Here is a 60,948-nt window from a genome sequence, read left to right as displayed (position 1 = left end):
GCCAATCCGGGACAATGAGCCAGACCCTCGCCATGTTACATCACATGCTCTGAGCTTTCCCAGTGCATGACAGAACGGCTAAATTCTGACTTAAAGCCGATATCTTTTACCTTCTAGCAGGAGACAGCCTTACTGTTTCCCATCACTGGGCATAAGCAAGGCTTTTATGCGCTGCCACCTTATGGGATGGATTAGAATAGGAGGCCTCGGGGAACAGTGTTTCGACAGGAGGATCAAATATACCCAAGTGTATAATCTACCTTATCCTATATGGTGCATAAACGTTTAAAGACGTTCACGCAGCCTTGATAACCCCCACTCAGTTCAGACCTCATCCCTCTCCACGCGGAAGCCACGCCGGCTTATGAGCTTCTTCCGCGTGAAATGCTGGTGTTTGTGTTGGGACGACGTTGGCCTCATAGGGTGGCCAAGAGTTTCTCTTCCGCTGGTGAGTTTGTCTGTGGTTGCTCTAATTCCTCTCCACAATGACTGATACATGCGCCAGTAAAGTTAATTAGGTCTGAAAACTTTTTTGCGCCAAGTTTTTAAATCAGACTTAATTTCTCTAACAGATTATTCAGAATCTTTGTCTCTTCCTGATTTTAAGAAATGATATTTAAGAGACATTTTTGTTTCATCGATATTGTCAGATTTATTGGGAAGGTGTTTTTCTTCATTTCATGTCTTTAATAGTGACTATAAAAGTCTATAGTGATATTTCATTTTTCATGGATTTTTTTTCTGTCTTTCTCAGCCCTTCAGAGAACCAACTTTGTCTTTGGAGTTTCTGGTTTTAATATTTTTTTGCCTTTTATTATTTATGGTTTATATTTTGAGTTCCTCCTCCCCTATTAAGATCTTAAAGGTAAAATTTACTAGATTACTGATTTTCTACCTTTCTATGTTTTTTTTAATTAATGAGTTAAAGTTTCCCCTAAACACTACAGTACTCGTATGTACTTGATTTCTAGCGTTTCAGGTACACGTGAAAAGATGGATTCTGTAGTGATCCAGCTTTCACAGCCTTAGTTTTCCCGTCCAATTGGCCCATTATCATTTTAAAGTACTTAATGTGTGTATGCGTGTGTGTGTGTGTGTGTGTGTGTGTGTAGGGGGTAAGTGTGTGATACGTGTCGTAGTCAGGGAAGCCAACCATGACCTTCACCTGCTGCTGTTTCTGAGATAAGCAAGGAAGATTTGGGAGAGACTGGGAAGGGGCGAGAAGCACTGGCCACAACGGGAACTAACGCCTTCCACTTAACAGCACTCAGTCGGTGGTGGTGGCACTACCCTCTTCTGAGGACGTTAGGAAAGATGACCCTGTGTTTAACTTCGACAGTGACTACTGAGGATAGTGTTAGCATTGACAATCACCCGCCAGGCTCCAGACCAGGCGGTATATTTGTTACCACTAAAAAGTCCCTAACAGCTCTCTCTCACTGACGCAGGAGGTTTACCCTTTATAAACAGAAAGACTGCAGAAATGAGATGTGGTGGTGGATTCTGGTCACAGAGCCAAGGAGTGCTGATTATACCCATGCAACTGCAGTGCCTTGTGGGAAAGGGCCGACAGTGCCCTTTGCATGGGGACTGGGTAGACAGGCTTGAGATAGCTCCAGAGGGGGTGAGCTTCCTGCTAGTGGAATTTCTTTCTTCAGTGAAGGTAATTTTATTGCTATTGCTCTTAATGATGGTGACTGTTGTCTCTTGAGCAGGTCCGGACGCCCCCAGGAGACAAGCCTCTAGGCACACCTGGGAAGAGTGCTGGATTACACCAGCACCTGGGCCGAGGATGAGGGATTATCTTTGTTAGGTTAGTGTGGTGTGAAGGCTTGGGCACAGGATGGTGTCGAATTCAGGAATCTGGTTTAGCGTTCATTTTCTGCTTTCTGAGTGCGGAAATGATGCTACCACCTTCCTCAAGCTCGAGCTCCTGCCGTCTGGGCTCGTACACACACCCCAGTCCCTACATCTAGCCTCCCCCCAACCTTAGCCCCTCACCTCTAAACTCCCACCACCCTCAGTGGCAGGACTTCACTGTCATCCTATGTACCAAAATAAACCTTTTCTCCTGTAAACTCCTGCTGCCGGGGTATCTCATCTCAACAGACAGAGTAACTCTCTAACTAGGATTAAAGAATAGGAGATTACAGGGACTATCATCCCGCACCCAGAGTGGGAAGTGGACAGTGATATATGCAGTTTTCGTAGAAACATCTCTAACACCCGCTGCATATTGAGACCATGGGTGAATCTGTGAACTTTCAAATGAGAAGGACTTGAACCCACGGCCTTCTAAGTGTTTCAATGCAGAAATATGTGTGCTTTCTGTCACGCATGCTGGGCAGGTAAATCAATAGCTCGCTACCCGGAACCTGGGTTTTAAAGGTAATGACGGCAATTAGAAACACCGGCTTTGAAGATGGACCCCTGTGGGGGAAGTGAGCCGCTTGGGCACTTTAATCCACAGAGAATGGGTACGGAAAGGTGGTTCCCACCACGATGCTTTCGGGCCTAGAGCAACGTATTCACCATCTTGTGCGTGATGTGGCTCTGGGGACTCTGGATGTCATCGTACGACTTGAGCGGACTCTCCTTCTCTTGGAAGTGGATGGGCATCTTCTTGCCCTCTACCCTCAGGAGCTTCAAAGCCACGGGGCCCAAGTTCACATACTCCTGGGGGAGAGACACAAGCCGAGAGGTTACTGGCAGGGAAGCCCGATGAATGAGACTTTGCTTTCCCTGGGTGGCCCTGCTGATTGTGTGAATATGAAAGCCCCTGCGAAAGTTTAAAAGTCTAACTTGTAAGTTTATACTCCCCGTGAGTCACAGTAGACAGACCTCCCGGGGAGTGGATTGGGAGGGAAGGCCGAGCTCTCAAAGGGAGCTGGGTTGGGTCTGGTACTGGCTAGAGAAAATGTTTCCCCTCCGGGCTGCTTTGGTGGTGAAGGAGTACTAGCAGATTTCTGTATGATTCAAAAATGGAGCAGGGTGGAGATTCTGCAAGTGTTGCTTAGACTAGATAATGTAGCACCCAGGAACTTGCCCGGGAATTTGGATCTTTCCACAGGTGCTTTGGCTAGTGTCCAGGTCAACCGTAGCCCCTTGTGCCAAAATTCTTGAGATGTCAGTCACCAAGAAGAACTGGAAAGTTCCTCTCTATGAAATCCTCTAGCCAGATCCAGACAGCTCAGGCCCTACGTGGGAAGACTCCTAAGCCGTCATTCATGTGTTGTGTTCCTTCACCACACACATCAGCAGATCTTTCTAGAATGCTCCCTGTGCCCATGGAGTGCTGGGGTGCCGTGATAAACCCGTGACCGGTGAGGGACAGGATAGTGTAGCTCCTCCTACAAGGTAATTGTTGATTTTTTTCTATAATCCTATAAACACTTGCACCTTTGAGCCTTTATGTCCCAGTTCTCTGGAAATTCCCAAGCATAAGGGACCTGGGGTGTTGCAGGGTGTTTAGTATTTGTGTGAGTTTGGGGGCGGGGGAGGCAGTGTTTTCAAAACGCCAGTCGTTGAATGTAGTTTTCAAACCACAACAAAACAGAGGGACATTCACCCTGGGCACCGCAGCTCCTCCATCCCAGCTCACAGGAATCCATTTCATCAAACTGGGGGCACGCGGCCTGCAGCCTGTTGTTCACACTGCCAGGCATCTGCCTGATGCAGCAGGAGTCAGGGTTACAGGCTGTGAGTGGTGGTGTTTGGGACTCAGACCAAGAGCCTCTGCACACTTAGCAAGCAGGCTACCTCTGAGCCATATTGTCACCCCCCACCCCCCGAGATTTATTTTTCAAACTGTCCCTTGAGGGGATAAAGCTCAGTGGTGGGGTGCTTGTGTAGCTTGTGAGAGACTTTGGGTTCAGTCCTCAATACTACAAAAAAAGAGATGGGGTAAAATTGGAGTTGTTTTTCCTCATATTTGACTCTCAAACCTACCAGAATCAGAAATACAGTAAAACTTCAAGAAATTCTGGAAATTCCCATCACTCAGGAAGCAAAGGCAGACGGATAGCTATGAGTTCGAGACCAGCCTGGCAGGAATCTCTCAAATATGAGACTAGCCTGGGCTACGTAGGGAAATTCTATCTTAAGTAAACAAATATTCGTTGGATGGCAGTATTTGCACCCTAGGTCTCCTTCTGCCAGCATGGCGGTCATTGCCATTCTCGTCAGAACTGTGCGACTCTCGCGATGTTCACCTTGAAGTCCCGCTCGTCCTCGTGCAGTAAGTAGTGGATGACGGAGTCTTCCATCTCGGTGGAGGAGCCGCCCTCTCTCTCCGTCTTCGTGACCTGGACGACCGGACTGCTAGCCTCGCGGCTCCCCAGCAAGAGGCTCAGCGCTTCTCCACTCTCTGTTTTAGCGGGCGATGTCAAATTCTCCTCTGAGATTAAAGCAAGGGAATAAGTAGGGAACATTTGAGCAGATTACAAATACGATGCCGTCGTTGCTCACATTTTTTTTTTAAAAACTTAGAAATATAAAACTTAGGGAGAGAGGAATGACTTAGCTTCATCAAAACCACGAGAGCCAAGCATTCATGAGGCCCCAAGTTCAATCCCTGGGGCTGCTACCACCAAACCCAAAATGGTTTTAGAGAAATCAGTATGAAATTTATGGAATAAATAAATAAATAATACTAAAATGAAAATAATATAAATTATATAAAAATAAGAGGGGGCCCCATTTTAGGAAATGATTCGATAGCCTGATAGCTAAGACATTAACCACATAGCCTTTTGGGAACTAATGGTTATACTGACACCCCAGCCCTCCACGTGAGGTGCAGAGGTTCTCCGTGTGGGGTGCAGAGGTACTCCGTATGGGGTGCAGAGCTCCCGCGTGTGGGGTGCAGAGCTCCTGCCTGTGGGGTGCCTGCCTATAAAAGATGCTCAGGCTGCTGTGTTGCGGCGAGGAAAAGCTCATCACAAGGAAATTGTACCGTCGTCTGTCTCTAGCAACATCAAAGACGCGTCTTCAGGTGGCACTTGCTGTCCAGCGGCTTGAGTGAGATACAGTTTCCTAAAAGAACCAATAGCAGACTGTCGGCCAATGGCTGCCGTGATACCATCACCAGCATCTATTTCTCTCTAGAGTGCGCAGACGAAGCGGAAGCGGGACCTGCTCCTAAGGCTTGCCAGACCGATAAACCACTACAGTATCCTAAGGTGGTGATTTCTAGTGAGAAGCGAAATGAGTGGTGTGAGAATTCGGGGGCTCAGAAGAGGCACCCCTTGAGTTTGCCTTGGAGACAAGGGAGGTTTCCTGAGGAGAAATCTGCATGGAGTCTTGTAGAACCAGAAGTCCACCGTGGGAATGATACCAGTTGGGTACCAATGGATTTTCAGTAAGAAGGCCAGTGAGAAATGCTGAAGGCTATAAGAAATGCTGGGCGTGTCTAAGGGCCTGGGTTCAGTACGAGGAGGTTCAGTACAAGGAAGGGGGTGTTAAACAGAGCAGTTTGGGCTGGTCTAGAATTATGTAGCCTATCCTGGCCTTGGATTTATGGTAATCCTCTTGTGTTAACCTCCTGGGTGCTGGGATTACAGGTAACACTGGCTAAACTATCTTAAAAACCCCACCAACTTTTTACAGGTATAAAGCCTATAAAATCCTTTCTAGAAATGTTCATGGCTTTGCCCTGGGTGTTCTGAGAGCACCAAATGCCAGCTGCTGTGGCCCCAGGACGAGCATCTCACCTGGGTATTTTGAGATCCACAAGTCTACAGTTAAACAGCTGGTTGATAAGCACCAGATTTTCCTCTTCTAGTTGATGAATACAGTGTTCCAGGTTTTTGACTTCCTTCCTGTGAATTGAAATCTGTTTGCGGAAGAGGGGATGGGGTGTTGGTACTTACTGGCTTCATTCAGCGACACAGATTTGACTCTGGAAAGGACATGGGCCTGAGGGAAGAGCTCGCATTCATGATTTATAACTGGGTTCTCCTGGTCCTTCTGTGGTTAAGGGGAAGAGTGGGGCGGTTCTCTAGGCCATAAACAGGCCTGGTGGGTAGTTACTACAGAGCAGAACCTGCCCCTTTGCGCCCCCCCAGAAGCATGGCTGAACTTGAATATGAGCTAGAGGCAGAGCTAGGAAGACAAGATTCATTTAGCAATATGATGCATCGGTTAGTGAGTGGGACTTTAACAGCGATTATAAATAAGACAATGAAAATACACTGGAATAAGTGATATATATGGTGGTATTTTTTTTAAATGCCTAAAAGTCCTTTCTACCGACCTCTCTATTAGGATTATGTTCTCTTTGGTGCCAGTTCTGAGAAATGCATATATATGAAATATTTGCCAGTTCATCTGTTGTACTAAAACCCTTACGTGTGCCAGCAAACATATTACAAATGATCAAGATACAAAATTAAATCCGCAATGGGATCTCTTAGCCTTGTGGGCAAGGTGCTGACTGAAGATGGGGTGCTAGAAACCTGGATGGAAGCAGGGAAGCCAGCTCCTCTGGGATGGGGAAGGCGCAGATGTCGGGATAACGAGAAACTGACAGGAAGGATAACATCTGACCCCCTTCGTGAGGATGGAGCGGGGCTTAATGTAGATGCATTAAGTAGGAAACAAGTCTACCAGGGCACAATTAAGGGAGGAGTGGGGGACCGAATGAGCAAGTAAGAAAGAGACAAACACTGCCCAAGAATCTGGTTTTCAAATATGAACAGAATTTGCCAGTTTGGTTGATGGAGTTCCCGTCAGTCTTTGGGACCTTCTGCCTAGGAAGGCTGGCAGCCATGCGCATGCTCCGGCTTTAGAAGTAGCGTTCCTTTGTTTCCTAAGCTGTGATGTAAAGATCTGGCTCGACCTCAGAGGAACCGATGAAATCACCAGTGACACTCCATTCATTCGGTAGATCCAGAGGCTGGTGAAAGATGGGCTGGTCTCCTGTAAGCCTCTTCTGGGCTTGGTGGCCAAAAGGTGTCTGCCTTATGGATGGGCTGGCATGTAGGTTTAGGTATGTGGAAGGGCCCTGCCAGAGCTTGAATGTCATCGAAGAAGGGGCGGAGGCTGAGGATCCTGCCTGGACCGCTTAGGAGACACTGTGACTCTGAGAAGAAGAACGGCCAGCTTATGTATCACAGCCTGTATCTGAAGGCGGAGAGGAGTATGTTCAAAACCAAGAACGCTCCCATGAAACACATCTGCAGGCCGAAGGCAGGTCAGGCCCACCAGAAGCTCATGCAGGCCCAAGAGCAGGTCTGAGATCGAGGAAATGCTCTGGGCCAAGAAGAGCGGCATCACTAAGACCAAGGAGTAAAAGACGGAGACATGAAGCCCTGTCTCTGGTCCACATAGTGCCCCGGCTTTGCCTTGCTAACTCATCGCACAGATCAGTCATTAGCATAAGCAACCTTTTATCAATACAAAGAAAAATATCAGAAAAAAAGGCCCATCTGAGGGAAGAACTCCTACAAGTTACTTGGCTGGGCCCTGAAGTCACTTCTCTGCCACCCCAGCAGTGTGAGTTATGTTATACAGGCGCCAACATCTGCAGATATTCATGGAAGCAATCAGGGCATGCGAGTTAGAACTAAATATAAAATCAAGAGTGGTTGACTGGTGGGAATCACAGAGAAACCGAGTGGAAACAAACAAGAAGCACAGAAGCTGAAACTCGCTCCTTCGGGCCAGGAGAAGCTGGTTTCTGCTTTGTCACAGAGCGTCAGCGAGAGCTGGGAATCTTGAAGCATCCATATTTATGAAATATGTGGGCTCTGATCTGGACAAGCTTCTGAGATGTCCTTGCGAGTTTTATGTCAACTTGATGCACGCAAGAGTCATCAAAAAGGAGAGAGCTTAAACTGAGAAAATGCCTTCCTAAGATCAGACTGCAAGCCCGTAGAGCATTTTCTTAATTAGTGATTAATGTGGGTAGAGCCACCCCTGGGCTGGGGGTCCTGGCTTCTATAAGAAAACAAGAAGAGCGAGCTATGTATGAGGAGCAAGCCAGTAAGCAGCACTCCTCCATGGCCTCTGCATCAGCTCCTGCCTCCAGACATTCCTGTCCTGACGTCCTTTGATAATGAACAGCAATGTGGAAGTAAGCCAAACCAACCCGTCCCTCACAGACTTGCTTTGGTCGTGGGGTTTCATCACAGCCACCATAACACTAAGTAGGACAGAAATTGGTACTGGGATCTTAGGGTACCGCTGTGACAGCCCTGACTATGTTGTTTGGGTAAGGACTGCGGAAGGACTTGGGGACTCTGAGCTGGAAAGTCGTTGAGTGTTCAGAGCTTGGTGAGCTCTTCTATGGGAGCCTGGAAGATAAGAACGCTGAGCGCAGTGCAGGTGATGGACGCCTGGCTTGTGAAGTTCCGGAGGGAAATGTACGAGCCATTTAAAGACTCTCCTGCATCTGTTGCGTATGCTGAGACTCTGGGCTCTGGTCAGTTGGAGTTGAAGAATCAGCTGTGATTAGCAAGAGACCAGAATCATAACGTTAAAAGCCTTTGTTTTACTGGGACGGTTGATGCTGGTCAGCTGGAGTTATGAATTTAGTGGTGACTAAGAAGAGACCAGGATCATTGAGATGAAATCTGGGCAGCCAGCACAATATGGGACACAAAGGTGACCAAGATTCAACCCTTCCCTCAAAGACAGCTTCTAACCCAGTCGACACGCCGCTGCTCTTTATCATGGCTCAGACTGCTGGCGGCTTAGAGTTGGGAAGGAAGAGAAACGGTACTTAGTGTCTCAAACATTTAGGTTCATAGAAAGCCGGTGGTTGGTGTTTAGGGTCTTGGATGTTCAGAGCTGATTAACTTGATTACAAGTTCAAATGCCTTAAGTAAAGGTTTGTTTTTAAAGGATGAGAAGGACATTGTAGAGGCTGTACACGGAGGAAAACATAGAACGTTGGGAAGATGCCTGGCATGGGCTGGACATGAATGGGAGGCAGCACACAGTTCTCCAGCGCTTTTCAAAGTTGGTACCAAGATAGCTCTGCAGGGGTTTAGGAGAGTTTATGACACCACTTCCCTCTTCAGAGTATGCAGTGATGTTCACATCTATTGCTAACCCTCTGGGCTCTTGAAATGCTAGAGAAACGAATAATCACATCAATTCTCAGATTTCTGGGGTAAGAAACAGGAAAGGGCAGATGAGGCGGAAAACTGCGTTTCCCTAAGTACCTAGGAAGTGTAGAGATCAGGACAGACAGTTCGGGTATTTAAACCAGGGATCTAGGGGCCTGATTCAAATGTGTACACTTGACCTCTTCTTCTGCAAGGTCTGTGTGAACCCTCTGCCGCTTTGAGAGCGCGAGCCTCTGACGCCCTTTGTCTTGTTTCTCTGTGTCTGGGTGGTTAAGTCATTTGGGAATTTCAATTGTCTTCATTTTCCTAATAAATACACGGAATGAAAACGCAGAACAGAAACGCTGCACCAAGATGCCCTCTGCACCCTTCTGATGCGTCTGTGCTCTGGGTTTTTTTTTTTTTACAGAGAAAGAATGAAGTGAAGAATTCTCAGCGGTCCCATCCCTAGCAATGCTTTTCAAGTCCTTATTAGCCTTTCTCCAAAGAAATAAATCAACTTAATTGTTCTGTTTCTGGCAATTCTTGAATGCAGTGATGAACTTATAATAAGAAATAGTTTTCATTAATTTTTGAGTAAACTTAATCATGTCAAAATTAATATTGATCATAATGGAGAAATTAAACCTATTGAATTTCCTTGAAATGCTTTGCCCTTTATTTATAAGCTCTGTGATTCAATTAAACTTGGCGTTTTCCCTTTTATTTCTGGTGAATTATAAGAAGAAACATGGAATGAACCCAAACATAGTGTGAGGGTTCAGCAGAAAGAGTCAGGTCATCAATACAGCCTTTTTTTAATCAGCCAGATAAGGAATTTTTTAAAAAGTCATTTCCCTTAAATCTAAGATCTGTGACACCTTATAAAATCAAGAGTTGAATAGTTATTATAATATCATGCTGTTGTATTTTACAAGAGTATAATAAACATTCCCAAACACTCTATAATTATTAACCCACTTGAGTTGTAAATTATTAATACCTTGCTTTATTTTTTTACTTACTTTTTTATTTTTGAGATAAGGTCTCATATAGAGATCTGGCCTTGAACTTGCTATATAAGCAAGAATGATCTTTACCTTCCATCTCAAAGTCTTGTTTAAAGTGGGAAATTCATTGTAATTATTTTGGAGTAATAGTATAACCTCATATTGACATGATTTTACAGAGGCAACTTGGCTGTTGTTGTCAGGGTGGCCCTGATATGCACAAGCCTCTGCTCCTAGCTCCTCCAGAGGCTGAGGGAGGGAGATGCAAATTGAAGCGATGTGTGGACTACAGAACAAGTTCAGGGGTCTCCTGGGCAATGTTGAGAAACCTTGTCTCAAACACAAAAAGGGTTGGGGCGCAGTTCAGTGGGAGCGCTTGCCTAGCATGCACAGCTGTGGGTTCAATCTCCAACACTGCATTAAACAAAAAAAAAAAAAAAAAACTAAAAGGAAAAGGGGTTCGGGTGGAGCTAAGTGGTCAGATCCTTGCCCAGTGTACACAGGTCCTCAGTTCAGTCCCTAGTGCCCTCTCACACACAACACATCTAGTCGACAATGTCACAGAAACCGTGTGCGATTTGTCTCCTGGTGCTCTAGAACCGTTAACTACTCAGACGGGAAACCGGGAAGAGAGAAGAGGCAAAACCGTAGAAGTCATGTTTCTGTTAGTGTTTCTGGACAGCGAGGAACAAGGAGAAACTGGAATGGGGAATTTAACCTTCCACAGTAGGAATGTCAACTCGGGTGCCTTTCCCAGCTCCATGACCGTCTTTACAGGCAACTAAAGATGGAGGCTCAGAGCTCGGGACCCACACGGGGCTCACACGAGGTAAGGAGAAAAATGTGTGTCAGAGAATCACAGTGGCGAACGTGCCAGCACTGTTTAGTTCCCAGCACCCACATGAAGGCTGCTAACGACTTGTAACTTCAACCCCATGGGATCTGCTGCCCTCTTCTGGCCTATCTATAAGCATCAGGCACACATGTCGCCCACATTAAAAAAATTAAAATAGATTTATTTTTTAAATAGTGAGTTTTGTTTCATATGTAACATGTAAGCACAGGCTGGACAGCTGACTTTGTCTAAATATAAAGAGTTTTTTGGAGCAGGAGAGTGCTTGAACTAGAGACACCTACAGCATTGGTCAGAATTCAGAAACACTCGGGCCTGTTAATAAGGTGTCCAGTGACTCTATGACCGCGAAGAAGAGTCCCGGATGGTTAATAGTTACTTTTGCTGTTGCTCTGAGACCTGACGAAAGCAACTTTAAGAAGAAAAAGGGCTGATTTGGGTCATTGTTTGAAGAGACGAGTCGCGTGTAAAGGTCACCTGCCCAGGAAAGCATGGTCGCAGGTGCTGGAAGCAGCTGGTGGCCTTCAGCTCGCTTCCAGTAGAGGCCCCAGCCATGAAACGGGGCTGCCCACATTCAAGTGATCTTCCCGCCTCACTTCGCCCAGTCTCGAAACTCTCTTCTGGATGCCCAGGCTTGTGCTGGTAGATGATTCTAGATCCTGTCACGGTGACTGTATTAGCCATCATGGTTCCAAACCTGTCAACATGGTACACTGACATGTGTGCCAAGCCTACGACTCCGGAAGTTCATCTACCGCGTTCCTTTGAACGTCCGAACTCACTGCCAAAGGACAGAGTCTGGGTTACATTTCAGAAGAAAGACTCTGAGTTTGTGTGGAGGAGAAGGGGGAAGAGTCTGGCTTAAGGGAAGCAAAACCAGGTAAGGCATCCCTGACAGATGAGGTGTGGTTGCTGAGGGCCAGGAGGAGGGCGTTGCAGAGAAGCGATTGGTCAGGATTTGTGGGATGCGGAGGCCTTCTGGAAGTGGATACTGAAAAACACATTCGGGACTTCCAAAATCCTGATGTGGGTGATGGCATAACCGTGGGGTCCTTCACGGGGACAGACGCAGCGTGGGACCAGAAGCAGTTTTCAGGGAAACGGGCAGCTGTTGTCAATTCTAGAGTCGGAGATGCCTGTGGTGAGCGTAGCCGGAGTCGCAGCTGGCTGATGAGTGCGTGGGTTTGGAGCCTGGAAATGACGTCATTTCTAATCTGCCTGCCTTTTAAGCTTGAAACACAATTATCCTCGGGCGACTCTTCCCAAGAGTTTAGGGAAGCCAGCGTTTCCTGTTTCTCTCTGTCTCGGTATGCTAGCTTGTGCTGTGAAGTGTACAGTTCAGTAAATTCCTGAGGATAACTGAGACGTAAATATCACAGCCCTTGAAATTCTGGGAATAGGGTTTTGGTTTGTTTCCTTTAATCTAGTTGAGTGGAGGCTAGAATTCCAAGTTCAAAAACGTTCTCCACCTGAACTTCATTATCGCCCCTCGTGCTGGTTCGCTGCTCCCCGATTCGGCCGCCTTTGGTTTGCATTTCAGCAACCAGGGATTTCTTCTACTGCTTCGCTGGTGACTCGGTCTGCTTTATCTTTCTAGAATTCATGTTTCTGGGATACTGTGCCCCTTACATTGGTGATGTGTCTCTCCCTGACCTGAGAGAATGAACTCCGCATCCTGTTTTATATTTGATTGTTTTGGTCTTGAAAGACCCCGTTTTATAAATAAGATGGCCCTCAGATTTTTCGATCATATATATAAAAGCCCCTTTTCAATTCTGAAATTCCCTCAGACATCTTTTAGGGACGGCTTTTATTACTAGTTCTTGCTTCTGCTCTCCTTGGTTTTGCCTGGTTTTTCTCTCCAACTGCCCAGTTGTTCTTAGTGATCCTTCAGTCATATTAAGAAGGTCTAAGGCAGGGGTTCTTGACCTGTGGATTGCGACCCCTACGGGGTTTGCCTGAGACCATCTGAAAACACATTCCCCATGGCCATAGGAACGGAGACTCTGTTTCTTTATCCATCTCAGGTGGGTCTGGATCTATATTTAAGGGTTGTAGCCTCAGGAAGGTTGAGAACCACTGGTCTAAGGGAGGTGGCGTTTTCTTCACCACTACATGAACAGGATTGTTTTCATCCCAAGTTTCTCCCCACAGAGAGTTGATTCAAGGCTGAAAATAAAGACAAGTCAGGGCAGGAGGACTATTGTGGACTGAGAAATCAGGAGTAGCATATTTAGATTGTGTCCTCATGAATATCACAATTGGAAACATAGAATCTTTGCATATGAACGCCTCATATCTATGCTAAGAACTGTGCACTGTTATGTATTTTAGCTCTGTTGTTCACATCTGTTTTTCATTGCTTTACTCATCAATAAGATAAAATGTATTGAAAGAGTAAAAAGAAAAGAAACTGTATCAGGTGACTTCAGTGTTCATGGGGGAGAGCCTGCAGGACAGCTGCTTTGTCCTGTGCGAAGGAAATGGCACCGAGTCCCAGGGATGCTGGCGGTTCTTGTCCTCTGCTCCTTGCCCTTTCTCTGCCACCTACAGCTCATTACGGTGTCTGAGCGGAGGCTCCCCTACTACACAAGCAGACTAAGTTTTGCACACTTACAACATCTACACCAAATGTTATCTGCCACTTAACAGCTGACTTTCACACCCTTGTGTGTGTGTGTGTGTGTGTGTGTGTGTGTAAATCTCACCTGCTAGTTCACTACACCTGGTGTCTTTGCAGATGGATTCTTTATTGTATCTCTGCAATTTTATTTATTGCAGAAGTGCCTTAAGAGAAGCAAGAGACATCTTGAGTCACAATATAATTCACAGTTTTGTATAACTGCTTCTAAACTAAAAGTGTAGATGAGTCTGTTTATGACTCATCCCCTCAATGAGTAAGCAAATCTATATTCATAGACTTTCCTTAGCATTCATTCATTTAATAGATATTTTTGATAAGCAAAGATTATTTTTTCAAGTACTGTAGACATAGAGTTAAAAAGGTATAGCCTGCTCTGTGTATTAGGGACACAGGTCATGAACAGAGTTTCAGTGTGTTTTAGCACGAATTCAGCAATGCAAGAACACCCTGGGGAAACTGGAGCTCTCAGGATGTCCTGGGAACGACATGAAATGACTCACAAGGAAGTTGGTCATCAAAGTCTGCATCTAAAGGAAGAGCTAGGTGTTCAGGCAGTGAGGGGACAGATGTCCTAGAGATAGGGACAGAGAGACTTGCATGCACGACGTGAGGAGAACGGGGCAGTTCCAAATAACAAGGACTCCTCACATCAAAGCAGTGACAGTGGAGAGCCTGCTACAGAAGTCCTTACTGACTGTCCACACCCAGCAAACTGCCACACAGCCTGGCCCAGGGAGCAGGTCCCCGCTCAGCAGACAGGTTGGAGAGGGACAGGTCCTTCAAGGACAACTTGATCACAGGTAAATGGCTATACTGTGACTTTGCGTTGGACCACAACACAATATCCTACAGATCAGAGCCCCTAGTATAGGGAAAAGACCAGAGCACCTCCTCCAGGGCTGAAGGGCAGAGGGAGCTGGGATGTAAAGGGAACCACTGGGGTCTAAGTGCGAGCCGGCCACCGGCTTGCCAAAGGTAATTAATGTAAGCCATTCTGCCCTGTCTATCAGCAGGGCAGGGGGAGGAAAGGAAATCTCAAAGGCTGGACACACTTCCAAAGGATGATGTGTTACCCAGGGATGACTTAAACTAGGAGCCGGAATAATCCTTTAGCTTGGCCCACAACCCAGCAGGAGGCAGGCTCACGAGAAACACTAGCCTGGATTCAGGACACAGTGAAGCTGTGGGTGTACAGTGTGGATTAAGTCTCCAAATTATTGCTGGTTATTATTGAGATTATTTGTGGCATTTGTTGAGTAACAATATAATAGGATTAGGGTTTACTTGGACATTCCTTTATGCCAGTAAAAAGTTCTTGCTTGTCTTAATGACTTCAACCTTATAATTAAAGGTCATTGCCAGGTCCAGAAAAAAAAAATATGGAGAATTATTTAGACGTGTTCTACTTACTTCTTTTTTTAGCCAGTCATTCTCCCAGATCTCTCTATAGTTGCTCTTGTCAATGAACCTCACAGCATTCTACGAGGAAAGTTTGCATGAAGGAAGAGTCATCATAGGTGACACACAACGTCAGCGCTGGTGGGACAGGGTTTGTCTCCACCTTCGTTCTAATTTCGTCTTGAACCACATCCCCAGCCTGATATTCACAGTCCTACCCACAGGACTGTTATAGCAGAAGACAGTGTTTCTTGGTGTGATGGTTTCATCTAAATATCATGTTTCAAATCCAACACTCAGCTACTAAAGGAAAAACGCTCTTTTTAAAAATATATTAACCATATAAACCATATGTAACCAATAGCTTACATTTATACTAGCATAAAATATCATTAATTTTTTAGACTACTTATTTTATTTTATGTGTACAGATGTTTTGTCTACATGGGTATGTGTTCCATGTGTGTGCCTGGTGCCCAAGGGGGTCAGAAGAGGGCACAGGATCCCTTGGAATTGGGGTTGTGGATGGTTGTGCGCTACCATGTGGGTGCTGGGAATCAAACCCAGGTCCCCTGTAAGAGCAATGAGTGTTTTTAACAGCCGATCCATCTCTCTAGACCCTTCTGGGTTTTCCCCCCTCTAAAATATCATCTGAACAGAATCTGAAGGAGGTCCTGACTGAGATTAGCTGGCTTGTTGCTTAATTCACTAACAGTGGGGCAGTGTTTTCTAACTTTAGCAATCTATCAGAACCTAATTAAAACTGGGAAAGCCACAAGCCAGGGCAATGTTTCAGAGCAATTGTGTTAGCAGTTCTGTGGGTAGGACCGAGGCCCCATGGGGGTGAGCACATGAATTGCTTGTCTAGTTAAGACTGCACAACACGGAACACAGGAAGGTGCAAAAGCCAGTGACTAGGCTGAAAAGTCACAGAAGCCCTCGGGTGACTAAGCCATGCTCTGAAAGAGCTCTGAACTGAGTCTGGATCCTTCCACGTGTTCTGTGCGAGTCCCTGTTCTCTATGGCACCATCCCGATAGCAAGTCTCTACAGCTTTAAAGATTGCTGGGGGATTTAAATGTCAGAAAGCTTGGGGCCATCCTCGAGATGAGCATTTGACATGACAAGTATGCTCTGTTTTATTTTGTCATGTGATGTCCACATAAGCATTTTAAAGTCATTTAAACTGTGGTCAGATCACTTCAAGATGGGTTTCACCATTTCATCAGAACAGACCAACCACTGATTGGTTCCCCATAGCCTCTGTCTCTGTAAATCTGCGGCTGTTAGGCAGACAGGAGAATGACACGGAAAAGGAAGGAGACATTCTGAGGAAAACACAGTCATGAGAAAACAGATACTTGGAAATTTCATCTTGAAATGTGATTGATTTGTAGCCCAACTTCTTTCTTTTGTGAGACACAGCCTCCCCCGCCCCCCTCTCTCTCTCACCCCAGTTGTCGTAGAATTTGGTTTGTAGAACCAGGCTGGCTTCGAACTCACAAAGATTCATCTGTTCCTTCCTCCTTTACTGGGACTAAAGACGTGACACCGTGCCTGACTTTGTAGTCAAATTTTTGGGGGGGGGGGTTTGAGATAGGGTTTCTCTGTGGTTTTGGAGCCTGTCCTGGAACTAGCTCTTGTAGACCAGGCTAGTCTCGAACTCACAGAGATCCACCTGCCTCTGCCTCCCGAGTGCTGGGATTAAAGGCGTGCACCACCACCGCCGGCTGTAGTCAAAATTTTTAAAAGACCAATGTAGAGTGTACTTTCCCAGGTGTAGATGTGTAAAAAATCGCTTTTAGACAAGTTATATTTCACTCAAAACACATATTCTTAGTATTTCACTATAACCATATGCTACTTTTAACATAACTGACCAGTGAGTCACTTGCTCCTGCCTAAATAAGCTTGCCTAACCCTTACACGCTGTATTTAGGGTAGATGTCATGGTGTCTGCTCTATGCATTAGAAGACGAGGTCTGGGGAAATGGAGTAATGGATCCTGTCCTGCCGTTCCTAAGTGCTGGGACAGCACAGCTAACTGCCAACTGTGCAAACCAAGGCTTTTCTTTGTTTGGTGGAGGTGATGGTGTTTTCCTGTTTGTACTGTTGTGAGTCAAACCCCGGGCTGTGCACACGCAAGGCAAGTGCTCCATCGCCAAGCTACATCCGAATCCCCATACTTTCCTTCTGAGTCAGGGTCTGGCTATTTAGATCATGGTCCTCCTGCCTCGGCCTTCAGCGTGCTGGGCTTACAAGCATGTTCCACCATGACCTCAAGCAGGCGTGTACTGCCCATGACCCTCAAACAGGCGTGTATGCCATGGCTTTCGGTGATAAACCACAAGGATGAGAAGGTTTGCTGTGTTCTAAGAGAACTGGCACGCACCTGTGTGGCCCATTCCTTCCTCTGGTCCATCTGTAGCAGAGTTTCTGCGATTATTCGCTTTTTGGCATCTTCTAGAGTGATTTTATACTGTTCTTTAAAAAGAGATCGCAAGCTTCAGTGGGGCCAAAACTGTGGTGTCCAGAAGCTTTACTTTCAATGGCCCTCCTCCCTCTCCACACACATCTCACCCCAAACCCAAATTCCCACGAATGTATTTTTTTTCTGAAACATTTACTTCCTCTGATCAGAAGAAATGCTCCAACAATTTGCTAACACCTTAGTCTGAATTGTCTAAGGTCGCCAAGGTTTGTATTTTCAAAGGATTCCCTCTGCAGAGGGGGAGTTTGAAACAGCAATTTGTACAGCCTCTGTCCCTTGGGTCACCCGGGATTGGACAACGCTAACTTCACAGCAGGCACACAGAGACTTAATCATCTGGCTGAGTCTCATGGTGTACATCTGACTCTAACTAGATTACCACTGTTCTGGGCATGTGGTTCCCTGTGAGAGGAGGACACAGTGAGGAGCAGGAGGGGGCTGAGGGCTGAAGACCTGGTCCTGTGCTGAGCATCCAACAGGGTGGGGGAGGGGGCATGGGCAGGGGCAGGACTCCTGTCCTCTCCCTCCCTCCCTCTCTCCCTCCCTTCCTTTCCTTTCCTTTTTTTTTTTTCTTTAATAAAAGATTTGTTTGTGGCCAGGTCTACATGTTACAGCACACATGTGGAAATCAGAGGATCGCTCTGGGAGTCAGGGGACCAGATCTACACGTGTCAGCATGCCTGTGGAGATCAGTACCCTTCCACCTTGTTTTTGAAGCCGGGTCTCTTGTTTCTCCCACTATGCATTGGAGGCAATTCTCCTGTCTCAGCCTCTCTCCCAGGAAGAATGCTAGGATTAGAACTTCAGCTGTAATCTATTTTTCATGCTTAGCATCGGAAAGACATCATAAAACCTGGAATTGGATAACATAGTCGTTCTTTGCTAGGAATTATCCAAAGTGGATAACCAAATATATTCTGAAGATCAAGGTCCATTGCCGTATTAATGCTGAAAAAGCAACACTAACCTGTTATCTTGTTTAAACTCCAAACAGCATCCTATGGATTGCTTTTCCTTAAAAACAGAGTGGAGCGTTCAGCCCAAGGGCTTCGGTGAAAATCTCGTGGCTGCCTTTTGTGTATCAGTTGGTACTTTCTGGAGCGACTACCCTTACTAACCACTCCCTATTGAAGGCAGGGGTGTGCAGGAGTGTCCTTGGAGGAGTTTGAGACACCACAGGTAGGTTCTTGAGAGACTGCATTTGTGCTTCAAGACTTTAGCTGTCCGATATATTGTGGTCACTTCCGAGAAGCTAACCCCAAGCCAGGCTGATGCTGGTTGGCCAACACTGCACCTTCCTCTTGTCTCTGACTCTGCTTTGTTTCCTTGTCCACCGCCTATGGGAGTCTGGGGTGTGGTCATTTACTCGTTTGACTGATCCTTTCTCAAGCTCACGTCCAGCCCTGGTCCTCATCAGCAGTCAAGGCCGATTCTCCTGTCCTGAGAGTGTTTGTCTCGGGTCTCTGGAAGACTGCCTTCCCTGTTTCCTGCGATACTGCATCTCTCGTCCTTTGATGCAGGGGACACAGAGTCCATTGAAACTGCTAACTTTTCCTGTGGCCCTTGGTCCTCACTCAGTACCCACCCACCCCCGCAGCACCCAACTCAAGCACCATCTCCGGTGTCTGCGGGCACACAGCTGGTTTTTCTGTTTTGATAATGAACTTATCACATGCACTTGGGGAGTGCCCTGACTTTCCGTCTGCTAAACACTGGCCTTCTATTGGATTTGAACAAACTCGGTCGCGACTGACCTGACATTTTCTGGGCGTTTTCTTTGACGGTGTTGATGTCGTTCTGTAAGGAGGCGATGAGCTGAGCGTGCTGTGCGCTTCCTACGTTCTTGTACTCCTCCCAGTACTCCTTCTCACCGAGCTTCTCGAGAAACAGTTTCTCCGCATCATTTATTTGTTTGCGCATCTCTGTTGCAAAGTAAAGCAAGGCACATGCCATTTCCGTCATCCCTGGAATCGCTACACAGCACAGTCTGCGTCCACAAAGTTAGGGGCTGGTGCGAAAATGCAATCAGAAATACTATTTGTGCAATTTCGGGATAGCTAAATGATCAAAATGATTAGATATCCCTCATGACAAATCTAAGTAAAATTAAACTTTCAGCTCTAAAGGGGATGCATGGTTTAGGACTATGTAAATGGACAATTATATATGCCTAGGAACCACAAACTTAAATCCACGCCTGTTTCATAAGGATCCCTGTTCGTTCACGTCCTCACATCTTATGATGGCTTTGTGAAATGAGTTTAATTTTCTATTTTGTGGCGTATGGGTATTTGCCTGCATGTATGCCTGGTACCCGAGGAGGCCAGATGGCATCAGACCCTGTAGTTATGGATAGCTGTGGGCCGCCATGTGGGTGCTGGGAACTGAATCTGGGTCCTCTTAGAAACACGGGCAGTGCTCTTAACTGCTGAGTCAACTCTCCACCCCGCCCCCTACAATTTCATGTGTAGAGTGGCGCTTTCCAGTCATCGATGCCTCTGGGCAAAAATGATTTCAGGTCCTTTGCAGAGTATGACCCTGAACTTCTAATCTCCTGCCCCGAGTAGATTACAGGAATCCACCATGCTCAACTTTGACAGTCACTTTTATCAGTCAACTGTCTGATTCAGTCATCAAAATTTCAGCTTTTGGCTTTTCTTTTGGCATCCGACAGTCAGAGACACGTCTTCTCCCATTCTCTCACACCGTAAGACTGCGGAGCGAAAGATAAGGCCTCTGATTAAACACGCACAAACACTGAACGAGTCAAACATAACCGTCTGGGCCTGTCTCGGTGCACCTGCTAACGTGATGTTTTATTCAGTTCGGAGGCCCGAGTATAATACTGTGAGGGTCTGTATGTAGGATGCAGTGCCCAGAGCCACACAGAGTGAACCTCACAACGACTTAGCTAGCCCGTCACACTACCTGATTTGAAAGTCTCTTGAAGGCAACACTGTCCTAATCACCCCTGCAAATCCGGCCTTCTTACACCTGGCAATCCGCTGGTTGGCTCAGTAAATGTTTAGTTATAAGATGCCCTGAATCCAGAAGTCTAAGGGACCCTGGGCATGGTTTGCCTATATATATATATATATTCATAAATCGCCGAAATGGTGTCTGTTAATATCACTGAACAGCTATGAAAACCAGATGGGCAATTGTCCTCCCATTTGACAGACTGCTTCTGTCTAAATCCCTGCTACATTTGACTCTTAAGGGGAGGGTTGGTAGATGTCATTGAAGCTTTGCAGAGAGATGAATGTACCAGCTGGCTCACTTTGACTCCCGTTTCTTTCTAGTAACACACACACAAGCATATACACAGAGATTTTTTTTTTCAAAGGGAAACCTGAGACCTAGTAGGCAAGAGGTCCTGGATACAGCCAGGCAGCCTTTGCCCTTTCTGTGGCTTGCTGCTATGAGGAATGCCCAGCTCAAGCTGGGTTTTCATCCTCTTGAACGTGTTCTAGTTAAGAGCTGGGGGGAAAGGCTCCTGCAGTGCTCCCCAGATCTTCCTGTGCACCTGCCATCCCCAGGAACTCGTAAACAATTCAGGTTCTGCCATCCAAGTACTAACCAGGTCCAACTCTGCTTAGCTTCCGAGATCAGACTCAACTGGGTGCATCCAGGGTGGGACGGCTGTAGTTGTCCACTGCTGATGGCTTCTGGCGGGGGCGGGCAAGGGCTCGATTTTCTTTAAGGGCTAGCCCCTGGGAGTTTGACCATGCTCTAGTGAGTATAGGGGCAACACAGGTTGAACTTGTTTTTCTTTCCTTTGTCTTCTGTCTTAGGAGGGGAAGTCACAAGGGTGTGTGGAGGGACAAATCTGGGAGGACTGGGAAATGAGTGTGACCAGGGTACATGATGTGAAATTCCCAAAGAATCAATAAAAATATTATGTTGGAAAAAAATGCAGGCGATGATTCAGCAGGCCTGGGCAGGGCCTGAGAGTCTTCGATTCTAAGAAGTTCCCTCATGAGCTACTGAGCCTGTTCCACCTCAAAACAAGGTCCTGGCATGCAGGTGGCTGTCACAGACGATCTTTCCTGAGACAGCTGCTGTGTCCCCTTCCCTCTCTTCCTTCGTCTCTGTGGCATTCCCTCTTTGGAAGCCCCACACGTCTGGCCTCCTCCCTGCACTAGTATGTCATCCAACTTGGCCCTCTTTTAGTATGTATCCTGATTGTCTTTTATATCAACTCGACACAAACCAGAATCATTTTGGAAGTGGGAACCTGAGCTGAGAAAACTCCCTCACCAGACTGATCTACGGGAAAAGTCTGTGGTTAAGTTTTCTTGGCCGATGATTGAGGTGCCTAGCCCACTGTGGGTGGTGTCATCACTGGGGTAGTGGTCCTGAGCCAGCCTTGAGGGACAGGTCAGTGAGCAGCACCCTGGCATGGCCTCTGCTTCAGTTCCTGCCTTGAGCTGTTGTCCTGATGTCCACTAATGGGCCTGAGAGCCGTCAGCGGTAGTGAATGCTTTCCTCCCCAAGCCGCTCTTTGTCGCCGTGTTTTGTGACAGCCATAGAAACCCGAAGACAGCATGACACCCCTGTCCCTCGTCCCTCTGTACTAACAGGCACACCTCAACTGGGGCCATTGCCAGAAAGTAATTTATCCACCTGGGCAGTCGTCGTGAGGTCATCGCCAACTCAAGGGACCATTGTCAAAGTGGTTTTGGAAATGTCAGCCAGAAGTGTAGGATGAGAGAACAGGAATAAGAAATGTGCACATCAAAACTACACATGTGATTTACCAGACGGGTCACGTGTTTCCAGTAGTAAGAGCATGTCTTGTGTCGTCTACCGCCTTCCCTAGAATCGCTTGCCGAATTCCCCTTTCCCAATTCCAAGCTCTCGTTCTCCAATCCAACATGGGAACCTCATTCCATTAGATTGGGGGAGGGGCATCCATAATTATATTCTCTTTATGATGCCCAAATCTAAAGCAAAGGTAAGGTCAATGGAGCCCTTCAGCAACAGAACTGCATAGAAAGGGAACAAGAACAACCCCCTGGGAGAGCACAGGACTCAGGACACCGTCGGGGTTGAGGAGCAGATGGATTTCACTCCTGGCCTTGCTCGTTGCCCTAGTCCCCTCCTCTCATGGCCCCTGCAGGCGTCAGTCCTTCCTTCTCCTGTTTCTACCCCTGGAGGGACTGGGACCGTGGTCCAGATGATGCAATTGCAAATGCTGTCACACTCTTTCCACACGTGGAAGACAAAGGCGTCAAGTCCCAAGCACGAATACAGCATTCACTGGCCTTTTCCAAGTTGCTAGCTCACCTTTCAGGTTTTGCTCCTGGTCTCTTTCAAACTTCCACTTTTCCTTCATGGCCTCTTCCACGTCCTCCCTCGTCACGGGCGGCACTCCCTCCGACTTCTCCTCGCTCAGTTCTTTCAGGAGGTTCTTGATGTGCCACCTCTGCTCCTCTTTCAGGCGTCTGTTCTGCCGGAGAAAGCACCAGTGGCTAAAGACACCTGCCTGTTCTCCCAGCACACAAGCGTGCCCTGAGACTTGCAGAGCGGGAAGAAGCATTTAATTAACCAAAGTATATAGCACTGCCTCTAGGAGCTTACAGGACATGTAAGATTCCGAATCAAGCAGATTCTATCAGTGCAATAGCCAGCAATAGGTTGCTGTAATTTTAAGAATATGCTGCCAATTTACCAAATTACTTGCACGCAGGCTCCATGAACGTTTAAACCAACTCTTGGAGCTAATGCTTCTGAACTTCCCGTCAACCCTGCTCTCTCTAGTCTCTCTACCATGGGAGAGGCTGTGGCTGGGCACTCGCGTGATCACTAACGAAACAGAAAGAAGTCCTGCTTTTGTGGGAGCTCCATCCTTCCTTGCTTTCATCACAGATGACCCTATTTCATCCTCTTCTTGTAGGATGATGGTGGATTCAGCACATGGAACTTTACATTTGAAATAAAAACCATGGTCTTCTTGTGGGTGTCTGGTCCACGCTGAGATGGATATCTAACTGACTTAAAGTTTATTCTTGCCATGGTTGTCTTACTGTGTGCGTTAAGGAATCAAATGAGCGAAGGAATCCCATTCCAACCTGCCCTAATTATCTATTATTATCAATAATGATCAATGTGAGTTGGTCACGATGAAGTCAGTGTCACCAGAAAACGGCTTGACTTCACAAGAGAACACAGGAACAGCAATATAAACAACTGCACAGGTAAATCTGAAACTTATGTAATAATACTTTTTGAAATTATTTTATTTGAAAAACTGTGTAGAGCAGTAAATATAGACCTACATTTCATTACCTACCAATCAATCCCAATTTATACCGTGTGTTTTCTGTGATGATATGTCTGAGGGGGGAGGACATAGAGCAACCTCTTTGTATGTTATTGAGATTTACTTGATATTAATTTAAATTAGGGTATTAAGTAGAATCCTCAAGAAAGTCACTAAGAAAATAACTAAAATGTAACAACACAATAATAATTACACTATTACACTAGAACACATGGAACACAAAAGACAGCAATGGAAGAAGAAAAGTAAAAAGCACATGACACAGAAAACAAGGAGCCAAAGGTGGGTGTGGGGGTACACGCCTGTAATCCCGGTGCTTGGAAGGAAAGGGAGGAAAGAGATGTTTCAATCCTGACCAGCTAAGCTTCCCTACCCACGTCTGATGTAGGAGCGCAGGTACCAGCTAGCAGAGAATGCGCGCTAGCCACGGAGAATGCAGAGACTGCGCACTAGCTAGCGGAGATTGCGCACTAGCCACAGAGAAAGCAAGCCAGCGGAGAAAGCAGAGATTGCACACTAGCCACAGAGAATGCGCATTAGCCGCTTTGTAGGCAACTCACTCCTGGTTCAGGCCTTGGGTCACACCGTGTGGGCTCAAACATATCAACAAGGCTCTTGTCACTCTCACGGTCTGCCCGTGCCTGTTCTAATTCTTGTCACAAGTACTGACTATTGTAACAACACCAGAGTCACTGTCATATCTGCAGAAGTTTGCCAAGTTCCACAGAGCAGTGTGGAGTGGATAAGAGCTCTCATTTTACATGCAGGAAACTGAGGCTGATGCCAGCACTAGAGAGTTGTACAGTCAGGATGCAAACTCGGGACTCCGACTCCAGATTTCCTTAAAATGTAAAGATACAGCCTTTACAAACAGGACTTAAGCCAGCTGTGGTGCACACATATAATGTCGGTACTCAGGAGGCTGGGGCAGGGGAATCTTGAATGGGAGAAAGGCTAGACTGGGTGGTATAGTGAGATTTTGTATGGGGAGGGCGGGTAAACAAAAAAGTCAAATAAAACGTTAACTGTGGAAGTTTCCAGACCATTCGAAGTCAATCGGTGAAGGAAGGACTGTCTTGGTTCTCCTTGGGGCTGTGATGTCTGAGGGCAGAACTTCAGTTTGTTCTGTTTTCCGCTTACAGATATTATTTCCGTTGTGATGGGCATAGCCGGCATCCCTGTGCTATTCATATTAATTTTATTTATAAACATTTGAATTACCATGTATGTATGTATGTATGTATGATTGTGTATGGCAAATGCCACAGAGCACATGTAGAATCAGAGGATCGTTTGTAAGAGTTGATCTCTCCGTCCACCATGTGGCTTCTGTGGATCAAACTTGGGTTGCCAAGCTTGGTAGCAGGTACCTTGACCTTCTGGCTGAGCTGGTGACCCTTAACCCAACTTTTACAGAACAATCTTTAAGTATGTCATTAGTAATTTTAACAATTGAGATTATATTGTTCTAAATGCATTGGCATATGTACACTCTGGGAAAAGCTGAAATTAAGATTCGGAGACGGAAAAGCAAGAAGCAGTGTTTTGCAGTTTGGATAAATAAGAAGTCCAATGGTAATCGTGATTTCTAGGCTGTTTGTCCTCATAATCTAAGCAATGTCCAGTGCCATGGGAACGGCCATGCCTGCTTGCCTCGCGTGCATGAAGAAACCTAATAGGTGGTAAGTCAGTCAGCTCCAGCACTGATCATGCCACTGCCCGGCCCACATGCTCAGTGCCTGCCGGTGGCTCCAAGTCATACTCACCCTGTCTTGGTACCTTTGGTTCTTGTCCCTCAGCTTCCGGATCTGAAACATGAATCGCTCCACTGCATTCTCCTTTATTTCACGTCTGAGAAGAAGCAGAGAGGTGTGGCTTAGTAGCTCAGGGAAGGGTGACGAGGCTACACTTTCATTTTTTTTCTATTTGGTGTTTTATTTATCTATTTTTTATGTCGATTTTCTATTTATTTATTTATTTATTTAAGATTTCTGCCTCCTCCACGCCACCGCCTCCCTTTTCCCTCCCCCTCCCCCAATCAAGTCCCCCTCCCTCGTCAGCCCAAAGAGCAATCAGGGTTCCCTGCCCTGTGGGAAGTCCACCCACCTCCTTCCAGGTCTAGTAAGGCGAGCATCCAAACTGCCTAGGCTCCCACAATGCCAGTATGTGCAGTAGGATCAAAACCCAGTGCCATTGTTCTTGAGTTCTCAGTAGTCCTCATTGTCCACTATGTTCCCCGAGTCCGGTTTTATCCCAGGATTTTTCAGACCCAGGCCAGCTGGCCTTGGTGAGTTCCCAATAGATCATCCCCATTGTCTCAGTGTGTGAGTGAACCCCTCGCGGTCCTGAGTTCCTTGCTCGTGCTTGCTCTCCTTCTGCTCCTGATTTGGACCTCGGGATTTCAGTCTGGTGCTCCAATGTGGGTCTCTATCTCTGTCTCCTTTCATCGCCTGATGAAGGTTAATATTCAGGAGGATGCCTATATGTTTTTCTTTGGGTTTTTAATTTTAAACTAAATTATCAAATACCAAATTAGAAATTAGAATCTCCACTATGAAATATATTTTGTCAGGTTGGTTTTTCTTTTCCTTTTTCTTCTTTTGTTTTTCGAGACAAGGTTTCTCTGTGTACCTGGAGCATAGCTTGCCACTCACTCTGTAGACCAGGTTGGCCTTGAACTCACATAGATGCGCCTGTCTCTGCCTCCCAAGTGCCTGGTGGTTTGTTTGGTTTTGAGATTGGGTCTCACTGTGTAGCCCTGGCTGACCTGGAACTTGCTGTGCAGACCACTTTGGCCTTGAACTCAGAGAGATCCTGCTTCTTGGTTCCTGAGTACTGGGATCTAAGGAGAGCTAGTGTTTCCTACCTGTTTAATTCATTAATATATATTTCAGTTGAATGTTAAGCCTTTAAAAGAAACATTCTTGTTTTTATTTCATAGATATAATTTATATTTTAATTCTCTCTAATCCAGCTTAAAGAAAATTTAGGAAAGAGGACACGGAACTCATGTTTTCTAGATGTTTACATCCAGAGATGTATGTAGAATTCTAAAAGCATTCAGACAAAACAGAAACAAAAACAAAGTTCAAACAAGATTGCCCGAGGCAAGCGTGTCTTGGACCGCTGAGGTAACCCAGGCATGCCCACCAACTCAGTGCTTGTTAGTGCCTCGTCATGACTTAAGGGTCCCTCACATCAGGAGTGTGACAGCTTGTCCCAGGGGCTGCTTCTTTGTTAGAATTCTGACCCTGTACTCTCTGCCTTCTGCACAGAATGAGAACCCAAGAGTGTTTCTGTAGAAGAGGGCTTTTCCTGATTGCTGGTAAGACAGTTCTCTTCATCCACTCGGGTCACCAGCATCACAGCCCCCACCTTCAACCCTGGACCCCTCCGCGAATGGTGCCCTTTCCTGATCTCATTGCTGCTGGCCCTTACACCACCAGAGCCTGCCCTCTGTCCTTCCTTCTGGCGTCTGCCATTTCCTGAAAGCCACATGCCTTTTCGCGCCTGGCCGTCTTTGCATCAGCCGTATGCTTCCACTCTCTCCATAGCTGTCTTCTTCCAGAGGGAGACTCACATGACTTTTACAAGCCCCGTGACTAGGTCCAGTCCTTCTCTCCCTCTCTTCACAGCAGGGAGCGTGTGTGCCTGCTCACTACTGTGCTCTGGGCCGAGCATTTGTCGTACTTGTTTGTTGAGTGGAACACGAATGATTTCATTCTTATTTGGAAATTTACTGACAGTTCTCCATGAGTTCCCTAAAAATTACACATCGGAACACCTACCCAGTGCCAGAACTTGGCATTCGCAAGCTCTCAAGAGGCTGTTTGTGGAAATAAAACATTTCCAGCTCCTGGGAGCAAGACATGATGAAAGGTTCTCATTCTTGAAAATAATTCTTAAGCCAGGAGTTGTGGCACACGTCTGTAATTCCAGAATTTAAGAGACAGACCGAGGCAGGAAGAGTGTCACAAGTTCAAGGACAGAGACTTTGCCTCAAAAAACCAACCCCCCCCCCCCAAAAAAAAACCTGGCCTGGTAGCCAGTGACTGAGGAATGACAGTCAAGGTTGTCATCTTGCTAACACACACACACACAAAACCACACGAAGGAGAGAGCCGTTTCTTAGATACTGCTGGTCTGTGCGCACAACCCAGCAGTCTTAACGTCTCTAATCCATCCCCATTTCCTAGGCGGTGCTTAGCTGTGCCGCCCCCACGTGCAGTTACTTGAGCCTTACCAGCAACCGTATCTGCATGGGGCCCTTTTCAGATTCAGGCTCAGAAAACAGACTCACTGATAGTCCATAAGGGCTTCGCTCATCGGCAGCTTCGCATCTTTTGGGGGTCCATCTTGCGCCTCCTTTTTGTTTCCTTTCGCCGAGCTGTCCATGGCTCCGGTTGACCACTACGAATATACCTGAATAGCAAACAGACATAAGAAAAGTGAACCAGCTCCATCTTGGCCCCTCTACCTGCGCTGACTCTCGGAAACCACCACCGGGGCTATCTTGCCCTGGCCGCTGCTTCTCCCCAGATCTAGCATCATCCACAAGGCTGGGGCACCATCAAGCGGCATTGCCCATCATTCTTCTTAATGACCAAAGGCCTGAGTTTCCTGTGGTCTTCATTTCTCCACAGTGTTCGGCCATGTGCGCTGTGTGTAGCAGCAACTCAATAAATGTCTAAAAAAAAAATCCCACGGAAGAGTTGAAAGATTGTACGAGTCAGGGGTCAGGGGACTGAACAAGGTGTCATCTCTTTTTGACATGACAGGCTCACTGCGGCCACCACAGATGGGGTTGTCTGCAAAGGTCAAGCTAGTCAACACTCTAGCGTGGGCGGTGGAGAGGCTCGTGACTGCTCACCCCGGCTAAGGAGAGAGCACATTAAAGTTGGGGGCAGGTAGTGAGAGGTCAGGGGTGGGTCAGGGAGAAGACGTGAGTAAAATATGGTCAAAGCACATTGCATGTAGTATATGCAAAGAACAGAAAAGAAAAAATAATTTTAAAGTGTTTTTTTTTTTTTTTTTTTTTTAGAATCAAGGTGTAAGGACTTGAAAGAGTTGTATTTGGTCAAGGTTGTCGCTAAACAAATCATAAATAAAAGCACACTTTGAAATACTTTTTAAACACCTAAGAGATTTACAAATGCAAACAGCTATAATGATGCTGCTTCGTTAACTTTTCATAAGCTATAAACTGCCTTTCTATGAAATATTTAAATTGTTAGTAATATATTTTTCTTTATTCTTCTTTCATATATTACGCCCTAATCACAGTTTCCTCTCCTCTCCTCTCCTCTCCTCTCCTCTCCTCTCCTCTCCTCTCCTCTCCTCTCCTCTCCTCTCCTCTCCTCTTCGTCTCTCTCCCCACCTCCCTTCTCCCCCAGATCTATTCCTCCTTCATTTCCCCTCAGAAAAGAGCAGGCCTCCCAGGGCTATCAACTAAACACAGCATAGCAAGTTACAATAGGACCAGGCATATCCCCTCATACTGAGGCTGGCAAGGCAACCCAGTAGGAAAAAAAGGGTCTCAAAAGCAGGCAAAAGAATCAGAATCAGAGACAGTCCCCACTCGCTCTTTATATGAAATCATTAAATATTTTTTTAAAAAGGAAAACCAAGACCCATTACTGGCTGATACTGGAATGAAGCAGGATACTTCACGGGTTTGACTTAGGTCTCGAAGCCCTCTTTTCAGAATGTAGCTTTCCTAGATGATTTTCATCTGGTTTCCACTGTTCTCCTAAGATCAAGGGCCCATCGTTGTTCCCAAGGCTTCTGTAGTTTGCCCTGGTGGGAAACTACATCTGGACTTACGTAGTGTCTCACACGCAGGAGCCTTAACAAGCCACACGTCTCTCTTGCGGCACAGATATGCATTATACATCACTTTATCTTCCTTTTAAATGGCAGGGCAGGCAACTAGGCAGCAGCACAGGTCTGTGGGGCAGATTTAGGCCGCCGGGCTCACTATGGCCTGGCTTCTCCACTGATCTGGACCATTGGATGGGCAGTCCGTGTAGATCTTCGGGTCTCAAGCTCCACAGTGGGAAACTCTCTGGAATGGAAACATGCCTTTCTCTATAGCCTTGCTGCTGGTGCAGCCAGACCTCTCACGATGCTTTCTTTGTATCTCAGAGTTTTCTAGACAAGTACACATCCAGGTTAAAAAAATATTAACACTGCTAGTGCCTTTTTTTCCCCTTTTGAGACTCTGTATACTTAGCTAGTCTGGAACCTGTGGGAATCCTCCTGCCTCAGCCCCTTTGGTGCTGAGATGACAAGTGTGAGCAACCTATCACACCTGCCTTCTTTAATATGACAACCATTTGCAACAATTCAGTAAGCTTCCACATCAAAAATTATACCATCATGGTTCACAGGAAACCCACCAGCTAAGAAAAATTTGTTCTCTTTGTTTCCAATGCCACCCTGAATTTTTATATCATTTTCTACTTTAGAATACAAATTTTTGTCTTTATACAAAAAAGCATGCTAGCGTTTCATTTTAAAGCAGTGATTTACTATTCAATTCTTTTCTCACTCTGTCTTATTTAAAAATGGAAACAAGCGTCAAGACTGATCTCTTTCTTCACAAGTCATACGGAGAAGACCAAGTGTTCGTGTCCCCTCCAGGATTTCCCATCTGGTGCCGGAGAAAACACGACCTCATCTTGTTCAATTACCTCAGTTACATGGCTGTTATGTTTTTAACTCTCTGAATGCAGAATTAGTTATTTAGCCGCAGCTCACCACAGAGGAGTTTAATAAAATATGAGGGAAAATGTCAAGCTACTAAAGCATGAATGATTCATGCCTAAACAGTACTGTATGTTGTCATTGTTGTGAGGGCTCTCAAGAAAATTAGAGAGACAATCAGGCTGCTAATGACGGTGCCTCACAAGGGACTTCTGCATCTGATGATGTCCCGCAAGCCGTGGAGGTTTTCATAAACACGGTCGCTGACCTTTTGCCGATTGCTGCCACAGCAAAGGGAGACAGACTAGTCACACGGTCGATGTTATCTCCAGGAAGGCTTCACCCAGTGTAGTTCCTCACAAATGGACGTCTGATCTGTTGTGGTAACTGCAGATGTGTATTTGATGCCTGCTTTGTGGATAGAGCGTTACCTGGTCGTTAAGTGTACAACACAGAAGAAGCAAGTCGGAAACTCAGAGCTATGGGGGGAGCACACACCGCAGCAGACCTTACACAAAACAAGGAGCTGTCTGAGAGAGACTCCTGGGTTATTCAGGGGCTGCTCTTGCTGACGGTCATCCAGGAAGTGATGCCTCTCACGCATTCATGTGTGTGTGCTCTTGCTTGCCTGGTGGGGTTTGGGCCGTCTGGATCACAAAGACTCGGGTCTCTACACTCTCCCGAGCCTGGGATTTCCTCTGTGACTATTGCTTTTCTTGTCAGGAAGCATTGCAAAACAGCATTCTCCCAGGTGTTTCTCAGTGAAAGATGAAGCTTATGTAGTAAAAGCAGATTAGCTCCTAAAAGACTGCTATCCCAAAGTGCTTTGGCTTTGTAGAATCACCCCTAGACACAGAGCGTATTCCTGTCGGCACAGTGTCAGGGGTGGGGCCGAACCCCTGGGGACACCTTTCTGGACATGTGAAACGGCTCCTGATCTTGCTCTGCTAGTTTTCCATTAACATGGACTGAAATGAAAGATACAGACCTAACATTGTTAGCAATGACCAAGCCCTGAGTGGCAGTCCATTGGGAGAGAAAACGCGATCGAAAGATATTGGTTAAATATGACAATTGTCATATGTTTAATTTGCAAGGAAAGTGACGGGTGAGCAGAAATGACAGGGTTTCCTTTGTCGTTGCTGTAACTTTCTTACACGGTTTCTTTTCCCTTCCATTTCCACAGCTAAATCTTACTGGTCTCCCTCCTTCGGCTCTTTCCCTTCCAACGGTGAACTTGCTAACAAGAATGAAAATGTACATCTCACCATGACACACCCCTTTCAAATCTCTAAGCTTCTGTCAACTCAAAAGTAGCAGCACTAACAGTAGCAAGAAACGCAGTTCTTCCTTCCAGGAGCCTGGTTACAGAAAGAGCAATCGAGAAGGTGCAGAACTCATTGTAACATTGGCTGTGAGGCAATGCACACATTTAAAAATATTAATAGTACTCCTGTAACTAAAGTCCTTGGGAATTCAAAAATGCCTGGAGGTCCAGAAGCCAGCTGAGTCCTGGAAGTTCAGTAAACGCTGGTGGGAATGAGTGGCCTACAGTCATCCATCACTTTCTTCCGTTACCAATGGCCTTCCTTCATTGATAGCAGTGTGTGCGCTCTAAGTTTGTAAAGTAAAATTGCTTACGTCTCTTTTTAAAAAATTAGTATTTTGCATGGGTATGCGTATGTGGTGTGCATGTGTCTGCGTGTGTGGGAGCTTGTGCATGTGTACTTGTGTGGAGGCCGGAGTTTGACGGTGGATGTCTTGTTCAGTTCCTCTCTGCCTTATCTATTGAGGCCAGGTGTCCCTCTTGAACACAGAGCTCTCTAATCCAGCTAGTCAGCTAGCCGGTGTGTTCTGGGATCTGCCTGGGCCTCCCAGACACTAGGAGCACAGGCAAGTCACCATGCCTGCCTGCCCAGCGTTTATCTGGGTGCTGGGGACCCGAACCCTGGTCTTCATGCTCACACCTGCAGACGTCACCCGCTGAGCCATCTCTCCATCCCAGCAAAAGTCCTTGGAGTGCAAATGTTCACTTATGCCAGAGATACGTTTTGACATAAAAAGCTTCATTCTCTCTTGCCAGAATGCATTGTGAACAGGCTAGATGCGCTCCAGCATTTTAAAAAAGGAACTACTTAAATCCTGTTAGAAGTGGTAATACCACCTAAAAGTTGCTTTATAAAACTTGATGCGTCTTTTCAAGTAGACTATCTGGGCGTAGTTACAAATATCGTGAAAATGCCAAGTCTACCCGCTATAGAAAAGCACCATTAAAACCGTTCGTTCAGATCCAAGTAAGACTGACTCGATCACGGACCTTTTGGTGGCTGACGCCGTGTGTAGTCTTTCCCTTCTTACCTTGCAGGCAATAAAAGTCAGGACCTCACCTGAGCTAAGCAAGGTCCCAGTCCCCACCCCCGCCAGCATCTGTTTTCCTTAGGGCTAATATTTAGTCGCTGGCACACTTTTGAACTGAAGTTCCCAGATTCTTCTAGATCTTAAACTTCAGCATGATCTGATCCAGGACTCCTGAAAACAGATTGAGAGAAGCAGGCCACCTGACCCCTCTACACGGCAGCGCTCCGTTTTCCTCCCAAGGCTTTCTGTCCCCAGGAAAAAGAATATCAAATGAGCAAATACCATTTTATAAACATGAAAACATAACCAGGAAGAGAATTCTATGAGGACAATGGAAACACACACACTACTTTTAAGGTAGCCAAAATGAGGAACTTAAGCTGGGGTCAGGGCTTAGAGTGGCATTCACGGAGACCCGTGGGCAAGTGTCATGTATTCTGGTGAATGTCCAGATGGAGCAGATTCTTCTTTTTCCTTCACAGAAATCTTTCCCCTCCCTCCTCTCCCCCTTTTCTTTTCCTCCTCCTCCTCCTCCCCTTCCTCTTCCTCTTCCTCTTCTTCCTCCCTCCCTCTTCCTCTTCCTTCCCTATCCCCTCACTACTTCAACTCAAATCAGAACGGGATTGTGGGGTAAAGAAGACATTGAAGAAACAAACAAAATACTTGTCTTAGTTGAAGCTGTCAACTTGATACAATCCTGAGCTACCCAAGAGGGGAGTCTCCTTGAGGGATTATACAGGTCATATTGGTCTGTGGAGGGTTATCTTGCTAATTGATGCTCACTATGGGTGGCATCATTCTCTTTGCAGGTAGTTCTGGACTGTACAAAACAAAACAAAACAAAAAACTAGCTAACATAACCCCGTGAGCCAGTAAGCAGCCTTTCTCCATGGTTCCCGCTGTGACCTCCTCTATGATGGACCTGTAAACTGAAACACATCTTTTGCTCCCCTAATGAAACCAGAACAGTGACATTAAAATCCAGAACGTTCATTAAATGAAGAAATCACATGTTCTCTTTTGAAGGCTGTGGTAGCCTCAGAGAAAAGAACTAAAATCTCTGGATTACCTGCGAGGGTTACTATGCAAGCACACGGACCACAGGGCGTGGTCCTAATGCGCTGGATCAGGCACTGTCCTTGGGGATCACAAGGAGAAGGAAGGTGAAGTGGAACCCCCATCTCTCCACTAAGTTTTTCAACTTCAGCCCAGTCTGACCACCAGCGTCTTTCTCCATTTTCCTTTTTTTTTTTTTTTTTTTAAAGCTTTACTTAACCTTATTTCATGTACATTGGTATAATGATGTCAGATTCTCTGGAACTGGAGTTACAGACAGCTGCGAGCTGCCATGTGGGTGCTGGGAATTGAACCCCGGTCCTCTGGAAGAGCAATCTGTGCTCTTAACCACTGAGCCATGCCGCCAGCCCCTTTCTCCATTTTTTTCAATCTCTTTTCAGAATTAAGAGGTCTCAAATGTTTCGAGAGAATTGTGATAAACTGCCACACAAAAGGGAGGCATGGCCGCAGTCGTTTTATTCCGTGAGGTTAAGGTTCTAAGACATCGAGGGGATGCCTAATTCTCGGGATAGTGCCGGTTCCTACGAAGCTGTTTAACCCCCACTCGTCCCCGCCCCCCACCCCATACCCACATACCAGAAACAAAACTTAGTATAAATTAGTCAAAGAAGGGACGAACAACAGTACTGGAATAGAACAATTGCCACATGTGACAAACATTATTTAAAATGTACACATTACTTATTTCTGGCATTTGTCATTTAATATTTTCCCACCCGAAACTGCCGCTACTGGGATATAGGGGGCCACCGTATCAGAGGGCTAAGCATCTACTGAGTTAGCGACTGTGTGAAGACCTGGAGGTTACAAACCTTGAAGTTTAGGATGGCCCAAACCAGGCTGGTCTCCCTGTCTTCAGGGTGGTGAAAGAGGGGGAGCCGAGGAGAATCCCTCTCAACAGTTCCTAACCGCCCAGGAACAACGTCCTGAGGGAAAAACCAGAGGGCGCGACCCCCAAGCCCATCTCGTGTCACCGCAAACCAACAGGAGGGGGTGTCGGGTGTGGTGGGGGAGGATTCCTGGGGAGTCTTTGCGGACAGAGGAAGAAGCCCGAGGTCACGCAAGAATGTCAGCTTTCTCCTGACATCCTCTCCACCGCTTTTGGGTGTGAGTCCCCGTGGTGGTTTAAACGGCTGGCGGTTCTCATTCAAGTTCAAACAGCTCAAAGCACTCTCCAGTCCACCTCCCTGACCTCTCCCCGGCAGCTGGTGCGTTCTCAGTTTCCATAGCAACTGGCATCCTCACCCGCTCGCCCACGCCAGGTTCCGCACCAGCGGTGGCTCGCGCGCGTCACCTGGCGGCCATATGAGGAAGAGCACGGGCGAGGGGCTGCAGAGATGTCGCTTCTGTGATTTCCAAACCACTCCGGAGTGTGTGGGAAGGGGCAGAGCTCCGGCAATGCTTTTCTGTCTGCTTTTGTCAGGTTAGGTTTAACTCCAGGTAGAATGGCTGACACCTGGAGCAAGTACCCACTGGACAACGTGAGGTACCGAAGTCTTTGATTCTGTCTTCCTTCTTAGTTTCCTGATAGCTTTCATAATGCCGTATAGATCTATCTGTAAAGCAGTTTTCAAGGTAGGAACAGACCCTAACGAACGTTGTACCCGCAGTACAACATTTTAAGTTCCTCTTGCGCAAACTCGTCTCTCTCATCCTGAAGGCAGTCTCTGCGGGCGCCCTAATTTTCTCCCATTACATTCCAGTAATTAATTGTCTTTCCGGCCTGGGAAGTCGGAAGCCAGGCTCCTTTAGGCTTCCTACTCTCTTCCAAGTGATCTAGTTGGCCTAAAGAAATAGATTAAAACATCGGTTATCGTCTTTAAAAGTTAATGCTGTGTTATTACATTAGGGGCCCATTGAAGGACCGGATCTGAGGGTGTTAGTGAAAAACAGCTGTTTGTTAAGTGGGTTTTCTCATCACTAAAAATATAGTGGCAGGCGTGGGGGCACTTACCTGGAATTGCATCACTCTGAAAGGCTGAGTCTGGAGGATGGGGCGTTCAAGGGAAGCCTGGGCTACAAAGGGAGATACTGTTGTAAAAACAAAACCAACCCCCAGAATACCAAAAGTCATCCCAAAATTAAATAGTTTGAAGTAACTAGAATTTCTCTTTCCTTCTGCCAGTTTTACACGTTTTCTGAGATTTGCATATCGGATAAAGGTATTTTATTTATTTGTTCATTTATTTTCTTTTTCTTTTTTTCCTTTTTGAGACAGGATTTCTCTGAAGCTTTTGGAGCCTGTCCTGGAACTAGCTCTTTTAGACCAGGCTGGCCTCGAACTCACAGAGATCCGCCTGCCTCTGCCTCCCGAGTGCTGGGATTAAAGGCGTGCGCCACCACCGCCCGGCTCATTTATTTTCTTGAGATTGGGTCTCACTGTACGGTTCTGCCTGGCCTGGAACTCTCTATGCAGATCAGGCTGGTCTGGCACTCGCAGAGATCCGCTTGCCTCTTGGCCTCCGGGTTAAAGGCCTCACCACCAGGCCAGGCTGGTAAGTATTTTAGTTAGCCATTTTCCCCTTTGCAGACAGCAGGCAGCGGTAGGGGGTAAACTTATTAAATAGACTGCAGCAGTAGCCGACAAAGAGCTACCCCGCAAAGGGCTCCAAACACGGAGCCTCTCTCCATTTCTGGGCTCAGTCTGGACTTCTCCAGCGCGTTTGACTTCCTCCCCTCTACAACTCTGAGGCTTGCGTCTTGTGCCAGAGCCTGGGCCCGTCATCAAAAATGTGCTCCACCCTGTCATTTATCCTCGGTTTTCCTAGCCGTGCTTGCCAGTTGGTGGTCAGAGAGAAACCAGATAAAAACCATTTGCCCAGTTTCCTCGTTTGACCTTGTTTTTGTTGCTAGACTCGCCGTGTTGAAGGCTGAGGGGGAAAAGGATGTGTGGGAGAAAAAGCCAGATGAGCAGTTTTTGGTAAGACCACAGGGATCCTATTTTGGATGAACAATTATTAAACATCTTAATAGAGTACAAAAAAAATCACAGTCTTTTGACTACTGAAGTTTTTAAGAACCGAGAATATCTTTGCTGTTGCATCCCTTCTCGGGATTTATTTTTATTTTATGGACGTGGATGTTTTGGCCTGCCTGTGTGTCTGTGCACACCTGGTGCCCACATCATCCGGAAGAGGGTACTGGATTCCCTGCAACTGGAGTTAAAGACTGTTAGCTTCCACAGGGTTTTGGAGGTTGAATCTGAGTCCTCTGCAAGGGCAGCCAGTGCTCTTGATCATGAACCTTCTCTCCAGCCCCTGGCTCGCTCGCTCTCTCTCTCTCTCTCTCTCTCTCTCTCTCTCTCTCTCTCTCTCTCTCTCTCTCTCTCTTTGGTTTTTCGAGACAGGGTTTCTCTGTAGCTTTCGAGCCTGTCCTGGAACTAGCTCTGTAGACCAGGCTGGTCTCGAACTCACAGAGATCCGCCTGCCTCTGCCGGGATTAAAGGCGTGCGCCACCATCACCCAGCCCCTGGCTGTCTCTCTTAACATACTTTTTGGAAGTTTGTCTTCCCTCTCTCAGCAGGCAGCCATGATGGGGCAAGTCTGGGGCAGGACTTACTTCTTTCGGAGCTGCTGTCTGTCTTTCCTGCTGTATACTTAGGCAATATACAAATCATTAAAAATGGGTTAAATTAATATAAGAGTTAGCCAATAAGAAAGTAGAGCTAATGAGCCAAGAAGTGTTTTAATTAATACAATTTCTGTGTGATTATTTCGGTTCTGGGAGGCCGGGACAAACAAGCAGGCCCCACTCCTACCCTCAGACATTGTGTTACTATCTCTCTGAGTGAATTCTGAAGCTCTTCCTCTGGAAAAGAATCCACTTTTGTTTTTTCCTCAAGATTTTTTCTTTTCTTTTCTTTTCTTTTCTTTTTTTTTTTTTTTTTTTTTTTTGAGAACCAAGGTTTCTCTGTGTATCCCTAGCTGTCCTGGAACTTGCTCTGTAGACCAGGCTGACCGCTACCTCCCGGCTATCAAGAATCTTTTTTAGTTTTTTTAAATGTTTAAATATTTTATTTAGCCTTACTTTATGTGCATTGGTGCAGGGTGTCAGACCCCCTGGAACTGGAGTTACAGACAGGCATGAGCTGCCATGTGAATGCTGGGCATTGAACCTGGGTCCCCTGGAAGAGCCCAGAGTGCTGTTAACCGCTGAGACATCTCTCCAGCCCCTGTTGAGTTTCTTTCACTTCCCTTCATCGTGTGGCATTAGCTTCTAATCTACCACTTCCCAACAAGCATCCCGCTATGACGGCTTTGGAAAGCAATATGGTAGTCCTCTATAATGACAAACACAGTGTCTGGAACAAAGACACTGCTACTACATAGGTTCTTAGGAAAAATAAAATACGTATTCTTAACAGCCTCCTTTCTAATACCCCAAATCGAAGAGCTCACACGTCCCCCGCAGGTAGCCATGTAAAGCCGCAGTGCACAGCCACACAATAGAATACCACGCAGCCGCGGAAAAGGAGCAGACTAAACTAGCCATTCTGGCAAAACCACGAACAGCCCTGAGGAAGCAGTCATCTAAGTGAGGAGTCCAAGCAGGATGGAAAGGATCGTAGGGAAGCCTGAAAGCCACCCAGGTTGCCTAACCCCGATGGGTGGATGTATTAGCTACCTTTCTGTGGCTGTGACAAAAGACAGGTGACAAGTTTCTGCACCCTTGGAGAACTCTAGAAGAGAGAGAGGCAAGCAGGCTGTGGTAGAAAACCCGTCTCAAGGGCTGGGAGTAAGCCGAGAGCAAATGATTCATTCAGTTTGGGGCTCTGGTTGGGGAGTCTGGGGCAGAGAGTGTGGCAGATACCAAGGCCCAGAGGTGAGAAGGCTTAGTGGAGCTCTCTAAGGTAGCCGGAAGAAGGAGGTTTATTTGGGTTCTGGAGGTTTGGAGACCACGAGGGTGGAATGAAGGCATCGCAGCAGGAACGGGGAGCTGGGGGCTCACATCTTGAACCACAAGAATAAATCAGAGAGAGCAAACTTGAAATGATAACTCTCACCTCCAGTGGCACAATCCTTTAACAAGGTCACCCCTCCTAAACCTCCCGAACAGCCTGAGGACCGGGTATTCAGATGCCGAGACTATGAGGGACATTTTTGCAGTGGGTGAGGGGATTGATTATGGCAGGGGATCAGGTAATGACACTAAGGGATGAAAATAGGGATGAGAACAATTCTCTACATTTTGATTGTGACGCTTTTGTTAACACCAATTGATGTGTGTGTGTGTGTGTGTGGAGTGTGTGTGTGTCTTTCTATATATAAAATATACTTTAGTATGGTTAATTTTTACAAACCAGTGTCAAATTCTTTGACCCATCATATCAGGAGATGGACCTTCTTTTTTTCATTTTTATTGATTTTATTGAGCTCTACATTTTTCTCTGCTTCCCTCCCTCTCCCTCCCCTCCCCACTTCAACCCTCCCCCGAAGTCCCTATGCTCCCAATTTACTCAGGAGATCTTGTCCTTTTCTACTTGCTACTTCCCATGTAGATTAGATCTATGTAAGTCTCTCTTAGTGTCCTCATTGTTGTCTAAGTTCTCTGGGCTTGTGGTTTGTAGGCTGGTTTTCTTTGCTTTATGTTTAAAAAACCACCTAAGAGTGAGTTCATCTGATAATTGTCTTTCTGTGTCTGGGTTACCTCACTCAAAATGATGTTTTCTAGCTCCATCCATTTTCCTGCAAAATTCAAGGTATTATTTTTTTCTGCTGTGTAGTACTCCAGTGTGTAAATTTACCACATTTTCCTTATCCATTCTTCAGTCGAGGGGCATTTAGGTTGTTTCCAGGTTCTGGCTATGACAAACAAAGCTGCTATGAACATAGTTGAGCACATGTCTTTGTGGTACGATTGAGCATCCTTTGGGTATATACCCAAAAGTGATATTACTGGATCTTGAGAAAGGTTGTTTCCTAATTTTCTGAGAAATTGCCACACTGACATCCAAAGAGGTTGTACCAGCTTGCATTCCCACCAGCAATGCAGAAGTGTTCCCTTTTCCCCACAACCTCTCCAGCATAAGTTGTCAGCAGTGTTTTTGATCTTGGCCATTCTTATAGGTGTAAGATGGAATCTCAGTTATTTTGATTTGCATTTCTCTAATGACTAAGGATGTTGAACATTTCCTTAAGTGTCTTTCAGACATTTTAGATTCTTCTGTTGAGAGTTCTCTGTTTAGGTCTGTACTCCATTTTTTTTTTAAATTGGATTATGTGTTCTTTTGGTGTCCAATTTCTTGAGTTCTTTGTATATTTTGGAGATCAGACCTGTGTCTGATGTGGGGTTAGAGGATTCTGGTTGGTTTATGATTTATGGTTGCTTCTACTGTGAGCGTGCGGCAGAATGATTCTCCATGAGTTCTGAGACATAGATCTGGAAGAAGACGCAGAGTGTTCTGGTTCTCTTGGGATTCTTGCTCTGAAGGGAGTAAACTTTCACACACTTCCGTCTCTTATGGGATAGCCTTGCCAGTCCAGTCATAGGCACTGTGGATAATCACTTGGTGATCACTCTGTGGGCTAGAAGCCACTTTCTAGCCCACAGAATGCCAGACACATGAGCGAAGTCATGCTAGACCCTCCCCTCCAGCCTACTCATCAGCCAGGTAGCGCTGAAATGATCTCAGGTTGTGCCATCGGGAAGAGGAGCTCACCAGCTAGGAACCATGGGATCAAGGAGACGTAGTAAGTCATTGTTTCAAACCATTTAGCTTTAATAGTGTATTAGTTACCTATTACTGTAGAAAACCACTCTGAGCACTGACTCATTGACTCATTTATTACCTCACGGTTTCTGTGGATGAGGAGTCTGGCAGCAGTTTGAGCTTAGCTTAGTCCTGACCTCATGGGGTCAGATAGTGGGCAGGTTCTGCTTTTGTCTGGAGGAACTTTGAGTCTAGGTGGAAAACACAAGAATCATGTTTCTGCACACTTGGAGAACTCTAGAAGAGAGAGGGGCAAGCAGGCTGTTGTGGAAAACCCATCTCAAGGGCTGGGGGTAAGCCTAGAGCAAATGATTCATCAGTTCGGGGTTCTGGTTGGAGGGTCTGGGGCAGAGAGTGTGGTGGATGCAAAGGCTGAGAGAGAAGGCTGAACTTCTAGTGGAGCTAAAGGCGTCCACTGTGGCGGGACAGTAGGATTCCAGAGAGGAGAGGGGACTGAGATGGGATGGTGGAGAGGCAAGCAGGGACCATCACACCCGGCCGTGTAAGCCATGAGAGCGAGCTTGCTGTGATGGCAGAACGCTGGCTGGCTTAGAGGACAGCGGGAGGGTCAGGGTGAGGCTGGGTTCCAGGATGAACTTCACTAACCCCAGTTCCGATCTCTGTTTGCCAAAGGGACTGTCCTTTGGATCCAGTCTCTGGTCCAAGGAGCGTGTCTCGCTCAGGCGCTGTTTCTTGAAAGGTCGCAGTGCCTGGAAAACCATGACGTCATCTCTCTGGCTCCACCTGGGAGCTTGCCTAATGTGTTGAGGTTTCTGCGGCCGCAGGTGAGATGCCCACTCCCACAGGGGGCGTAGCCTGTGAAACCGCTGTCATCACAACATCAGCACACATAGGAGAAGAATTAGGACTTATTAATAGCTCTACCTCACATCTGGGGAATGAGGCAGGTGCAATTATAACTCTTATCTTTGAAGCAGCCAATTGGTTTGCAGAGAGGGGCATAAAAAGGCATTTTTAGAAACGTCTGCCCGTATTAGCAAACCCAGTGTAGTGCAGTACATTTTTAAATAAGAGGGCAAGGGAGGTTGTGGATTGCTCCTTCTACCTCGTGTGGGTTTGAGTACATATTTTACCTTCCACACAACGTTCTAGCTGAGACCACAGCCAAAGATCCAGAGTATATGTGATGCCATTGAAACAAGATGCCCAGAAAGGCACCTCTCTGTAGACTTCAGCCTTGCAGCCTCCAGCAGGGCCACTACCCGGAGAGGAGCCACCCAGCACATCCAAGAGCTGCAGAACGGTGGGGAAGAGCAAAGGCTTATGGGTCCCGGCGTCGGAGGTCCTTCTTTTGCTCAGCTCCTCTATCAGCGGGAATGGCCTTTATTGTCGAGCAGCCATGTTGAGGCGATGTCCCTATATCCGCGTGGTCCACAGTGCAAAGAACGGTCATCTTCACGTGTAAAGTGAGTTCGCTAAGGGTTTCCCGACTGAATTTCTCCTAAGTTGCTGCCCTCCTTTGCCCCCATTCACCAAGTTCCAGTTTTATACAGTTCCAAGTCGCAGAAGTTGAGATGCAAACTAGAGAGTCTGGGTCACCACCTGGCGTTAAAACAGTAACGGTAGCTACAGACAGAGACGGTGTAAGGTGTAAGCTACCGACAAAACCGTCGGGGAAAGCTATGCTCACTCCATGGAACTCGATGCTAGGACTCTGTTGTCTTTGCCGAACTGAGAGGCGTGGCTTATTTTATTGCACGTGTTAGAGAACAGCCAAAACGGCCGCTTGCTGCAAGCTAGAGTTACGCTGGCTAGCATATGGAGAACACTTTAATAGGTAGGCTTCGTATTTATTGCCTCCTCCTTAGGACGGTTCCCAGCGTCTGGTTTGACTGACCAAAGCCGGGAGCCTCCCACTTACTCTTCCCTTCTCAAGTCTCTTCCTGGTAATAGAGTAGAGTCAAGATCAACAGGGTCTTTTACCCCGCCTAAGCCAAGCCCGTTCGTTCCCTACTGTCGCTGGATAGTGGATAGGGACAGTGGGAACTTTGTTCATGCCTTCATGCGCGTCACTAACTCGTTGACAAGGCATTTGGCTGCCTTAAGAGAGTCCCGCCATTTACTCGCGCTTCATGGAATTTCTTCACTTCGACATTCAGAGCACTGGGCAGAAATCACATGGTCTCCAATACCCACCACGGGCCTTCCCGAACCACTTGGTTTTCTTGAATCCAGTTCTTTCTCCGCGATGTGCCAGAGACTCCATCCTTTTTTAAGTCCTAAGGTGGCTTCCCACTCAGCCTGTAGCAGAGGGTTCCCATGCTGGTCAGCTCTCAGGCATCAGGCCCACTTGGGGCCGTGGAAAGTCACCCTGACTGGCTTTCCCTAGAGGCATAGCCTCAAATTGGAATTCGTGCACAAGTAGGCTTTTAGATGGGAGAATGAGGAAATGAGAAAGACAGAGACATGAGAGTCTGTGGTTGAACAAGTTATTTAGAGATGGGATAATGGGGTTGGTTTCTCTGGGGCTCTGGGACACAGCTCAGTAGTCATTGGCTGGGGGCTGCTCCTCAGGGCTCTGACAGGGCAACACTTGGAGCTTGCAGGGGTCAGCTATATTCTTGTGCCCTATGGTCCAGGGGGATCTGAATCAAGTACTATCACAAGTAATTGCTAGAAGAAGCCCTTGGCTTGTATGGTGAATGCCGAGAAAATTTGTGCAGGGCACGAGGGAGCCCACCCACACCTCCCAGAATGCACTTCACCTCCTCTCTGCAGCTCTCCTTGCCTAAAACAAACAAAAACAAAACAAAGAGATATTTATGTGTAAGATTAGCTCATTTTAGGTAGCATATTAAAATAATGGGTTTCTCTATGCTATTTTTTATACCCACACAATGTATACACATATGCACTGCACCTTTCTCGTATCTGCACCCCTCAATGTTCTCCATGTCCCTATTCTCAGTTCTCGCTGGTTCCCTTTCTCCCTTCATATGAGAACTATTTTTGTTTCTTCGATTTTTGGAACAAGGTCTCAAGTAACATAGGCTATTATTGACCTTATCGTGGAGCTGGGAGTGGCGTTGAATTCTTAATCATCCTGCCTCTACCTCTCAGGTGCTGAGATTATAGAACAAGAGAGTGTCACTGTGTCCAGCATGGCCTTCGGGTCCCACAATTTCCGGTGCCACCATGAACTCAACTCCAGGCAGAAAGACCCCTCATTCCTGAATGACTCCAAATGTACCTGGTGCCCAGTTGCTGAGCAACCCTTGCATCCTGAGTAGCAGTGGGCGACCCCACCCACGTATTACATCTCGAAATGAACCCCTAGTCTTCCTAGCAGCAGCCGCCACGAAGTTGTGCCGGAAAGAGGCGCTGGACAGTTTGAGAGCGGTCAGGGCAGAAGGGTAGTGAAATCACAGGGACGTCACAGTGAGGGGGAACCGAGAAAAGGCTGTAAGGAGCCGGAGAAGGGAGCATGAAAAATTCCTTAAGTGCCCTCAAGTCTTCCAGGCACGGGGTGGGGGAGGGTGGGGGCGCAAACATCCTGCTAACTGAGCCCGTAAAGAGACAAGCGTTAGAGGGCGCTCCTCGCCGCCGCTCCCCACCGCCTGCTGCTGCTACTCACTGCTGTCAAACCCCCAGGTAAACGAAAACTCTTGGAGAAAAGCTTTGGAAGTCTCCTTGTCTGCAGGTGATTTCTATCACTCAAAACAAAACGGAGCAAACCCTCGCAGAGTGCCTTCCCTCCCGCCCCACTCGGCGTCGCCCGAGCTACCTATTGTAAGCAGGCAAGGAAGACCACACAAGGTTAAGTTTTTTGGGTCTAACCCGTACAACCACAACAACGGAAGAGACAGTCGAGGACAGACAGCTGCCTGAATGAGTTCGAGCGGCGTTTTTAATACCAGTGTTTTTCTAGCCCAAGAACAATCACCATGTGGTGCTTGAGCCAGAGACAATGAAATCTCTAACAGCAAGCAGGCTCAGCTTGGCGTCATTAGGGAAGGCTTTCAGTGTCTCTCTGGATAACCACGGACAGGTGGGGTGCCCGAGGATGGCGTCATGGAGACGAGACCTTGTTCTGTGAGCACCAGGGCTTTCCTGGCATGCCCAAAGCAAGAGCAAGAAACACGAAGGAAGCAAGAAAAGGTTGGGGGTGGGGACTCTGGCCGGGAGGCAGGAGTCCAGAGACAACAATGTGGGTAACAAACTTCTGATGTGTGTGGCAGTTTTGGTATGGGGCCACTAGACTGGGGGGGGGCAGGACCCACTTTGTTGAGTGAATTATAGAAGAAACTGTTCTTTTGTTTTGTTTTGCTTTTTTGAGGTGGGGATCTCTCTTTCTAGCCCCGCTGTCCCAGAACACCCTGTGTAGACCAGGGTAGCTTCTTACTCACAGAGATCCATCTGCCTCTGTCTCCAGAGTGCAGTTACTAAAGGTGTGCACCACCACACCCCACTAACTTATTATGTTATTAGCTGCATGTTAATGAGATCAGACATGAATGACCCCTGTGACCATCACAGGGCTTTGCTGAAGTTAGCAATGGTTGTGCTTCCTTTAAAACTGTACATTAAAACATCTCCTTTTAAATATTTCATCTTTCCAAATCATATTTTTAATTAGTATGTGTATGTGTGTATGTGTGTGTGTGTGTTGGCTGTGCATATGGAGGTCAGAGGGACAACATTTGGTCATTGGTTCTCCTGGGGATCAAATTCAGGCCACTAGGCTTGGAGGTAAGTATTGTTACCCACTGGATCATCTTAACAGCCCATGAATATTCTAGATTTTTCTTGTGGTGTTAGATTTCATAGTTTTTACATGTGTCAAGACACACATGATTTTTACACGTGTGAAGGAAACTGTTGTGGGACGTTTGCACACTGTATGAAGATGAGTTGCTGTGATTGGGCGGACTGTCCAAACGCGGATTCCACCTCCATGGTGCAAACTGGGCTTGGAACCATTCTGGTAGCTGGAGGCCCTGACATCTCCGGTGTTGTACTTGCCAGCCGGGACAGGAATAGTTCCGTCGCATGATCCACCATCTTTTCTTTTCCTTCCTTCCTTCCTTCCTTCCTTCCTTCCTTCCTTCCTTCCTTCTTTCCTTCCTTCCTGTTTCAACAAGGTTGTACTAAGGAACATGGGAGAAGTGTGCAAGTAAGTATTACCACAGCAAAACAACACAGGGCAGTTTAAAACAGCAGAAAGATAAAGTTTCCCAGTGCTGGAGGCCGGGTGTCCTGGGTCTGGCGCAGGCTTGCTGAGGGCTCTGGTCCTGGAGTGTAGGTGACCGGCTTCACCATATGTCCTCGCATGACCTTCCTTCTCTGCAGATGAGGGCCTGCCTACAAATCACGTTTGCACTGGGGGCGGGCGCGCGGAGTGCGCGCCAACAATTATGGGACACAGAGATGACTAACTTTGCTGCCTGTTCCTCGAGATGGAAGGATAGAAAAGTTGTTTGTGGAACGGTCGAGAAGATCATTTCTAATTTACTCCGTCAGTCATTCTTGTTGATAATTACAGCAAAGCGCAGACAGGAAAATCCAGAGTATGAACAGGTTTTGCGACAGTGAATCTACGTGTGGAGGAAAGTCAGTTCTGGGGGTTAAAGCGTTTATGTGTCTGTATTTCCATCCATCAGTTACGAATTCGAGATACTCGCGCTTTCGAAGGGCTCTAAAGCCGCTCCATCACTTTGGCGGCGAAAACAAAAAAAAAAAAAAAATTACGTAAAACTGGGTTTGCCTTAAATCTAGTATACAATACGTATTATATTTATTAGCTGGAAATGTTTTCTTTTCCTGAAGATTTGCTTTCATTGTGTGTTTTTATCTTTATTGCCCGTGTGTGTGTATATGCTTGTCAGCAGTGCCCTTGAATGCTGAAGAGGGAGTCTGAGACCCAGCAAATGGAGTTGCAGACAGTTGTGAGCTGTCTGGCTGCAGGGGATCAAACGGGGTCCTCTGCACGAGCATGGGGGGGGGGGCAGGCTCTGAATCACTAAGCCACCTCTCTCCAGCCTGGATGGTTTCTCTCTCTCTCTCGCTCTCTCTCTCTCTCTCTCTCTCTCTCTCTCTCTCTCTTTCTCTCTCTCTTTGTTTTGTTTTGTTTTGTTTTGTTTTTCGAGACAGGGTTTCTCTGTAGCTTTGGAGCCTGTCCTGGAACTCCCTCTGTAGACCAGGCTGGTCTCGAACTCACAGAGATCCGCCTGCCTCTGCCTCCCAAGTGCTGGGATTAAAGGCGTTCGCCACCATCGCCCGGCTTTCTTTCTCTTAAGAAATTGGTAATATATATTTTTACTGCTCATTCCACCCAGGGGTTTTTTGGAGCATAGGCATCAAGGTCATGGTATATGTGCACCCTGAGAAATTTGATGCTTTAGAGACTTAATTGGTTAATTATTTGTCTTTTAAAATACGGTATTTGGGGAGATGGATGCAGATGAGGCCACCTCCCCTCTCCCACTGCCCCCATACTTTTGGGTTTTTGAGGGCCACAATCAACCAGAGCCAGCCTGGTACCTCTGGGGCCATGCAATCAGGTACCATCATACCTCTCCAGAGGGTGGGAGAGCAGGAGAGCTGGCCCCGCCCCCTCCTCATGTATGCCCCTCCTCCAGCAATCAGGAGAAGGGGCCCTGCACCTTGCCTGGGCAAAACAGTAGATCTGGCCTTGGTGATATAAGTGAGGGGGGAGTAGGACCTGAGGGCCTGAGAGGCAGAGAACTGGCCCAGCTCCTTGTTGTAGGCTGCACTGGGTGAGATAGCCCAGGCAGTGCTGGGAGCTCACCTGAGGAATGAGGATGAGGGGGAAAAACTAGTGAGCTGGCAAACCCAGCTACCACCAGGGCTGTGAGCTGGCCCACCCCGGCATTCACTGAATCTGTGAACTATTGGAGCATGTGCAGGGTCTCCATGACACAGGGTAACAGGATATTCAAGAGGAGCCCCAGTGAGAGCCCATTATGGGTGGTGTAGCAGAAGCCACAGGCCTCGAACCGGACCAATGACTCATAGCCACGAACACTTAAAAGTAAAGATGGATGGACTAAAGGGTGGACTGTGTGACTCACCAGGTCTCACTACAGCTTCTAGGACAAGATTCTCCTCCTCCTTCTTCTTTTCTTGGTTTTTGTTTTGGTTCCTTATTTTGTTAGGTTTTTGGTTTTTCTTTTAAATTTGGTGTTGTTTTGTGGGGAGGTTGCAAGGGAAGAGGGTGGATTTGAGGGAACAGGGAGATAAGTGGGATTGGGATGCATGATGTGAAATCCACAAAGAATCAGCAAAGGTTAAAACAAAAGAAAAATAGTATTCTTATTAAGTCTTTGAGAACCTATATGCATTCAATATATTTCGATCACATTCACACACCATCACCACCCCCCCTGCCTTCAGTCCCCCCGACTTTAGCTTCTCCCAGAGCCATCCTAGAAACTTGCTTGCGGAGGACCTGGGATGAAATTGAAAAGAATAGGACAAAGCTGGCCCATTATGTTGAACTAAGGGCAGTGCACCCAAGAAGGGTGAGGAACTGTGTTATTGTTTAGAGTCTGCATGTGGTCCTTTACCAAGACGTGCTGAGGTAATCTGTTTCTGTGTATTCCTGTAGGAGCAGGGTTGCCCTGCCTCTGTAGAATCCCTTGCAGAGTTGGGGCACAGGTGTTGTTCCCCCTGTGTACGGTCCCCCAAGGGGGTGGTGGTCCCTGTCAGTGGCATGGGTTCTGGGCTTGCCTCTGTGCCTGCCCTTGCACAGGTGACTGGGTACCAGGTCTGTCGGCTCCAGAGGGTGGCTCAACCCAGATTTCCACTTCACAGAAGCCTGCGCAGTTCTGAGTATTCTGGGGGCCAGGTCTCAGAGTAGCCCAGGGACACCTGCTCTGGTTTCCCTCAGTCAGCTGGCCAGAGAGGGACCCTTGCTTCCAGGGCCACCTGGTGCTGACTCAGCAGGGGTCTTCTAACAATGGTTTTTTGCCTCCTCCTTGCAGGGCAGCTACCCATGAGGTCTCCCCATCTCTCTTTTTCTCTCTTCTAAATGAGTTGTTACAGCACAGATTTTCTGAGGCTCATGTCTTCACCATGGTTCTGCCCTCTGCAGATGCTCTAACACTGGGGGTGAGCATTGCTCAGTGGTGGCCGAGTCCTCAGAATGGAGTCTCCACTCACCCTCCTGTTCCATGTTCCACAGCGTCCTTTCTTTCTCTGTAACTGAAACTGGTGTTTTCCTGCTAATACTCATCTCCGAGGATGACTGCTGCCCAGCTGTTCTGTTATTCCCTGGAGATCCTAGCAGTCTGTGCCCGGCTGCCACCTGCCCCCATCTTCCTCCTCCTTTTTGATGTTGTTCTTGGAAAGATTAAGCCACTGAAAACCATCTAGTTGAAACACGTTTTATTTTTTTATTTTAGATAATAGTTAACTCCTTAAAAAATACCGAAAACATCTATTTTCTTTAATTGGTTTCACTTTGAGGACTTGTTTCTCAAGCCTTTTCCTCCCTCTTGGAGTTTTGTCTGGTACCGTGACAGACTTGTGACAAGTGTTGGTGTTGTCGTTGCTGAAAACTCCACTCCTCAAATCCAAATATTTGCAGAGCTTATCTGCGTCTCAGAACGGACAGGTGCTCCCCATAGCAGTGTCTTGGAATACATACATACTGGGAGGGTATTTTTTTTCTGACATCCCTCAGAGATATCATACTGGTGAACTCTGGCCTCTTCAGTGACTGCTCAAGTCACTCAAGACACGGTGAGAGAATCATATGTTCATGTGTCAATTGTCTGGAGCTCTGTTGTCTGTACCACAGTCTGTACTATTCATGGACTTACGAACGCTTGTCACCTGTGAATGAGACCCAGGGGCACCGAACTACAAACTGAGCAAGAGCCAGTGTCGCAGCCCTGAGTCTGGGGAAGAGCTCTGAAGCCGACCATCTAAGTCTCAAGTCCCCTGATAGCTGATCCAAGACTTGGTCTAAAAGCAGCTTATACAGGATGTGATCCCAGGAAGCCCAAGTGAGAAAGTGGACATGAGAGGGTGGGCTGGTGAGTGGGGACTGCTGTGGAAGACTAGAATTCCACCTCATTACTGACACTCCGAGAGGTTGTTTGGACAGACTTCAGGATTGCCCCCGTTGTGGGACAGGGAGGTTGGAGGATCCTCAGCTTCCTGTTTTCATAGTTTGAAAGATGCCCCTGAGAAATTCGGCTTCCCCTACAGCTTGTGGCCTGAAGAAAGTCTCTCACAGACACACAAAGAGACGCCAGCCATTGAGAATGAGAACTGTAGATGGGGACCACTCACTGCAGACATAGAACACCTCATAGGTTGTCAAGGTGATGTCCAACATGAGCATCATCTACCAATAGAGACTGGAGGATCTTTGACGTGATTGGCTACCACAGCTGGGTACTGATGATGTCGGGATATGGTAAAGTAACGGGCTACAAATTCCGAAGGGAAGATGCCCCTTCCTTATTAACTCCAAATGAAGTAAATCAGTGAGGTGCACCAGCCTGGTCAATTTAGTTCGACTGCTTGATATTCGGTAGACAGCTAGTGTCCAGAGGATCATCTCTCTCTAGACTCTCATAACCAGTATCACCAGAAACTGGTTAGGAAGACAAATTCTTGGTCCCCCACTGGTCACCACTCTGAGGGCAGGACTCAGAAACCCATGACAAGCCCTCCTGATAACCCTGATACGAATTCAAGTTTGAGGACCGTGGATATTAATAAACTATTGTCCTGAGAAATATAACTCTTATGCCAGTTTGGGGGGTGGGGCAGAAACAGACTGGGTATAGAGAGGACGTTCATGTTTCTGTCCTAGTCGGGTATGAACGTTTCAAATTCTTTATGTCCAATCTGTAACCTGAGAAGCTTGAACTAATGATATAGTGATGTTTAAAATTAAATAAAAAAAGCTATAGAATACCTTTAAAACAAAGCGTGTTCTAGACACTCAGTGTTAAAAGACCCACAGGCCCGGCCCGTGGAAACACAAAGTCCCTCACTCGAGATGATAGCCAAACACCCTATTCTTTTTCTTGGCCAACTGTGGCTTCCTACATACACTGTGGAACTTTGTAATTTTAAACTGTTCAGTTTGAGAAATATTATTGCAGAGGACCAGGATCCCTCTGTGATATGTTCTGAGACATCGGACAGACTTAATCATGACTTACCTCATGGCAGTGACCCCGAGGTTAACGTGAGGGTTGAAAATCTCATTCTGTGTCCAAGACCTCTGCATCGTCAATCCTGAACTAACATAATTCTAATTCCTTCCTTTCTTTTGTTTTTAAACATGAAGAGTTTTTTTTTAAAGATTGATTTTTATTTTATGAGTGTTTGCCTGTATACCATGTTCATGCCTGGTGCCCATGGAGGTCAGATGAGGGCACTGGATCCTCCGGAACTGGAGTTATAGACAGTTGTAAGCTGCCACGTGGGTGATGGGAATCAAACCCAGCTTCTTTGGAAAAGCAGCCAGTGCTCTTAACCACCAAGCCATCTCTCCAGCCCCAGCTCTGAATCTCATCTTCGGAGGTTACTGAGAGGGCCAGATGAAAGTCTGTATGTGGACCTACTTTATACACTGCTAAGTCCTGTTTAGCGGAAAGGATTATGGTGGAAGAAACTCTACGCAGGTAGAATCCCTTTGGAGGTGATGCCATGGATAGGTAGAGATGGAGGATGCAGCTAGTTAAATGCTTCCTGGCTTCTCCCTTCTCTTAGAGGGAGGAGGATAAGAATTTCCTTTCTAATGAAAAGCCTGTTTACTGGGATGAGTCACCTTAAATAAGATGATGCCTGAGCAGAGGCGAGTTAGCTGCTTCAAGCATTACAGCTTGTGAAAGAAGTGCCAAGGTAGTTCTCGCTAAAAAGATAATTAGTTTCTCTTAACAACTTACTGCCCACGAAAGAATAATGAGAGCCAATTTTGGAATATGTTGATTTAGCATTTTTAGCTGATTACATATTCAGAAATTTGTAATGTAACATTCTGTGGCTTTTTCCCCATCTTGGATAAGGATTCTGAGAGAGATTTGTCTACCACAAACTTGCTAGAGCAGTACCCAACAGGATGCTTTGTGGTCGCGGTTTCCTGTCATGGAAGTGGTGATGATTCCTTGTGGGATGTTTGGAAGATTATCTATTGGGAATGTCAGATATGGCTGGTGGAGTTAGATGGTAGTCAGAGGTAAGCCTGCCTTATTTCCAAAGGCCGGTAGAAGGTCAGACGATGGCTGAAAACTGCCGTCCTAAGGATAGATATTTGCAGAGAAGTCTCAATGTCCACATGGAAGGTGGCTGTCTGCAGGCTCCAACATCTCTGTCACTTTGTATTTCCCGAGAGCATTCATCCAATCTGACACGATGAGGTTTCATCAGAACTCTCTGAGGAGCCATCAACTGAGACCTGGCATGGATTTGCTTATGACTCGTATTTGAGAGAAGGGGCATCAACATTTCTGAGTCCCAGCAGTTGGCGAGGCAGCCTTGGAGGAAGCGTGATCGTTCATTCACTCCTGTGAAGAAGCTAGACACCCACAACTTCCTCCCTCCCTATCATTGTGGAGCTCAGTGAACAAACAGGCCTCCGAGAGGCCGAGGAAGAGTCGGGCGGTTGGGAATACAAGAGAAAGGATCAAGAGGCATGGACGACAGCGGCGTTCCAAGCCGAGAGAGCCCCACATACAATGGCTCATTCTGAAGACTGAAGAAGCCTACATTAGCTGTAGAGTAAGAGTCACCCTGGGGGTGGGGGCGGGTGAGACAAGCTGGTGCCAGGACTTGGAAGACATTGTCAGCCTGGGCCTTCTCCTCCTCGCCAATGCCAGCCGTACTTTTCAAACAGCTTCATGGAACCCTGGGTGGGGCGGTGGGGGTGGATTCCAGAGGGCTTTGTCTCAAGTCTACACAGTGTGTCTAGGGGGTGAAAGGGAAAACACCTGGGCTCCACCTTTCACCCCGTTAGGAACAGCTTTGCTTGTATTGAGTTTAGACACTGAGGGCATCCACAAAATAGTGTTAGCAGATGGGACTTTCTGCTTAGAAAATGGTCGAAAACTACCAAGGGTCTGGGGTAGGGGTGTTCCACCTGTCAACACTGTGAACAATGTTGCCGTCTACAGTGTTCATACTTGGGAACGGGACAACTGAACTGCAAAAATAATCATGCCTGCATGGGCGTGCGCGCGCGCGCGCACACACACACACACACACACACACACACACACACACACACGTTTTATGCTGAACCTCACAGCTATACTGGGCTGCGTGTGACCAGTGGGACTGTGGGCTGGATGCCCTTCTGGGGTAAGGGGCAGCTTGGGGAGACTCCTGAGGAACCATGGAGGATGGATTCAGATGGCGCCTGTGTTGCCTTGACCCTTCTTTCTAAGACTCCAGGCAGAGCCTGCTTCCAGGTGAGTGGAGAGCTCGCCTGCGGTCATCCCACTCACTTTCATAAATTATCCAGGGGACAAGAGGAAGACAGACAGGTGGTGGTGGCGCACACCTTTAATCCCAGCACTCGGGAGGCAGAGGCAGGCGGATCTCTCTGAGTTCAAGACGACCCTGGTCTATGGAGTGAGTTCCAGGACAGCCGGAGCTGTTACACAGAGAAACCCTGTCTTAAAAACAAAAAACAAAAAAATAAAATAAAATAAATAAGAAAAAGGCCAAATATCTGCTGCTTTATCCTGAGCAGGAAAATGAGCAGAAAAGTTTAGAAATGGCTAAAATGTGTCATTGACAGTTCTCATCAACCACCAAATGGTTGGGATCGTTACTCAGTGCAAACCATCTTTACTCAGTGCAAACCTTCGCAGCACAGGGCTATTAATCCTGCATCTGTGAGTTCTGCACACTCAGGGGTACCTTCCCAGTGTCATTGTCTCTCAGAAAATGACCAGAAACCAGACGTTAGGCAATCTTTGGTAGACTGTGTGTCATTTTCAGTGATACCTGCTCCTTTTAATGTATCTGTCCTCTCCTCTCCCCTCCCCTCCCCTCCCCTCCCCTCCCCTCTCCTCTCCTCTCCTCTCCTCCCTTCCCTCCCTTAAACGCCCAGTCTACAGTGTTATCCGTCCAGCCTGGGCTCCAGTTGAACACACAGGCAGAGCCTCTACCCGAGTGCCATTCTGATCCCATTCATACCCTGGCCATCCGCATTAGCGAGGACTCGGAATGTCCTGTTAAGAGGCCACGGGAGCAATGAAACTATTAGTGTTTTAGCTACGTCATGAACAGCATGAGTGTCGGCTCTAAGTCACACTCACCCTCGCTTAGACAAACTATAAATATGTTCTTGGTTGGCGGCGTGATAGCATCGGTTTCCTTTCTTCCGAAGTCAGAGGTCCCTTCAGGGTTTCCCATGGTTCCTTGGCTTGTTTACTCTGAATGTGGCCGATGGAGCTTCAGCCTGACTGACCACAGCAGCCGACACGGAGATGGGCTGGGGTTCTGTGGAGTTTGCACACATCTTGAATACTTCAGAGTGTGACTTGAAGCACTGCCCTGAGGCCCAGACTGGAGTCAAACCTCAAAGTTTTCATCGGTATTTTCCTTGGGGCACTTCCCTCAAGTCTAAGTTATAAAACGCTATCACTTTAACCGAAGAGACAACTCCACAATTTTGGCAACTTGCAGACAATGTTTGTGGTTGCTGCAAATTATTTTTACCCCAGCGACAAAAGTGGTACAGATAATATTGCCCACAAGAAAGGTAGGAAAACATAAAACAAGAACAACAGTGAAAAATGAGGCGTAAAATAGGGGGGAAAAGTAAGTGTAGTCTGTGGTTTTAAACACCAAAGCACACTTCTATCTTGTCCTGGGGAAATTTCAGAGGTTATTAATGCAGAAGATTGGAGCCGACATCAGCTACTTGATTTAGACTCTAATTTGATTGTTGAATATCGTTGTGTAATGTGTCTGAGGACCTCTGGTCCCTCTAGGCCTCAACATACTTCACAAACTTTAAAGTTTGGGAAAACTTTAAACCGACCATACTTCCCATTTATTAATTATTCATCCATTCTGCTAATTTAATTGTCCATTCATTCAACTAGTATATATATGTATATAATTATGTATAACATTAGTAGAATAAATACGTCAGAAATTGTTATAGACGGGAAGCGTCCAGACGATGGAAGAGACAATCCTTTTGTCTCTATGGGGCTTATATTCTAGTCTTAATGTTTTCAAATTGAGTGAGTGAGGGTGTCCAGACAGGGGCAGCTGAGATGGTTAAGATGTCTGTAAGAGCAACTAAAATTCTCCAATGACGGCACAAGGAGGCCAGGCTAGGTGTCTGAGCCGGTTCAGCAACGTCACCGAGCCCCTCCATGTTCTTGGGGCCCATAAGTCATTGCCATCTCGGTATGGAGTGCGTGGGAAATCACTGCCTCCTTGATCCCCATCTCCCCTCTACACTCCCCTGCTTCTCAGTGCGTTCCCCCTCGTGGTGATTCTTCTGCCTGCCAGATGGTTCCTTCCTCTTTAGACACCACCCTCCCTGGGGTCCCCCACCCCTGCTCTTGTCTAGCTCTCTCTCAGCCGAGCCACCTTTAGTGTCTGGATTGGTGCTTCCGTGTGGAGGTCAAATGTGAGGGAAGCTGCAGCAGTTTCTAGACACCCAGATCCGGGGGCAAGAGGCGGAGGTCCGTCTAGTTTGGTGGAAGACTACACCGAGGAGGAGGACAGCAGCAGAAGGTGCAGCGGTCAGGGTTTCAGCTCAGCGTAGGCTCTTCATGCTGAGGAAAGGGCTGAGTATCTCAGGGGAGAGAACAGCTAGGAGAGACCAGTATCACAGAAGCACAACCCAGAGAGGGTTGGGAAAAGGGGGACACATAGGTAACACACTCACTCCACGACTCCCTGATCTGGCGGTCTGCTTAGCTCCCAGACCACAGACAAGACGACTTGAAAGTCGAGGTTGTCGGCTAGTCCAGTGCAATACCTTATGTTTGAACCCCGGCACCACATGAAAAAGTACTGATTTGGGGAAACCGATCAAAGTGTAAATCCCAGTTCTGCTGCGTGCTGGTCTGTGACCTCTTCGGTTCTTTATCTCCTTGTCTATGAATGGGTCGATGAGTTTGCTTTAACTGTGAGACCTTTTCAAACGCAGCAGATCAACAAATCCTTGCACGTCTAGGGCTCTTGTGATCTCCAGCTGCCGTGTGGTGAGTAACCCAACTCGGCACCGATGGACTTAGTCCGGGTGCCAACAGCAGCGTCCAGAGAAGTCATTTTGTACTCTAACCAGTGCCGAGGAAATCGGAATTACCTGGAAACGGTTATCAGCAGCTTGCTCTTTTCCCTACTTTAATGGCTCTCAAATTCCAGTGTGCCCTGGAATCACCTGCAAGGCTGTAGAAACTCAGACTGCATGGCTTCATGTTAGACTTGGGCTTTGGAATGCCGTGGTTGAGCCCGTGGTCACCTTTTCTAACAAGTTCCCGCTGATGCTCGGTTAGGAAGGGGCTTCCCTTTGGCGGTAACTGTCCCTCAAGCCATGTGTCCACACAAAGCCAAGATTCATTATCGTGGCAAAGGCTGGTCCAGGCAGTTTGGTGAAAGCTCCCTTTATCATCCATGGACTCTACATTGTATATAGGTACCTAAAGTTATGTGTGAATAAAATAATAACATGAAACTAGAGGCAAGGCTATAAAGAAACGGCAGAGCGATGGGCGGGAGGAGAAGGTGGGTGGGAAGGTGCGGGAAGGAATACGCCAGATGTCTGTTACAGGCTTGTATGAAAGTGCCTTCTGTAACTCCGATAAAGGAAAATCTTTAATTGTGGTGACTCACAGTTCAGACGCAAGGCAGCGTGCAGACAGACATGGTGCTGGAAAAGGAGCATAGGGGTCTTACATCTTGATCCCACAGGCAACAGGAAGTGGTCTGTCTCAACGGCCTGGCTTGAGCATATATGAAACCTCAAAGCCACTTCACAGTGACGCACTTCCTCCAACAAGGCCACACTTCCCTGCATTGCCACTCCCTTTGGGGGGCATTTTCTTCCAGACCACCACAGTGGCACAGCACCATGTATAATGAATACACACACACAGACACAGACACACACACACACACACAAAACCTTAAAAGTGGAACATTCTTCCTGCAAGTCAAAAATAGCTCTCCTCCTTGACTTGGAGTTTAACGATGTAAAGGACAAAACAGTCCAACACCCAAAGGAGCGGTTTTTCTGCAAACAAGGAAGCAGGATTTCCAGGAAGCTCTGAGTATTTCACACCACAGGCAAAGCCTCGGAAGTCCATGACAAAAGCTTTGTTCTGGTAAGTATGACCTCAGCGAACTTACCTAAGGATCTTCAGGGAGAGGCCTCCTTAAACCACAAATTCTTAATTTTGGGGATAAGGACACGGAGGCTAACCGGCTTCTCAATACCTGCATCCACCACTGTTAGCAGGGTCCAGGAGCCAAATCTCCCAACGCCAGGCTAGTCTCTTTTAATAAATAGGAAGCAAGACTCTGCCAATCATCATTTTCATCATAGGTAAATGATATTCTCATCCTTTCCAGTTTTATAGATGACCAATCTGAGATTTGGAGAAGAGACATTTTTATTTCACACAAAATCAGGACCAGATCTTTGGCTTTTTAATCCTTAGTCCAGGGCTTTCTCAGTATTTATGCTTCCTGTGAACAATACTTTAGAAAACAAGGCGACAAATATGTTTTTGACAGACTGTCAACCATAGATGCAAATCTCATTTGTACTTGAAGCCTTCATATTGGCATAGCATACACAAAAGGTCACTCACGCCGTGTTTGTGATATGAAATGGACACACGAGGACAGATGAGTAGCTGGATAAACAAAGGATGGAATGGAATTATGTTCCGGTCTCAGCAGGGGATCCATTCTGCAAGTCTATGGTTACTCAAGATTGCTTTGTACTGGGGGGTTGACAAAGCGCAGAGACCATCTGGGTGAGAAGGCAGACGGAATACATCTGGATGACCTAGCGAAGAAGCGCCAGGGCGAGAAAACAGACTCTTTTCCAAAGGGAGAAGGAAAAGGGCCCCTGCGCACTCGTGAAGGAGTGACGGGGCAGCTGGACCTGGCAAGGGAGAGAGGGTAGAGCACTGAGAAGAAGCCAAGCGATGGGAGATGGCTGGCTTTCTGCACAGGCCCTGAGTTTGGGTTCCTAAGAGGTCTAGAGTTCCCAGCACCCACATCGGGTGGCTCACGATGGCTTGCAACTCCAGTTCCTGGGAATCTGGTATCTCTGGCCTCCATGGGCACGTGCACTCCTGTGCACATGCCATACACAGACATGTAGGCATGAACCAAAGAGCTATGGATAGGGGATGACATTCGGAGCCGACCAGAGAGAAGGAAGAGTTCACCTTTTCCTTTTTTTTTCTTTTAACTTTATGTGCATTGGTGTTTTGCCTGTGCGAGGGAACCTGTTCCCCTGGAACTGGAGTTGCATGCAGCTGTGACTTGCCATGTGAGTGCTGGGAATTGAGTCCGGGTCCCAAGGAAGAACTGCCAGTGTTCTTAACCCCTGAGCCATCTCTCCAGCCCCAAGAGACAATTTATTTAAGGATTTGGCTCCCAGTATCTAGTAGATTGCTCTATACCCAGAAGTGCACAAGTATCTGGACAGTACAATTGGAGTCAATGACGGGGGGGGGGGGGGGGGGGGGAGGGGGGGTGAGGGGAGAACATGAAGTTGAGGATAGTAGAGAAGCAGGAACAGTTCTGAGAGGAAACAAGGGGAGACATTAGAGGGGACCATGATTAAAATATATTGCATGAAATTCTCAAGGAACTAACAAATATTAAATACATCTTTAAACAAGAAGGAGGAAAGGAATTAGGAATTAAGAAAAAAAGTATTCTTGGCCCTTGGCTTCCACATGGGCCTGTGTGGGCAGTACACCCCCTTCACATGTGTAAAATCACACACCCATGCAGCGCACGATGCCCGTCTACGCTCTATGCACTACCATACAGTTTGCGAGCTTCCGAGCTTTGGGCAAGGGGATGGAGGTTGAAATGCACTAACACACACACACACACAGAGAGAGAGAGAGAGAGAGAGAGAGAGAGAGAGAGAGAGAGAGAGAGAGAGAGAGAGAGAGAGAGAGAGAGAGACCTCTAGTCACTGGTAAGAAGCCCTTTATTCAATAGCACCACGGAGGCTTATATACCCAACAGTCAGGTGGGCCAACAGGTGAAAACCTTATCCTCTGATCCTCAAGGCCAAGGCAACACGTGCTCGTGAAGCAGAGCTGGTAAACAACTTTGACACAGCTTTCAGTAACTCAAATCAGAAGGAAAGTAAAGATCTCTAGCAGGGAAGAGCAGCTGGAGGCCAGGACTCCATGCACACACACACATACACGCATGCACATACATGCTCTCGCATACACGAACATGCACACACACAAATTGAATGCAGTTCTGTGGATCACTGGCAGAGTGGGGAAGAGCAGCCCCACCCACAGGACGAGTACACACCTCTCACAAGTCTCGAATCCAGTTTGGTCTTGCCAAGGAACTCACTCCTCAGGTGAGTTCCCTGTGCTCAGAAGGCTGTGATCAGGTGCCGCCTTGGGAGGGAACACATTATTTAAGTCGGAACTACCCTGGGGACCCGAGAGCAGGATCGAATCACAGAGACAGTTGTAGAGGGGTGGATGCCGGATGCCCGCTGCATAGTGACAAGCTGAAAACAGCAGGTAAGAGGAAATGTTGGACCGGGTACTCTAGTGTGTATGCTAGTGTCTAGGTAAAGACGGCTAGGGGCAGATTTCATCTACTGAGGTTAACTCTGGAGTCTCACAGCCATTTGTCTGAGGTTAGAGGGTCAAGGACCTAAGGATCTACCGACCTGGACACAGTTCACGGCTACTAAGCTCCGAAGCTCCTGTAGACGAGGCAGACATCCACAGGCGCATCCTTCCGCAGAGCAGTTAACGCTATGGGTTCGGGAAACGCAAAGACAGGTCTGACCGTACAGATCCCAGAGCTCTGACTGCTTCTCAGTCCCCCAGCACTGTTGGGAGACACCCCTACATCTGGAACATCCGCTGCTCCAGGGGTGCAATCCCGAGGAGACTCTGGAGGGTGGGAGACCCTGTTCAGCTCACAGCCTGCAGAGGTTACACATGATGTGTGCCCTGGCTGTCCACAGGAAACTGGCCAGTACAGGCGCAGCACCAGCACACGATGGAAAGAGGACCAGAGTTTTCAGTTCACCTGACCCCACCCCGACACCTGGCAGTCTGTGTCTTTCAAGAGTCCACACACAAGTTGATTCAGGGTTTTACCTCTTTCTTTCCTCCTTGGTTTCTTTGTAATGTGCTTAGATAGTATTATTACTTTATTAAACATAAAAACCTTAAATTTTCTGCATATATTTATCTAATCTTGTTTATATTTTTTCATTAGGCATTGATATTTTGTTTCCTCTTCTTTTTAAATTTGTTTTTAGCAGTATTTTGACTTGATCTTGCCGATTTTAAAGCTTTTATATTTTTATTTTTATTCCCTTATGTTTCTATTTGGTTATAAAATATCTTACTGGGAATTTTTTTCAACTTTTCTTTTTTTAATCTGTTCTTTTCATTTCCCCTTTATAGCATTCTGATCTACCCCCCTTCTTTCCTCCTTTACTGATTTAACCTTGCTTCCATATTGCTTCTCCCTCTCTTCACCTTCTTGTCTATTTACTATCTCCATTTTATTAGAGGTAATTTTTAACTTCATAGGACAGTCTACATTGTTTTTCCATATTCCGTTCTAGGATTTTTGAAGATATGCTAGTGTTATTTAATTAATAATATTAACTAGTGTTAATTAATAATATTAATTAATTTAAACATATTTTTATGTCTTGGTGGTGTTAATCATAATTAAACAGCCATCAAGGTTGAAGGAATGATAAAGAATCTCTCCATAGACCAGATAGACTCGTGGAGAACATGAGCAGAAATATCAGTGCCCCAGCCTCACGATACCTGACCTCACATTACACTGTGGAGCTGTGCTGACAAAGGCAGCAGGGGGCTGGCGTGGGACAGACATATACGCCAATTGAACAGTGGACTCAGAAACACACGCTTACAGGTATAGCCCCTTAATCTTTGACAAAGCAGTCAAAAGCACATATCAGAATGAAAGACACCGTCTTCATCAAACGATGCTGTAAAATCTGAATTTTCACAGGAATAAGAATAAAACTAAATCCACCACTCTCACCCTATTCCAAAGGAGCTCTAAGTGGTCTAAAGATTTTAATATAAGACCTAAAACTTGGAAAGTGCTGGACCAAGCAGGCGGACCACCTGAAGGCAGAAGCAAGGGTTTTCTGAATAGAGTTTTAACA

General features: G+C 46.8%; 1 protein-coding gene across 1 annotated transcript; it reads right to left on the bottom strand.

Moving 5' to 3' along the window:
• Nucleotides 1-2,387: 2,387 nt before the first annotated feature.
• On the bottom strand, nt 2,388-28,126 carry Ccdc83 (coiled-coil domain containing 83). The gene is made up of 10 exons (XM_050154363.1): nt 28,032-28,126; nt 25,498-25,582; nt 22,735-22,897; nt 19,200-19,367; nt 17,347-17,438; nt 14,968-15,036; nt 5,712-5,833; nt 4,955-5,034; nt 4,212-4,396; nt 2,388-2,676 (listed from the first exon to the last, which is right to left on the bottom strand). Exons 1-10 carry the CDS (start codon nt 28,124-28,126, stop codon nt 2,515-2,517), a joined length of 1,221 nt encoding a protein of 406 aa, XP_050010320.1. The 3' UTR covers nt 2,388-2,514.
• Nucleotides 28,127-60,948: the final 32,822 nt, after the last annotated feature.

This window comes from Alexandromys fortis, unplaced genomic scaffold (genome assembly GCF_014885135.2).
Source record: "Alexandromys fortis isolate MF-2015 unplaced genomic scaffold, M_Fortis_MF-2015_v1.1 scaffold_77, whole genome shotgun sequence".
Classification (NCBI taxonomy): domain Eukaryota; kingdom Metazoa; phylum Chordata; class Mammalia; order Rodentia; family Cricetidae; genus Alexandromys; species Alexandromys fortis.
The sequence above is the reverse complement of the archived record's forward strand: the minus strand, read 5'-3'. Positions and strand labels throughout refer to the sequence as shown.

Bases quoted from the DNA above. Each gene is read 5' to 3' on its own strand.
- Ccdc83 (XM_050154363.1), bottom strand. From the start codon at position 28,126: ATGGACAGCTCGGCGAAAGGAAACAAAAAGGAGGCGCAAGATGGACCC. The intron at 5,834-14,967 runs GTAAGTAGAACA...TTCCGCAAACAG, and splicing joins ATGACTGGCTAAAAAAAGAA to ATTTCAATTCACAGGAAGGA. The intron at 5,035-5,711 runs GTGAGATGCTCG...TGGTTCTTTTAG, and splicing joins GTGGATCTCAAAATACCCAG to GAAACTGTATCTCACTCAAG.